General features: G+C 42.6%; 1 protein-coding gene across 3 annotated transcripts; it reads left to right on the top strand.

Annotated features, from left to right (window-relative positions):
• The first annotated feature begins 17,019 nt into the window (after positions 1-17,019).
• On the top strand, positions 17,020-32,705 carry MFSD1 (major facilitator superfamily domain containing 1). Of its 3 annotated transcripts, XM_075098588.1 has the most exons (17): positions 17,020-17,204; positions 17,302-17,354; positions 17,512-17,624; positions 17,977-18,019; positions 18,544-18,611; positions 19,445-19,553; positions 20,738-20,840; positions 21,572-21,670; positions 22,440-22,551; positions 23,563-23,619; positions 24,265-24,421; positions 25,515-25,612; positions 25,941-26,053; positions 26,546-26,593; positions 27,332-27,392; positions 30,774-30,888; positions 31,147-32,705. In XM_075098588.1, exons 1-17 carry the CDS (start codon positions 17,054-17,056, stop codon positions 31,204-31,206), a joined length of 1,560 nt encoding a protein of 519 aa, XP_074954689.1. In that variant the 5' UTR covers positions 17,020-17,053; the 3' UTR covers positions 31,207-32,705. The 3 variants fall into 3 exon arrangements, with proteins under 3 accessions (XP_074954689.1, XP_074954690.1, XP_074954691.1); XM_075098589.1 differs by lacking the exons at positions 30,774-30,888; positions 31,147-32,705 and adding an exon at positions 29,830-30,578; XM_075098590.1 differs by lacking the exons at positions 30,774-30,888; positions 31,147-32,705 and having other exon boundaries at positions 27,332-27,396.
• The last annotated feature ends 38,873 nt before the right edge of the window (positions 32,706-71,578 follow it).

The raw sequence follows: 71,578 nt of genomic DNA, 5'->3' as shown, positions 1-71,578 counted from the left end.
GCCTTCCCATGTCATTGGGATCTGGTCCTTGTTGCGTTGCCCTACTGCTGGTGTTAAGAGGCAGCTGGAATTTAGGATTTGCCTGAATGGAAGAGGTTAAGTTATAAATAAAACAAAACAAGTTGTAAGTGGAAGGTTATACAAGCAAAACATAATTTTCAATAAGAACCCTCTCAGAACTTTTGCTTCACCCAGTTTCTTACGCTCAAATAAATTTATTTTCAAAGAAGTCTTTGTTCTTTTTCTCCTTTCCGAAAGGAACCACCCAGAGCTCAGGAACAAATGAGCTTTGCTGTGGGTAGGTCTGACTCAGGTTGTAAACAGGTGACACACAGAGCGCGATTCTTCCTACCTGCACGAGTCAAGGAAGGGCACCTTGCTTGGCGGCGGGGTCAGGAACACGTGCCCCCTCTGCTCAGCCCCAACCCCGGATGGTGCTGCGGCAGCTCCCCGGCCACGGGTCCAAGGCAGTCCTGAGCTCTGGGAGGAGGGAGGGAGGGACCGGGCCTTTCCGCCCGCTGGTGTACAGGGCCCTTGGGGCTATGGCATTTGCTTCTCCAGGTGCTCGTGCAAATGCACTCTTGTCTCCAGCATAGAACAAGTGTGTTTAAAATCTTCAGACAGAAATATATGCAATATACACATCTTACAGACCATCTATGGACATACGCATAATAAATGCTATATGTACAAAGCATATAGTATATACAATGAAAGAACGCACGCATGCCACTAAATCATCCCCTCTGCCTGTAGTCGAAAGAAGGTGAATCCTGGAGATCTCATTAGAAAGAAAGTGTCTTAACATGAGGTAAAATTTTCCACACTAACAAAGGTAGAATGACCTTTCATTGAAACTCTGGCCTAGGGATGTTAACTTTAACATGCATTTACTCAGTATTGATTACCTCCGTGTATAGCAATCATGATATACCTACAGTGCCAAGAAATGTTAGCGTAATACTTCAGTTAGTCACCCATATAACTTGTTTTTATTACCTTGTCATTTATGTGGAAGAACATGAATCTACTTGATTTTTTTTCTAATGCTAGGAATAATATTTATGATGTTGTTTGTACTTCAAAACCACAAGGTGGTGAACTCTGAGATGTAAAAATGCAAAGAATTGTGATCTCTAAGGAATGAAAATGTGAAATCAAGTGTTGAGCAAGATGTTTCTAAAGGAAACAATATATTTTCTGAATTATATCACAAGTGATTTTCTTGCTGTGCAGAATAATTTTTCATTCACTCCTTGAAGGAAAGTAAAAAAGAAAACTGTGCATTTCATCCCCCTCTCCAGCCCCTTACTTTAACAAATGCCTAGGCAGAATATCTTGCCCTCATTTTATTTTTGATTATCAGTTTGGGGAATTCTTTCCTCCCTTCTCCAGGTAGATAAACTGCTAGTTTCGAATTCTTTGCCAATGAGGAAAGAATGATGCTTTTTTTTGTCCCCCTCCTGGTTCCGCCCCCCCCGCCTTTTCTTCTAAATGAGAGCATTTTGGTTTTTTTTTTGTCCCATGGCATCACTTTCTTGGGGTCATGAAACAGAACATACTCTCAGAGATAAAGCTGGATATGTGGAGACAACTCAGAATTATTGGAATTATACTGATTTTGCTTCTCTTGGTTTTGTTTTGCAAGGTCTTAATCAGTAAGATGTTAAAATATCCAGGGATTAACATAACCATGTCAACTACAGGTAAAGAATATTTTTTTTTTAAAGAAACTAACAGGTGAAGCTACATCACACTTGTCTTGGTTATTTGCTGCACTTTATGGACAATCATGCAAGATCACTGAATTTCTTGTAGCGGGTGAAGTATCTACTTATGCTGTGCCACCTGCTAGAAGTGTTGCAGCTGGAATAAGAATTCATGTAAATGCTGGAGCAACGGAGCAAAGGGGAAGTGACCATAAATCAGGAAATTTGAAATCGATGGCAGGGTGTCTCCTGGAATAACAATTGCTGGATAAGAGTGTGTGTAAAAAGTGGGGCAATAGTTACCAGGGTGTTGTAAGGAAACAGCTCGTACCCTGCAGCAGATTGTACCTAGATAAATGGGACCTCAAGTAGAAGGTTGCACAGGGAAAAAGACGTTTCAAACAAATGCATTTACAGATGAACAGTGGAAAGCAGTTCCCCAGATCTGGGGCTTAGGAGAGATGGTGAGAGCAAATTGCACAAACGTGAGAGAGGACTCATTTGCAAGGAAAGGAAAGCGAGTCATCAGGTGTATCAGCAAAGGGATTAACCACAGAGTTCAGGAAACAATGGTGCCACTGAATATGGCTGTTTGTCTGGAAAGTTGTGCTCAACTCTCGGCTGCAGTCTGGAGAGAGAAGGAAAGAAAAACAACCCACCTTAGCCATGTCTTGGAAACTCTCCAGAAAAGTTCAGTAACTTGAGGGCGGAGGAAATGCCTGATGAGGAACTGCTTGATGTGCATAAAATATTCTGCCTTCAGGGGAGAAAAAAAGGAGTTTGACAGGAGATCTGCTTTCAGAATACAAGTAACTGAGGGAGATAAATACAGAGCTTTGTGGGGACACCATGAGGCTTTATGCTGCATTTAGAAAGGAAAAGTTCTTATTGGATACTTAGCATGTATGACAGCCTGCTAGCCGAAGTACGGGGTGGTAGTAATACACATCAGTTTAAGAACAGAATGATATCTGTGCAGTGAACTACACACACTATATATTTGCAGGGTTAAGGGTAGACTGCAAGGGCTGCAATGGAGTCAGTGGGAAACGGTTTCTTTCTCCCATCCATTTCTGTGTTTCTATATGCTTTCATTCCAAAAGAATGACAAGTCTAGCCCCGGTGACAAAGAGCGCCTTTGCACCGCTTTCACTTGGTCTTCAGCCAGCGGGAGGGGAACAAAGCCCTTGTCAAGGGTGTGAACTTCCTTCAGTCCCCGGGCTGCGGGGCCAGCGAGCGGTGGCGGCGTGTCACCATTGAGCAAGTGGCTGCACCATTGAGCATTTTATTCAAAATCAGAGCTTCCTTCTGAAATTGCTGTGCTTAGTTATAAAATACTTCATGTCCATCCTGCTGAAAGAAACAGTAGAGTTTTAAAAAAGTTTAAATGTTATGAGAATGAATCTTTCCAATGACAAACTATCCAGGAAATACTTTGGTTCAGCGTCTCTCAGGCATCTGTAGTTGTTCAGTATTTCAACCAAATAGCCCGGAGGTTTTTAAAACTTAGCACGGTTAACATGCAATGCTACTGCGGTGAGAGACAGGAATATGTGTATCCTGAGGAAAATGCTCGCACACAGAAAGGGAAAAATGTAGATTGAGTAAATAGAAGTGCTATCTAGTAATTCAACTATAGTCCCAAAAGCCCAAAGTTCTGAATTGTCTCCTCTCCCAGCTCTGGCCCCTTTATTATTTGGCTCTAGACTCATACGTGAATGCTAAGCAGCCTCTGATAAACTTTTTTGTTTTCCTTAGAAGGCTTGTTAGACATAATAGGTGTTTCCAAAGTGAAAAACTCTTCGAAATTCTCCAGGTTACACTTAGGAAAGCAACAAGATGAGAGAGCTGAATTAAGCTCTAGAGTACACATGCAGTGCCCCCCTGCAGGGTGCTTGAAATTACACAGCTCTGCTCACTCCTGTCTCTGCTGGGATGCACAGAAAAGGCAGGAAGAGATCTCCCAGAGCAATGCAATAACGCAGCCAGACACAGCAGCTGGGAAACGGACCGGCTTCAATATTACACCTCTGCAGACGAGCCTGTGAAAAACAGAACTATGCAGAAATGGTGATTTCTGTGGCAAAAATGATAGATCCAGAGACCTTTTATAGGGAGAAGTTATTATGTGTGCTGTGGCCACCCCACTTAGAGTTACACTACTCTGCAATGCTTTGGCCTGTGTGTTCTCCCTGGAAGCTGGGCACCAGCACCTGCCTGCCCCTGGGGCCCAGGCAGCGAGACAGCCCTGTGCTCAGTGCCCCTCGCCTTGGGCTGTGTTGGTACATCAACACCTGCGGAAGCACCGGCACCGAGCACCCAGCTCTTTATGAAAGGTCAGTGTTGGCAACAAGAGCAAACAGGTCCCCAGGGCTTGAAAGTGGGCAGCTGGGGCAAAGCGGTCTGAAAAGGAGACAGCACATGAAGGTTTAGAGGTCTCCTGCATCGCATTATTTCAAACGATAGCTTGTTCACAGGAAGTTAAATAAAGTTAATTAGCAGGTGTTTTAGCACTCTGCTCTGATTCTTTTTTTCACATCCTGCTAGGTAAAAGTACCCAGGTAGTAATGCTAAAAAGCAAAGTCTACTGAACCTACTGGCTTGGCTGGGAGGCTACAGATCGTTAATGATGCTCTCTTGCTCTCACTGCAGGTATTTTTGTATACATCACCAGAGCAGATTTGTCTATTAGAGAATCAGCCTGGTACCCACTTGTCTTAAGGACCAGCGAGGGGCTTTAAGTAATTTTGGGAAACAAGAAGAGCAGTCTTTCTTGATAAGTGTACTTACAAAAAGAGCAATAAACCCACAGTGCTCAGTGCTGTGGTCTGTTGTCTGAGTCAGCTGAGCCTCTTCAGCTGAGAAGGGAGGAGGTGTTTGCTTTGGCAGAGTATCCTTTCGAACCTCAGGAGGTCCCTTAGGCCAAGATCTTTGGTCTCAGACAGATTTATGGTGCAAAAATGCTTCCTCAGCCTTTTTTCAGCTGTTTACAGAAATTAAACATGTCTTAAGGAGATTATAAATAAGTCAAATGATATTTGTGTGAGACAGGAAGAATACAGGACGCGGAGAGCTTTGTAATAACACATCCCTTAACCCCAGAAAGTGATTTAAAAAATGTTTGCATGCCTTTGTATGACAGATCTTTCATAATAGGTTGCTAATTCATGTTGGAGGCAAAGCAGAAGATTTTTCTTTCAGAGAACGGATAATAGTCTAATGACAGTCAAGTAAATTTAATCATGTTAAATGTGGTTCCTTCTTCTTTGCAATTTTGTCATATTTTGAAGCATCTTCACTGAAGACAGTAATAACTTAGAAGAACTGAAGTCTGAAAGCTAATCGTTGCTTCACGTGTTTTACTATCCAGAGTGTTCAGTGGACTTGATTGATCTGGGCAATGCAAAAAGGTGAGGCCACAAGCACAAGAATTTTATAGCACCTATAAAGTACTGTATACAGTTTTTGCTCAATTTTATGCTGTTAAACTAAGCATTTGGTATCATATGGCACTTTAAGTACTTTGATTTACGCTAAGACAGAAATTGCATCTGTAATAAAGATTCCAAAGTATGAGTTTAAGAGCAATCTACTGTATTTATTTGTGATATAAACACTCACCTGCAATGCATTTGAGAACCATCTTAGACTCTCTCACACTGCACATTACAGCCATTAAACTTCAGGCACGGCAAGGTCATATCCAAGGTGAAGGTGGAAGTGACTGGGAAGAAAGGGGTGGTATGGCAAATATTTTGAAATAGCAAATGGAAAAATATTCTTTTTCTCCTGTTAAATACTCCAGATACATGAGTATAATTTCCTACTCTACTATAAAGGGTCCTGTGTTATACCAAATGAGATAAAGTACAAATCCAGTCTTGTTTAATACGAAATATTTAAGCATGTAGCCATGAAACTAACATGAAAAACCCACTGACACCTTTGAAAATAAACATAAAAAATTGCCTGTGTTTCAGGTTTATGAAAACTCCCTTGAGGATGAATGAAAGCACAGAAACCCTTTCTTGTACAGGAACCTGCCATAGCTGTGTTCCATGGGAAGAATCCTCCCACCGTTACATTTGCTATTTGGTATTGAATTTATCATGCTCAGTGGAACCTGCTTAAGTGTAACATAAAGTAATAATTTTTAAATTACTTCAGTAGCTTTTTAAATAGCTTAATCCTTCCATCTTTGCATACTTTTGTATGACAGCAATATAGTGTGGGAGAGTGGCAATAATATAACTGATAGTATTAGGCTTCACTGGCAGACTGGGACGTTAACACTCACACATTTATTTCTTACGAAATCATAGAATAAGTGAATTCAGATGGATCTCTGGTCTCCCAGGAGCAGGCAGAAGAGAGGACAAGAAAAGCAAGACACATTATCAAATCATGAATTTGAAGCTTTCAGGGTAACACAGCTCATTTGGGTCATAGCTTAAATAAAAAAGACAAATTGAGGATTCTTTAGTATCAATAAAATCAGAGAGATATTATTAAACAGTATTCATCCTTCGAGGTGGTATGTGCTGAATTAGCCTTGTCTCACTGTTTTTACAGGAAAAGGAAGGAGATGCTGTTTTTATGTTTGTCACATATTGATACAAAAGTGGTGCACAGAATTTCTTACAGTAAGGAAGACTGAGACTGTAATGCTACAGAGAGTTAAATAAACTAAAATGGGACAAGAAGATGGGAAAACAGTGCTTAAAATCCTACTGCTAAGTCTGCAGAGAATCAAGATAATATTCTTTCCTGAGTATTTATTTTTCCAGGAATCCTTTTGTCATTGCACTTGGCAGAGATAATCTGCCACAGTTGTCAGAAGCTTTCGAAAATACTTTTGCAGAGTGCATTTTTTTTGGTCTGTAGCGTACAAAACACTGCAACAAAAGTACCCAGGATGAAATCCTGATCTACAAGTCAGCTTGAAAGATTGCCGGATTTTTTGTGCTAGTTAACTGATTAATTGAAGTCAGCTAAACAAGAGCTTTGGTGAGAACATCCCCAGAGCCTCTGAAAGCTGTTCACTTCCATTCTTCCCATTGCCATACACAGCTGAATCTGGCCATAACATTATCATCTTAAATCACGAATTGCAGTTAAATATGTTTACTTGCTATGTGGTTTTGCCTATTACTTTGATTATGGGGCTAGAAAGCCTTTATGAGACTCAGGACATAAGGACATAAGATCTGTTTTACTAGGTCTTCCTTTAAATACCCTCACGATAAAATTGATCAAAAGTTACATGAGATGTTCTGTGGGATCCTTTTGTCAAAGTGCTGACATTGTGTCACTGCCCATATGAGTTACATCTCAGATTAATTCGAAATTGATATGAAAGCATTGTAGCTTGTACTGCTCAAGACAATGACAAAGCATTAATATGAGCATGTGCCGGTTACCTCTCTTTCAGCTTGAACTGCCACTTCTCTATATTTACCTGTGCCTTCTGAACTGACATTTAAAAATAGCTACAGGGTTGTGCTGGTTTCGCCTGGGATAGGGTTAGTTTTCTTCACAGTATCTAGTATGGGGCTCTGTTTTGCATTTGTGCTAAAAACAGTGTTGATAACGCAGAGATGGTTTAGTTGTTGCCACGTAGTGCTTACACTGGTCGAGGACTTTTTCAGCTCCCCATGCTCTGCTGGGTGCACAAGAAGCTGGGAGGGGGCACAGCCCGGGCAGCTGACCCCAACTGACCCAAGGGATATTCCGTACCCTATGACATCGTGTTCAGCATATAAAGCTGGGAGAAGAAGAAGGAAGGGGGGATGTTCGGAGTGATGGCGTTTGTCTTCCCACGTTGTCGTTACATATGACGGAGCCCTGCTTTCCTGGGAACGACAGAACACCTGCCTGCCCATGGGGAGCGGTGAATGAATTCCTTGTTTTGCACACGTTGCTTTTGCTTCACCTATTGAACTTTATCTCAACCCAGGAGCTTTCTCACTTTCACTCTACTGCTCCTCTCCCCCATCCCGGCAGGGGGAGTGAGCAAGCGGCTGTTGTGGTGCTTGGTTGCCCGATGGGGTTAAACCACAACAAGGGAAAAGGGCAGTATCTTTTTTGTTGTAATATTCTGGCACTACATTTTTGTTAAGTTTAACTTTGCTGGGTACAGCAGCCTGGAATTGGTACCTACCATTTTATGGAGCAGGCTGTGCAGGTCATTTCTTGTTGGTGACGGTTATCTTCCTTGGCCCACAATATGATGTCTCAGGAATTCCTGTGGTTAAGATTATGCTTGAAATGGAGCAGGATGGTCTTGAGGAAGAAGCTGTGAGCCACAGACAAGTCAGTTCTGTTGACTCTGGCTCTGTGTCTCATGATCTGACTGGGCTGGGGCTCCCTTTGCCCTCCCTGATGATGGATCCAGCTGTCTCCTGAGGTTTCTCAGCATTTTCTTTCTGAGAATGATGGTGGGAGGGTAGTTGGGGGACTCTGGCCTTTTGCAACAGCCATATTTGTGTTCTGGAGGGAAACCAGAGTGTGTGCATGAATAAAAATCATTTTCTGTGGATCAGAGAGACCTAGGAAAGTGCTGGGTGGCATGACAACTGTCTCCCGGAATAATTGGGCTAGTTAGCTAGGAAAAAGACTACATTTTTTTCTGTACACAGGATTTCACTCTGCTTTCCAAAGTTATCCCTTTTATCTGTGTATATAAACTATCTCCCTTTACTTATGTCCCCTGTGAGACTCCAGGTGATCTGCATAGCCACGCATTACATTTGAGCTGCCTCAAGCGGCAAGGAAACCCTCAAGTTTATTGCACAGGTGCTTTCGCAAGAAAGATTTGCCATTCAACACCATGTTTATAAGAGCAACTATAGTAAGCTGGAAGAGCTGCTCTGATTTCAAGGAACCTAGACTAGTTTAGGGTGTGGGATATCTGGAAAGCAAAGGACACATAGTGAACAATCCAGGCTCAGACTGTGTGGACTTAATCTGCCTGGGAACAAGAAGGCCTCAAGGATGTTGCAAGTTAAAACCGATGTATGTAGCTATTATTAGCAGATGTGATTTTGTAGTTCCCAAGACTTACAAAGGGGCATGGTACAAACTTACTGTGGGAATGTGTGGGATGGCATTACGTCTTCCTGATAAGCTGCAAATTCCAAGATTGGCCACAGGTGCTACTCTGTCAACAGGGGCCGCATCCCGTACCACCGGCGGGAGTGTCTCGTTACAGCGTAGCAAAAGCAGGCGGGAGTTGCCGATGCTGCTAGTAGCTATCGTTGGGATAAAGCCCAAGGCCGTGCTGACCAACTAAGAATAGGCTTGTGTATAATAAACAGTAGAGGCTTGTGTGTGATAAGGTGATTGCAGAGCTATATTAACTGTGCTGTGTCTGTAATAAACCGGCATTTGCTTGATCATATTGGTCGTGTGCTGCGTCCATGACTTCCGCGTCAGCAAGTGGCGCCTGAACAGGGACCCCCGGATCGGAGCTGGATTTTCCGACGGAGCTGAAGACGGAGGGTGCGGAAGCCGGCCGTAGGTGAGTGCTGCCCCAGCACTCGGGAAGACGCTAGCGCAAAAGATTAGAACTCGCCCTGTTCAGGCAGGCGGCTGGGTTGGAGATGGGGCCCACCATGACAGAAGAAGAGTCAGCAGTGGTTAAGCTCCTCCAACATATCCTCTCAATGAGAGGGCTGAGTTATGACTTGTCTACCCTGAAGGCTTTGCTATCCTGGGCAAAGGGAAAAGACTTGATCCCCACAGCTGGAGCCGCCTTTGATGTATCAATATGGGGAAAAATAGGGGCAGAGCTGTGGGAAGAAATAAGTAAGGGATCCAGGGAGGCGAGCAAATTCCCCACTGTGTGGAGGTTGATTAATGAAACATTGAAAAGCATGAGGGCTGAACGGCAAGCTGTGGCGTCTGCATTTGCGGCTCTGACTCCAGCCGACGGGCCCGCCTCTGCAACCGGCATGCTGTTCTCGGGTCCAGCGATCCTTGCCGCAACCCCGGCTCGCGCTGCGGGGGGGGTCCGAATCCCAGCAGAAACTGTAGCCACAGCTCACGCTGCCACATATGTACCAGCGCCAGAGGGAAAAGCTGCAGAAGATTTTCTACCACCACCAGATGCAATGCAGTTAGACACTCCTCCGATTTGTGACGATGCCGATCCACCGTCCCGACCCTCTTCACCGGTGCCGACCACTTCAGTTTACCCTCCCTTGCCACCTTCTTCTCCACCGTCACATTGTGAAGAGGAGGAGGGGAGAGCAAGCATTTTGGGGGATGCACAACTGCGGGAATTGGTAAAAAGGCTGGAAACTTTAGAGGCTCGCCTAGGGGTGCTGCCGGAAAAGTTACCAGCTCCTCTGTCTGTGCCATGCCCCGGACCATTGGGGTCTAACCCATTCATCCCAAATGAAACACCGGGTGGGACCAGTGCTCCTGTACCAATGCCGGCGCCACCAGCGTCGGCGGTATTTGGGCAAGGGTTGTTGACGGGGGGGTGAGAGACCCATCCATGCGATGGAAAGGGGTGATTCGAGATGCCATGATAGAAGGGCAGTTTTTGCCACTGGCATTTCCAGGTATAGCAGATAATAATGGGAGAGGGGTGTGGGAAGTGTTGGATTGGAAAATGTTGAAGGAGGCCAAAAATGCGGTTACTCAATATGGGTTAAAATCACCATATACTCAGTCTGTATTACAATACATTTTTTCCTCACAGTTATTAACTCCTTATGACTCTAGGATGATTGTCCGGTTGCTATTGCCACCCTCGCAGCAGCTACAATTTTTCCAGCATTGGCAGACTGCCTGCGATAGGGCAGCTTCGATACCTCGACAGCAGGGTGATCCTCTGTTTGGTGTACAGGCTCAGATGCTAATAGGAGCAGGGCCTTTTACACGACCTGATTGGCAAGCGCAATTTGCTACTGAGGTGTTGCAACTGAGCCAAGAGTTAGCTTATAGAGCTCTTACTAACGTGCATGATGAGAATACCAGACCTGCCTTTACCACAGTAAAGCAGGGACCCACAGAGTCGTATGGGAAGTTTATCGATCCCTTGCGTGCTGCAATTATGGCTCACCCAGATATGGATGAGAGCATGAAAGCAAAATTCCTAGATATGCTTGCTTTTGATAATGCTAATGAAAAGACTAAAAGAGCACTCAGCACGCTGCCGCGGGGATCTAACACAGGGCAGTTGTTAGAGGCTGCTGAGCGAATGTCAGAACAAGAAAAGGCTACCATTATGGCCGCAGCTGTGGGTGCAGCAGTTAAGCCATTGATCTCAAGAAACCAGGGAGGAAAACGGGACAAAAAGTGCTTTAACTGCGGAAAGCTAGGTCATGGTAGGAAAGAATGTAGGAGTCTAGTTGGCACTGAGGGGCGAGGAAAAAAGTGGTGTACAAATTGCAAGAAAGGCACCCATGACACTCAGGAATGTCGGAGATCGGGAAACAAGGCACAGAGCGCGCCACACCCGCGCGTAACGACACAAGTGCAGGGTGCTTGGACCACTGCGCCGCTGCCACAATCAGCAGCGCCAGAGTGGACCTGGCAACAGCAGTAGATGTGACTTTAACAATGTCAGGGGTTCAACTGATTGATTCAGACCAACAGGGACCGCTAGGGCATGGGCTAAGTGCATTGCTTATAGGCCGTTCCTCAATGTCTCGAAAAGGTATATTTATAGTACCAGGGCTTATTGATGCAGATTACTGCGGAACCATAAAAATTATGGTATACACCCTAACTCCACCGCTCACCATACCAGCACAATCAAAAATAGCTCAATTAATATCATTTCACGCCTGTGTTCCTAAAGCACAATCAGTTGTGCATGGCCATGGAGGTTTTGGGTCCACCGGTGTGCCAAATGTGTTATTAGCGATCGATATCACCAGGGGAAAACCAGAAGAAAAGGTGACAATTACGCACCAAAATGGGCAATCCTGCGTGCTGTCGATGCTAATTGACACATGTGCAGATGTAACCATCATCCCCGCAACAAAGTGGACCTACAGCTGGCCACTGGTACCGGCAGCTACCAATGTAGTGGGGGTAGGAGGTGCACAATGCACAATGATCAGTAAATCTCCAATGTCATTTAGCTTTGAGGACGGTACGACAGTTACCACAAGGCCGTATGTAATGCACCTGCCTGTAGCTCTTGTAGGTCGAGACATATTGTCCCAAATGGGAGCCCAGCTTGTAACCCAGCATTTTTAGGAGCGGCCATGGTTAAGCAGCCCATTTTAAAACTCACCTGGACCACGATGCCGCCAGTGTGGGTAGACCAGTGGCCGCTAAAACAGGAGAGGCTGCAAATTTTACAGGACTTAGTTAACGAACAATTAGAAGCCGGTCATATCGTGCCTTCTACAAGCCCTTGGAACACTCCCGTTTTTACCATTCCGAAAAAATCCGGCAGATGGCGACTACTGCACGATTTACGAGCGGTAAACGCTGTTATGCAGGAGATGGGGTCACTACAGCCAGGATTACCTTCCCCTGTAATGATCCCTGAGAACTGGGATTTGCTTATCATTGACTTAAAAGATTGTTTCTTTACTATTCCCTTGCATCCGGACGATGAAGAGAAATTTGCATTTACGGTACCGACAATTAACAAACAAGAGCCGGCGAAAAGGTATCAATGGGTGGTGTTACCTCAGGGCATGAAGAACTCACCTACATTGTGTCAAAATTTTGTGGCATGGGCTCTACAGCCATTCCGAAAGCAACACCCATCCTTACTAATTTTTCACTATGTGGATGACATATTGATTGCCGTTGAAAAGATGCATTCGGAAGGAATATTACAAAAGTTAGTAGAAACCTTAGAGCCAAAAGGACTTAAAACAGCCCCAGAAAAGGTGCAGCGCCAAGGTCCACGGCAGTATTTGGGCTGGACCGTTACCGGAAGTGCCGTCCGACCACAGAAAATAGAACTTAAAACAGACATTAAGACACTCTCAGATGTTCAAAAATTGGTGGGAGACATTCAGTGGGTAAGAGCTGTTAGTGGAATCACTAATGATGATTTAGATCCTTTAATGCCCCTCTTAGGAACCATGACCAAAGCCAACGAGCGACAAAGTCTATCAGTAGAACAGAAACAGGCATTAGATCAGATTGTGGAAAAAATTCTAACAGCTACTGTACAGAGAAAAATTCCTACTTTGCCTTTGCCGTTTTTGATTGTTAATTCATCACCCAAATGAAAGCATTTAGTAGGACTCATAATGCAATTAGACGAACAGCACATCAACATTCTGGAATGGGTATTCTTATCAACCCAAAAATACAGTTTGTACACGGGTCGAGCTGTTAGCTAACCTAATTATTAAAGGCAGAAGAAGGATTTGGGAGTTATCAGGACAAGAGCCCGCAACGATATTTATGCCTATAGCACAGAGCTATTTGGACTGGCTCTTAGCAACCTCAGAGACAATCCAAATTGCTCTTGCCGAGTATCCAGGTACAGTTACTAATAATTATCCATCAGCAAAAATTTTATCACTATTGCAAAACCAGGAATTTGAGGAAATCCCTCGCAGGTCAGAAGTACAAGTGGAAGGACTCCCAGTATTCACCGATGCTGGAAGGAAATCAAAACGAGCTGCTATTGCTTGGCACAGCAACAACCAGTGGCATCATCAGCTTCTTACAGGGAACGCCACAGACTCTTTGCAGACACTCTAACTGAGAGCAGTCTTGTGGGTTTTTCAATGCTGGCCTGACGACCCTTTAAATGTAGTCTTGGACTCACTCTATGTGGTGGGAACAGTACAGCGCTTGGAACGCGCTATGATCAAAACTCTAAAAAATAACACCTTGTACATGTTATTGATGCAGCTTTTGTTTTTGTTGAATCAATGCAGAAAATCCTATTTTGTGACACACATTCGCAGCCATCAGTTTAATCAAGGCTTGTTTATCAGAAATAACGTAGCAGACAAGCTAGTCACTACCGCTTGGAAAAATCACAATGTCAACCTGTTTGAGCAGGCCCGTTTGTCTCATGAATTTTTACATCAATCTGCAAAGGTGTTAGCAAAACAGTTTAACTTAAAGCTGTCGGATGCCCGAGGCATTGTGCAGTCATGTCCAGCTTGCCAAAAACTGGGATTTGGTCTGGGTCTTGGGGTAAATCCTCGGGGCTTAGGAGCCTTGCAGTTATGGCAAATGGACGTCACTCATATTACAGAATTTGGACGTCAAAAATATGTGCATGTCAGTATTGATACTTATTCCCATGCATTGTGGGCCACTGCTCAAACAGGAGAATCAGCCAAACATGTTGTGAAGCATATGCATGCGGCCATTGCTGCTTTAGGAACTCCTCAGGAAATAAAAACAGATAATGGCCCTGCATATATTTCACAAACATTCAAACGCTTTTGCCAATTGTGGGGCATTCGCAGAGTAACTGGCATATCCCACTCCCCTACAGGACAGGCCATTGTGGAACGTGCGCATGCTACCTTGAAATTGCTGTTGCAAAACCAAAAAGGGGGAGAACTGGCTCCTTCTGAACGTCTTGCAAAAGCAATTTACGTTCTAAACTATTTGAGGTTAATAGGAGACCGTGACTCTCCTGCAACTGTAATTCACCATCTGTCATCGCAATCTGGACTACAAAAAGCTGACTCGGTAAAAGTGCAGTATTGAGATTTAAAAACTGGGGAATGGAAGGGTCCCGCAGAAGTAAAAATGGCCGGTCGAGGTTATGTTTGTGTTTTGACAGACGAAGGTCCACAGTGGGTGCCTAGCCGCTGGGTGAAACCATGGAGAGAAGATCCAGGACAGCAACAGTCGTTGCCCTGGTACATTTCCTCCTATCATCCTCTCCATTGTTGATCTCGGTCACTTGTGGATTTCGGTACAACCACGCCAAAATGTCTGGGTGACGCTTGCAAATAAAACGGGACAGAGTACAAATATTCGGAAGGATGTAATTCGGATTTAGATTTCTGGCGAGCAGGTAAGACAATCATAGCCACATTTTTAGCCCCAGGTGTAGCTGCAGCACAGAGGCTTGCCATGCTTAACAAACTAGGATACTGGCTAGCGAAACAGAGCAATGCCACAACATTAGCACTTAGTGGGCTTTTAACTGAGGTAGATTCCGTACGGCATGCGACTTTACAAAATTGTGCAGCCTTAGATTTCTTGTTATTAGCCCAAGGTCATGGGTGTGAGGAGTTAGAAGGTATGTGTTGTATGAACTCCAATTCAATTTACCAGCAACTAGATCGACTTAAGAAACTAACCAATGAGTTAAAAGCTAGCTCTCTAGGCCTTGATTCATGGTTAACTGGGTTAGGTATCTCAGGATGGGTAAGAGATTTAATTACCCACGGGCTTGTGTTATTATTAGGATTATTATTAACTGTGCTAATATTAGGATGTGTCTTTAAGTGTTTCATGAAAGCAGTAGAGCGCATGATGACTGGAGTCTGGATTGTTCAAAAACAAAAAGGGGGATTTGTGGGATATCTGGAAAGCAAAGGACACATAGTGAACAATCCAGGCTCAGACTGTGTGGACTTAATCTGCCTGGGAACAAGAAGGCCTCAAGGATGTTGCAAGTTAAAACCGATGTATGTAGCTATTATTAGCAGATGTGATTTTGTAGTTCCCAAGACTTACAAAGGGGCATGGTACAAACTTACTGTGGGAATGTGTGGGATGGCATTACGTCTTCCTGATAAGCTGCAAATTCCAAGATTGGCCACAGGTGCTACTCTGTCAACAGGGGCCGCATCCCGTACCACCGGCGGGAGTGTCTCGTTACAGCGTAGCAAAAGCAGGCGGGAGTTGCCGATGCTGCTAGTAGCTATCGTTGGGATAAAGCCCAAGGCCGTGCTGACCAACTAAGAATAGGCTTGTGTATAATAAACAGTAGAGGCTTGTGTGTGGTAAGGTGGTTGCAGAGCTATATTAACTGTGCTGTGTCTGTAATAAACCGGCATTTGCTTGATCATATTGGTCGTGTGCTGCGTCCGTGACTTCCGCGTCAGCACTAGGGCAGTTGAAAATTTGACCCCATAGTTTCATAACATAGTTCTCCTTTGACAGACCTGTTAAAAGACACATATTGAGCAAAAAGCAAGCATTTTATGCCCAATATTAGTTCACAGCAGATGCACTGACAGTACATGACGCTAACGTGTTTTGAAACTTGTTTTGATTTTCTTGAATGGTTAGTGGCCAAATTAATACCAGAGTAGCTGGAAAGTGGACCTCTTAGTTCACAGCATGTCAGGTAGAACCCAATGCTTTTCTTTCTATCATCCTGAAAAGGTAAATAAATCCTTTGGCTTAAATAACAAGTATTTCTGCCTTCATTAAGAACATATTTTAATGAGAAAGCACCATCTGCCACTTGATGATGCGTATACAGGATTCAGGTCATCTCTGGTGCAAGCAGATGAAATTTGACAGAAGGCTGGACCTTTTTACATTGAATAAGTAGCTGTTCAAGGGTTTGTCTAATATGGGAAGACCTTTTTTTGGCCAAACAGCTGAAGAAAAGTGACTTTAATATCCAAAAGGAAAATAATGGGGCAATTTTACAAGCTTTTGTATTTCCCTACATGCTTATTGTAAGGCTTCGTGCAGTCTACACTGTAAGCTTTTAATTTTTTTAGTTTGCTGTTGCTTACAAGAGGTTTATTCCTCTAGAATGTCTCAATCAAAATGCTAAAATAAAAAAAACGAAGCCTAGCCATGCGAGGAGAGAGACTGGTGAAGCAGTGGAGGTGGCAGGGAGCCGTCAGGGCTGAAGCGCGGTATGCAGTCGCTCCTTGGCACCTCCAGCTCCGGGCAGGGAGCGCGTGCCCTGGGCAAACCTGCCTGCAGGAAAACCAAATGTGCGTGTTACGTTTTAAATCAACCAGAGGCAAGAGAGGCACCCTTCCTCCATGGAGCTCGCTCTCCACTTGACCACGACAGGCCTGCCTTTAAACCCCCTTTAAACAGAAAAGGCTGTAGGTACTGAAACCTGGAATAACGTCCTGCCAGCTGTGTGCCTACCACACAGTTTTGTCGCTGCTGCAACGGTTTTTGTGAGGTACATGCTATTTTGCACGCTATACCGCGAGGCCAGGTTTGGGGTACGTTTCAGGGGGATTTTAAGGTTTTTTTTTTTTCCACTGGTAGGTTCTTGTTTTAACTCGGAGGCCTCATGAGTTGTAGTATGCGATGCCCGGGGAGTTACACGCCTCAGGTGAGTGAGCTCCTCACGCTGCCATGGCAACCAGCCGCGGCGCGCTGCGGGCCGGCACCCCGCCCCTCCGCGTGACGCGCGGGGCGCTCACGTGACGGCGGCCGCTCACGTGACGGCGGCCGCGATGGCGGAGGAGGAGCGGGCGCTGTTGGCCCCCGCCGGCGGCGATGGCGGCGGCTCTGCGGGGCCTCCCCGTGCCCTGCCCGCCGCCTGCGACCCGCGGCGCTTGCCGCACCGCCTCCTTGTCCTCGCCCTCATGTGCTTCCTGGGCTTCGGTGGGTGGGTGGCGGCGGCGGGCGGGGTCCGGGGGCGCGGGGAGGCGGTGGCGGGGGGCCGGGGTCCGAGCTCTGAGGCCTCCCCTTCTCCTTGCAGGCAGCTATTTCTGCTACGACAACCCGGCCGCGCTCCAGACGCAGGTTCAGCGGGTGAGTAGCCGCCCGGGGCGGGAGCGGGGTTACGGAGGCTGGGGCCAGGTCAGAAAGCGTCCTTGTTTGTACCCACTTCTACTTGGGTTCTTATTCTCTGTCCTTCTAATTACCTTAGGAGTAATTACTTTCTTTAATTTTCCCCTTTTTTATGTAGGACATGAAGGTGAACACGGCTCAGTTCATGGCGCTCTATGCCTGGTATTCCTGGCCCAACGTGGTTCTTTGCTTCTTTGGAGGTTTTCTGATAGACAGAGTTTTTGGAATACGGTAAGTGCCATGTTAGTGTCACTCGTGTTCAATGGGTGGTGGACTTAAAAGCACATGCAAAGTATAGGCTTTGAAGTTTTTCAAACTATAATAAGCTTTTTCAGTTTTTTTCCCCTATGATCTAGGAATTTCAACTGGTATAAATGGTCTTCCTTCCTTTTATGACTTAAATAAATGGCTTCAAAAATGCGAGTCTGGGCCACCTTTTTTAAGGTGTCAATTGGCAGCATTTATTCTGGAGAGCTTTTATTGCATATCAAACTCCCCTTTCCTCCTTGCTGTAGGTCTAGTGCAGTGTTGTATAGTAAAAAAGATTGTAGCTATGCATTAAGTGACTTTATTTTTCTTACAGGTTGGGCACTATAATATTTAGTATCTTCGTTTGTGTTGGACAGGTAAGTGCAAACATGAAGGTGAAGGATGATATGTGTCTGAAACTTCTCTGCTGGGGATGGGGAAAAAAGCCCAAATAGTTTCCTGTGTAGTAGTGTGTATTGCAGGTGGGAGCAGGGAGGTGAAGAGAACTGAAATGGGAGAAACCTGAATTTTATTGAGGTAGTTGGGAACTGGTGGGGCAACTGGGAACAGAGGACCTTGAAAGATGCGTAAAATAAGAATGTGAGGGAACCATATGCTTTATCTGTTTGATGTGAAGTTACCATGTAGATGTATTTAGGTAGGGTATGACGAAAGAGGTGAAGCATGACTTGAGCCTCTAGATCTTGTGTAGCCAGCAAGATGATGAATGAGGCAGAAGGAGCAAAGGCAAAAAACTAAGAGTAGGAAGGGAAGAGAGCATGAAGTTTTTCTGTAGGTCTGGGAAGGGAAAAGGATTTTTGTCTCTGTTTTGAGATGGTTCTAGTTTGTTCCATACTTCAAATATAAAATTATAACTTTTCCTTAAATGTTTATTTGGCAGGTAATTTTTGCTTTGGGAGCACTAGTTAATACTTTCTGGCTGATGGACATGGGCAGATTCATATTTGGGTAAGTCCACAAGAGTATAGTATGTGCTCTCTGAGGTAAGGACTGTCTTTCAGTGTCCTAGAAAACTGCTACCGTGTTTACAGTCAGAGACAAAATTATTGGATTTTGAGGCATTTATAAAGTTGAGGCATGCAAGATCTTCAGTTGTGTTCCCAGTCTAGCATAAACTTGGAAAACAGAAAATAGGACTTTGCAGGTCTTACTGAATTCAGAAATTATGAAACTACCCAAATAAAGACACTCAGTAAGGTGATAGAACTGTGTTAGTCTTCCTTTTCCCTTAATTCATACTTTCCTGAGTAAAAAGCATTCTTAGCAACAAGTACAGCAGGGCTCCTCTGGTGGCAAAAAATGAGAGCAGATGTCCGAAGAAATACCTCCAAGTTGTGAAAGTGCCACGACATAAAAATATTAGAAAATCTGACCAACTGTATTGGGGGGTGGGCAGATGACTCCATTAAATTCTGATTCCAGGTAAGATGCCTGCTTTTGGTTTCATTTGAGTCAGGATCTCTACCTCTTTGTTCTTTAATCCAGAAGAGAAATGAGATGATGTTGCCCATTGATTTAATTACTATAAATAACCAAATTATAATCACTCCTAGACTGCTTCAGATACCTTGTACTGTTAATTATTTTTCAGACACTTCGATTCTCTTTTTAATTGTCTTTAGGACCTCTATTGTTTTGTATATATGCATTAGATCTACCTGTACACGGATAAATTTCTCTGAAATACTGTCATCTTGGTATTGCCAGCAGCTGATGGGCTGCTTCTGTGTTGCTTTGTGTCTTGCAATTAACATGTTTTCTTTTGTGCCTTTCTTTTTTAGAATAGGTGGAGAGTCCTTAGCAGTGGCACAAAACACATATGCAGTCAGCTGGTTTAAAGGCAAGGAGTTAAATCTTGTGTTTGGATTACAACTGAGCATGGCCAGAATTGTAAGTGTGAAACTCGGTAGGTTTAATTCATCGACTTGAAGGTGTGCAGCTTGTCTTGGCAGAGAGACAGGTGGAAAACAGCGTTTCTATGCTCCCTGTGGAGTTTCAGTTAAAAAAATGTATGTGAAATTTAAATGTGAAATGTCAAAAACTTGTGGTGAATAGACAAACAATACATAAGGAAATGGGTTAATAAGATTTCTTAGAATCTGTCAAACTTGAAAGCAGCCTGGAGGTGTTGTTAGTGTAGATTGCTGGGTGGGACAGTCACAGTGCTCCATTTCATCAGGCTAATTGATTCTTGGTGTATCATAAAATGTTGGCTTACCTGAGTGTAACTTGTGGCTCAGGGACTAAGCGCAGACTCGGATAAATGAGTTGGGATGGCTGCTTTAAGAAACTCCCATCCTTATCTGTTACTGTAAGATGGTTTTGACCCTGTTGCTGGTTCTGGTAAGAACTGTGTGACTGCATCTCAGCTGTGCCATTTTGGTCTGATACAATCACTTAAACTGCCACTAGAGGTGGGTTTACACTAAGCCGCAAGGCTGTGAATGAAGAGTGGAGACATGCCTCTCCTGTTAGGGGTCTTTTTCAGCAGCCTGTGGTATCTTAAACCGCTGCAGGTATTTACCTCGGGAAAAGAAAGTTAGCTGGTCACAGCTGGGTCTGGGTTGATGTTCAGGCTGTTGCTAATTTGCAGTTGCCTCATCTCAGCTGAACTGTAGTTAACTCTCTGTTGTTAGCCTTGGGATTGCAGCCATGGATCCCTTCTCTAGGGGGCGAAGGGGGGGAAAAATGCTTCTTCCTGATGCCTGTCAGGTGGGAATCCTGTTTGCTTTAACATGTGGTATTAAATTCAGCTCAGTTTATGAGCTAATACAGTGTATGATATAGATTTTTATGGCACTTATAATTTATGCCTCTGTCGAAACACCATTAGAGTTGTATAAAATTTCAGTTTGTGATGGTATATTATTGTTGCAACGGTTAATTTATTACAAACGCTGACCAAACCAGCAGGGAATAATTTTATCATTGTTGCTGGTGTTTTATGTTCCCTGTGTAGCATTTTACCTGTTTGTTTTAAACACTGTTCCGTAAGCAGTCTGTCTAATGTTCCTTTTGAATTTATATAATTGTGAAATACGTTATTCTTCACCTGAGTCTCCTCTTCTGCCTAGGGGAGCACAGTGAACATGAACATCATGGGATGGATATACTCTAGAGTTCAAGATCTTCTGGGGTACACTGGTCCCAGTACTCTTGGGTTAACTCTCATGATAGGTCAGTAATATTTTGAGTTGGTGTCACTTGCTGTTTTAGGCTTCTGAATTAGAACAGCATGCATACATGTTAATGATTTCTTACTAACTTGAAAGTAGGACGAATATATTTGAGACTAGGAAGAGCAATTCCAATACTCTTTGTATCAATGGCTAATATTCTTATGCAGGTGTATGACTTCTGTAGCTGATAAAATACTGTGTGATTTTTGCAGTTGCCAAATTCAAGTTTGTGTCTTACAGAGATGAAACACTTAAGATATTTTGAGTAAAGGATGGACTTTTAAATTTTCTGAAGGGTGTCATGTCAAAGCTTGCGTGTAGTTGATGTATAAAAGTGAAATTTCAACTACCTTTGGAGTTGTGTTCCTTTCCTTCAGAGTCATGGGTATTAAGGCCCTGGTGTTTGTAACAAGGCCCAGACTTTGTTTCTGTTATTACGAGGTACAGATAAGGAGCTCGGCTGTGCTGAGTGGGAGTGGTGGTAGTGTTCTAAATAAAATAAATGTAGCTACATGTTTGTACTCTAATCCAAGGCAAATGTCTCACGTAGCAGGCTTCGGTATTTACACCTTGCTTTTTCAGTTGTACAGCTACTAAGTCTTTGTGTATAAGACAAGCTGGTGTTAAACTTAGTTTCTGTTAGATATGTAAATGTATGCTATGCTGGTTGTGCTTAAAAGCCAAATTACTACTTGAGTCAACTAAACATGTCGTGTTGCCTTCTCGCAGGTGGCGTAACGTGCCTCTTTTCACTGACCTGTGCATTAATCCTTGCTTATCTGGACAAGAGAGCAGAGAAGCTCCTTTCTAAAGAGCAAGGGAAAACGGGTGAGTTGTGTGGGTGGTGTGGCTGAACCTGCCTTGGGCTTCATTCTTTCATTCTGGAAGAGACTTCCAGTTACTCTGTGCAGGTTGGCATTTTATGTAATTCATAAATTATGTGGCTGCCGCTTAACACCTTATTCACAGTTACAGCTTTAATCATAATTTTTAGTTCATTTTTATATCAGTAGGAGGTTTCGCAGTTTACAGGCAGATGTGCTGTCATCTGCTGTATTTATAAATCAAGTGGAATGCCTTCCAGTTCACACCTATTTGATCCGTGCCATTGCCACTGGTTTTGTTGGAATTGGGGTTCATTTCCTTTAGCAGGTGGGCGAAACCATGCAGCTCTTCTTCATCAATGAGTTTTCTGTGTGGGAGATTTTAGCCCAATTAAAAATAAACTAAATTTAAGAGCCAAGTAAGAGCATGTAATGTGAGGCTTCAGACATTAATTTAGCTACCTGATTAAACATTTCCTTGAAAAAGTGGTTTGTATTTCATTCTCCTGCATAAGACCTTCAAAGACTTTAGAGAACTTGTACATCCAGTTTAATGCGGGAGAGAAAATTTGTTCTTGACTTTGGCATTATTGGGTCAGGACTCTTGTATTCTTAACCGACTCTCACTGTGTAAACTTTAAACAAGAGAGTAGATAGTGACAGGAGTATATGCTTTAGTAGTGATTTGTGTTCATGTTAATGTTTTTTCAGTGTGGTTGAATTTCAGATAGCTTATGCTGACTGAAATAATATTGTTTCTTGCCCCACTCCAGGTGAAGTGATTAAGTTAACCGATGTGAAGGACTTCTCTTTGTCCCTGTGGCTTATATTTGTAATCTGCGTCTGTTACTATGCAGCGGTTTTTCCTTTCATTGGACTTGGAAAGTAAGTGTGTCTTTCTTATGTAGCAATTTGGCTAGGGTTTTATCTAGGTACTTACAAAGGGAGAGGTGCAGACTGTTATTTAAGAATCCCAGATGGCTACAGAATCTCTGGTCTCCCAGCAAGTCTGTGCTGTGGCTGTCATTTACTCTGTGGCATTGTTCGCTATACTTGTGATATAAAGAAGGAAACTGTAAGAGTTATGTTTATCTGCTGAGCTTTGTGGGAAATACCACTGCTTAACATAGGCTGAATTGTCAGAACTCAAAACCATAATGAATGCTCTATTTCCTGATTAAGCCTTGATACAGGTTTAAAGCGTGGTAAGAGTTTTGGTGTGGAAAGCTGTGGACAGCTGTCATGTAGAATTCCTTCCATGTGCATAAGCTATTGACTGAGTGCGAGGTGGGGGCTTCAGTGTAGTTACAACTTTGGACTGAAGTTCTCTTACTGTGCTGACTTTGGTATATACTGAGTTGAAACTTGAAGCATTCATATGTAGGTTTCCCTGTTGAACACCATGACCCGATCTAATAGCTCAATCAAATGGGTTTTGAATATACTTGGAATTGGAAACAGATTTCTTGAGCTCAATGCATTTTTTTATGTTGAGTGAGATGGAAAAGTCTGCTGACTGTAAGGCCTCTCTACATCATCTCAGTGTAGGTACCTATTTTTTGCTTGTGAATGTATTATAAAAATCCTCACTTCGGTCTCTTACAGTATGCTCATTGCTTGTGTCTCATTATTGGGTTACATGTTGGGTATGTACTTTGGATGTTTTCCCCAAAGTGTAACTGAAATAGTCCTTAGACAAAAGAATTGTAGAGTCTGATAATAAGCTCCTAAATGCATTATGAATGAGGATCTATAGTGGGATGTTTATGTCAAAGCTATATAGCTATATTTAAGTTTCCTGTGAACTAGGTTGTTCTGTCTTTACTTTATCTAGCTTAATTTTTCTTTCATGTCATACCAATGTGCATTTTTCTACATCTGTTTTTTTTTCTTTAGGATTTTCTTTATTGAGAAATTCAAATTCTCATCTGAAGAAGCAAGTGCAATTAACAGGTATATTGTGGTTGGTTTAACAAGTAAATGTGCTATTACTGTGTTGTAGTGGGCATTTGTATCTTTGGGCTCTCACCATCTGGGAGGAAGTTTGGGACTACTGTCTGTTGCAGGTGGTGACTTGCATTTAGGTAAACAGGTAGATTTCACATGGCCCAAGGAATAATTGGGAGTGTGGGTATTTGTTTAAATGTCTTAGGTGTTCACACTGAGGAATTGGAAGGAAAAGGCTGTGTCTGAGGGGTATTATTTTGGCATTCGGTGATTCCCTTCTGAGGGATGGAAACAGTTTAATAGCAGCACTAAATGAAGTGAATTTTCCTAGTTGGAAGATGAATTTGTGATGTGGCAAAAAACCAAACAAATAAAAACCAACAACAACAGAACACTTGCTGGTGTATGATTCCAAGACCTCTGAGTATGTTACTATTTCCTTGGAAGCTGAATGATTTCATATCCTCAGACCTCTTTGGAATTTTGAGTTCTGGAGTCTGTTGTTCGGAGTTTTTTTTGTGTGGTTTTTCTTACGGCCTCACAGTTAACAAGGAAATATGGTGTTTTGTCTGGAGACCCTTGTATTGTGTAACACCTAAAGCTGTCCATGGCTAGCTAGAGTTCAGTTCTCTTATTTGTATTCTTTTGTAGTATTGTGTATATCATATCGGCACCCATGTCCCCAGTTTTTGGACTCCTGGTGGATAAACTTGGAAAAAATATCATCTGGGTTTTATGTGCTGTAATAACTACACTTGCTTCTCATATTATGTTGGCTTTTACCTTCTGGAACCCCTGGATAGCAATGGTAACTAATTCCTTGAGACTTACAGCTAAATATGATAAAATAAGAAATGGAGTTGATGATGAATTGTTTTGCATAAGTTAATGCTGTCTTCTGACTGTTTAGGTAGTCCTCAAAACCTATTTTGATATCCCTAACTTTTAGAAGGACATACTACATGAAACTGAGTTTAAAACTAAAGATGGTGAAAAAGCAAAGAATGCATAATACGGGCAGAACTAACATGAGCTATCTGCAGCCTAAAGATAATGCTTCAAGCTTTGGTGTGTTGTGGAGGGAGGCAGTAGTTATGCATGTGTGTGTTGGCGTGGAAAAAGCTGGATACTGTAGCAGTAATTTTATAGTTCTTTAGTGCAAAAAGGTGTTCAACTTCTTAGTAAGGACGGGATTAGACTGGAGGGCTGTATGGAGTAGCAATTCCTTGTCCCTTCAGAGAAGGCCTTAACTCATCACAGTACCTGCGGTTCGGTGGTGCTCTGTTGTGGAGGTCTGCTCTCATGCTTCATGAACACTCCTTACGCTAGCTGTTACTAGATTGCTGTGCTACGTGCTTGCTTTCTGCCTAAAACTTGTTCTCTTGATGTACTTCTGAAGATTATTACTATCATATAATTAAACCACTTTCAATGATTTTAAACTTTCTCTAATGTGCTGTATTGGATAGTGCTAAACCTCAAAAAAACCCACTTTGTTAATGGTTTCCCCTTCCTAGGGCAGATTCCCTGAGAAATTTCTTTTGAATTGAGGTTTACTCTGGTGAGCACCATATTTAAGCCTCTATTAGGGTTAAAAATAGGGTCCTTGTTTTTCAGGTATTTTTCTAGCAACTTGCATTGATCTTTTCCTCTGGGTATTCAAGTCAGGCTCTTTCTTTAATGCTAATTAGAGAGGGTTTAGTTTGTGGGTCACTTCTGGAGAAAGTTCTCTCCTTTTAAATGTACATATCTTTTTGCAATACCGACCTAAATAAATGTTACTTTTGCTCTTCTTTTTTTCTCTTGGGAGAAGGGGGAAACCAATATGTTAATTTATTAGAGCTTTACAGCAAATATGTGTCTTGCCAGTGTCTGTTACTTGCTCTTATTTATTTCACCAGTGTTTGCTAGGACTGGCCTACTCATTGCTTGCCTGTGCCCTGTGGCCCATGGTGGCCTTCGTTGTTCCAGAACACCAGCTGGGAACCGCTTATGGCTTGTAAGTACTTAGATCTGTCAGCTTTTGCTGCTCTACAGTGACCATGTCCTGATACTATTGAACCATTGAATATCAAGCAGTTCTAACATGTTAATGGTTAATTCCTCCACGTTCAGTCTCACAGGAAGTCTTATGTAGTTTCAGGATGCATATGTGTGGTAGAGCTCATGGTTGCGGTAGATGCACAGAAACTTCCGCAAAAATGCAGAATCTTGACTGTTATGTCATAGCAAACGGGCAGGAGTTAATGTCATTGTTCAGTGCCACTAATGATGTTATCTTTAAAAAAAAATTTCTACACAGTAGTAATTCTTCATTTATGCGTTAGTATGCAGTCGATCCAGAATCTTGGTCTGGCAATTATTTCTATAGCAGCTGGGATGATCCTGGATACGAAAGGATACTTGTTTCTTGAAGTCTTCTTCAGTGCTTGTGTTTGCTGTAAGTATTAAAAAAATTGAAAATGGTTTCTTTACAATCAGGAAGCTTTGTTAGGCTTTTTTGTTAATATTTCCTGTAAAACAGTAATAACTCCTTTCTTACAGTCAGAGGTTTCAGCTGGGGCAATGTTGAAAGTGACTCAAACCTAGTGAAGTGTGTTTGTGGTTTTCTTGAAGCGATTTAGTGTAAGGAGTTTCAGTGTTTTGAATAAAAAAATGAAGAGTGAGTGAAGGGGTAGGGGAATGATACTCATAAAGGCTATTTATGCGAGCTGTTATTACTATAACTAAAATAACCTTTTCTGAGTTACCATGCTACTTATGAGCATAGTGGAATCTTCAGAAGCAATGGAGATGTTGCTGGCAAAAATCTCCCCTCCGTTACAACTATCATGAAATCTTAGTTGTTTCCTGGTTGTATGTTAAAGTTGTTCTTCTGTCATTGTAAATTTGTCAGCTAAAACTGTTTTTTTTCTTTTTTTTTTTTGGTTAGTGTCACTAATAGCCGTAGTCATGTTGTATTTTGTGAATCACCTCACAGGTAAGTAAGTGTTTTCAGCTTCTTTTGATATTTCTTTTTATCATAATTCTTTGAAGTTATCAAGCTGAACTGTTTACAGGTGGTGTTGTACGGTCCTGTGCCAGGTGCTATATAGCTCATGGCTTTGGTACCATGAGCATCTCTTGATGAGGCCTGTCCTCGTAACAGCATCTTTGCAGGTGCTGTAGTGTGTAATTCCCTGAACCTTGCTGTGCTATTAAATATCATCAGCAGGACAGTGGTACCTATCCCTTCAGCTGACTTCAACAAATATGTAGGATATTCCGCAGCTTTTTTTAAACTGCATATCAAACTTGAGTGTATCTGCAAATATAAAAACTCAATTCTGTAGGCTTCCTTTCAAATAGCAGTGTTCTTTCTCAACTGTGAAGCGGTAACTACTGAAACATCTGGAAGAGACATTGTTTCTTTCAAAGTTACTTCCACTTTCTTCAGTTTTATGGGGCATTATGGTGGGATGTAGAGTAACTTCGTTGTTACTCAACAGAAAACTTGATCAGGCTTGAGAGTTTAGTCTGGGTCCTGATTTTGCTTGCTTGGATGATCATGATTACATTGTTCTTACTCTTTACCTCAGTTTCTGCTTTTGTAAAATTACCCTACAGATTTCTTCTTCGCAGAGCACTTGAAAAATTAACTTCTGTAGTGAGGTATGATATCAAAGATATAAAAAGACCAATTTTTGAAGTTTCAAAGTGTGTATTACTTCTGTTGCAGGTGGTGATCTCAACTGGTCTGCAAAGAAAAGGGAAAAACTTGAAAAAGTAGCTGCAACTGAGTAAGTATAAAGAACAATAAAGAACAGTGTCCTCATGAAATGTTTAACCTGAAGTAGTTAGGTAGATTGCTGTCTGAAGTTGATCTCTTTTGTAGGTCTGCTGTTTCTATTGAATGTTTTTTAGTTCCTTACCAGTTAGTAGTAGGATTTTATATTCCTGCCTCCTGTGAAGAGGAAGTAGCAATTAACCAGATGTCCTTCCCTGGCAGTCTTCCTTGCTATTTTTCTTTATTTCAGTGGCCTTCCAACTGAGTGGAACTGAAATGTGTTTTTAAAGTGTTATATTGCTTGTTTAAAAGTGTGCTTCATGTATATGGTGTGTGCCTGACCCAGTCAGCAGCAAACGTTACCTGGGTTTAATGTCAGGTAATGCATGGATTAATTTTTTTAAGTGTCATTAAAAGCTAGATCTCTTTTCAGAAGAAATTACACTCCAGTCACTTCCCCTTCAGTTTCAGCTTGCTCCTCTTGCCAACTTATGTAGAAGTTTTAATTCGGCTTGTCTCTGAAAACCATGGCTTGAGTCCAAATTGCGGTACTAATGTGAAGCTCAGTTTGTCATAAATGTTATTGATTAGAGTGAAAAGTTTCCATTGTTAGAAAGAAAATTGGATAGGTGTATTTCAATAAAGTGGAATCCACTTTCTTTAAAAGGAAGTGGAGCACTTGAGGTGGGCTTAGGGCAGAAATTGTCAAAATTTGCTTATTTTGACAGTTTATCCAATTAAGCAAATTTCCTTCTGTGGGAGGCTTAAGTCCTGTGTTCCTCTGCACAGAAAAAAAAGGACAGTGACACTCTTCAGAATAGGAACTTAAAAAATTATCTTCTTTGGTCTTGACAAAACATCGGTGACATGTTAAGGATCCATTGCTGTGCATAGCCTTAACAGCCGGAATCAGGTACTCTTGCTTTTTAACTGTGGTTTGAGCAACCATGAAGGTATCAGTCACCTGCTGTTGGGATATCCCCTGAGTTCTAGGGCACTGGATTTATCCCCTCTGCACAGTAGAAAGTTTGCTTCCTTTTTTGTTTGCTATCTGAGAATGTGAAATGAAGGGTAAAGCTCTTGGTGGATATGGAGTGCGATATAACGGAGTCAAACATTGGGCTAGTCTTACAAGGCAATTAGTTTGATAGTTGTATTGGGGGAAGAAGAGAGAAGCAGCATTGTATGGCAAAGTCCATTAAGAGACGCCACTGTAAAGGCAAAACAAAAGACGCTTCAGCTCCAGCTTCTCCATTACCTGCTCAACTGTCTAGAAAAACTTTTTTTTTAAGTAGACGTAAAGGCTGTCCATTAGACTGAGTTTGGACGGCTTAGTTTGTCCCGATGACCTTGCTGAAGATGCTTTCTCTAGTAGTGTCACAGCACCCAAAATTCTTTTATCTTTTCCTACTTCTAATTAATTAGTGCTGTGATGATTAAAAATATGTGCCTTGGAGAATGTAATGTCAATGGGGATGAAGTCTTGGTTAATGTATTGATTTTTTTCATAAATATATTTAAAGCAAATGTTTAATTTGCTTAAGGGTGGAACAAGTCCAAGAAATCTGAGGTTTTGCTCCTCTAATCTGAATTTGTTTTGCTGAGATTGTGATAACTGTTGGAAAGGTCACGGTAAATGTGTTTCATGACTCTAGTCATAGTTTAACATTTGTTGTGTGAAAAAGCAAGTCACAGTTTTCAGGATAACATCTGTAGAATTCAAGCTGCTTGTATGTGAACAGCACAAGAGTTTCTTTTGAAATGCTTTCTGTTCTGACCTAATTCAGCTCAATGAGTCTCTTCAGATCTTGAAGTTCATTTGCCTGTAATGTTCAAATTTTTTACTTTTGAAAAGGTAGCTAATTTCACCTGCAGATATTGTATATATCATAGCTTATAAGTTTGTTCCAGACAAATACTTTGCTAACAAGATGTCTTATAAATGGACTTTATGGACTTCTCTAAAACTGGACTGTGTAACTGTCCATATGATGATACTTAAGTTAGTCTCAAAAAAACCCCCAAACCAACCCAAAACACCTGTCAACAAGGTTTAGCCATGTGGATTTTAACATGGTTTTGTTTCTTGCCCTAATTTGTGGACTTTTTAAACATCAGTCTTGAGGAAAGCTCAAGGAAACTAAAACCTCGCCAGACCTGGTGAGCATGCTAGCTTAGTTGTGATGAGTATCATCATCAAGCCGAAAGGTCACAGCCAATTTTAATACAAATGCAAAAAACCCCACCACCCTCCCCAAACCTTGTACCCAGGAGCAAAGGAATTCTGCGTCCAAATAGAGCTGCTTTTCAATGTGCCTGGCCCATGTGGGGTGCGTGTAACAATTCCAGTATTTTCTGTGAAAGATGGCTTTGAATTAGTGTACGCTGTGGGATATAGAGAAATCTTAGACCAATATTTTCAGTAATTTTTATTGCAATGTTTTTTTCAGAAAAGAAATTTGAATAGCAAATATCATCCAGGAGTGGGGAGCATTTGATCAGCATCATGTCAACTTGAAGAATTATAGTGTTGTTTAGTTTGGTGGTCAGCACTGCACAATAGCTCTTTGGAAAAGAAACTAACATGCTGGTGGTTTTACAGTAAATGGTTAAATTTTGTGCTTTGTAACCAATTTTAACTAATGCCAAAACACTTACGCATTTTACACTGTGTTTGAGCTATGTCATTGGAGAGGCTACTCTGCAACCCAAGACAAACGTGTTCCTCTTAAGATAAAGACTAGTATAAAGTGTCTTCTGTGTGCAGCACTGGTGGGGGTGGAGATTTCTTTATGTAATGGCATTTTGTGTTCTGTAATATGGCTCATTGCCTTACAGAGTTTGGAAACGGGTCACTGTTGCTACTTTTGCTGCTGTCTTAAGAGTATTTAAAGCCTGGTCAGCCCTGTTTCTCTTTAAGACTTGTGTGGAAAATGAGCAACAATGCCCTGGTCATTGACACTCTTGTAGGTGACTGCTGTTAACTCTGGAGACTGCTGAGCAGTCTTTTGTTTGCATTTTTGACAACTGATTCTTTTTGTATTGTAATCTTTATTTTAAGGAGTAAAAGCTTGGTTAATAAAGAGATAGTAAAAATTGTTACAAAAGCTCACTGAGCATGTTGTAATCTGTGAAAATGAAAAGATTTATCTTTCTACTGAAGTATTGCAATTTGAATAAAAGGAAACTGCAGAAAACAGCCTCTCTCTTTCTTTACACTGAATTAGAGTAATCCATACACATCTCTTAGGCTCTTTTAATCTGATATCCAGTGTTCATGTATAAACATTACAAGCTTTTTCTAGTTACTAAAAATAGAACTGCATACACAAGATAAAGTTGCTTGGGTTTGCACTACCCAGTGCAGATATCTTAAACCAATTTTCTTTTCCAGAGCAGAAGAACAAGAGAGACTCAGACGTCAAAATGAAGATGACTTGGCTAAATTACGGCCAAAAGCTGATGACTTTAGTTTAAGGAATAAATACCTCTCCAAACTAGGCGCTCAGGTATTAGTAACGAAGTAGGGGTTTTAATAATGAAGAACAGAACAATGAGTTGTTTATTTTAACAACTTGGCTTGTTGATTCAAATAACCAGCATTTCAACCTCTGATTAAAATGCTAAATATATGCTTGTTCTCAGAAATGAAGTTGCACCAATGGTAATTAAAAATCTAATGAAGAAAATGAATCAATGGTTGGTGGAGCAAAAAAACTGAGGCGCAGTTTTATTACGATGCATGATTTTTAAAATTTTTTTTGCAGCTACCAGATAACTACTCTTCCTGCTTCTCGACAATGCTACACAGAAGTGTGTTGAAATAGCATGTTGTCCCACTTGCAAATGCAGAAATACACTGATGTTCCTGGAACACAAAACTTTGTTTCCAGTACTGACAACTGCCGCAGCAAAAGCAGAGTGATGCACCATACTCTTCTGCAAGCGTAGATCCTATTTTTAAAATACTTGGCTTAAGCTCCCCCTCTGCACCATGGGTAAATAACACATATACCGATGAAGAGACCAGCTGGCTGTTTGTGGAACCCATGAGCTATGTCCTACACCCTCCTATCTAAAATACATAGTGACTAGATGGAGTCAATAGCGAAGACTTGATTTCTTCTCACTACACAACGATGTCTGAAATGCAAAAGCTTTGTTTCAGTAATCAGATTGCTGTGAAATGATGTAGGTGTGGGTTACATAGCCTCTCAGGTTGGACAACGTTGTTACCGTGTTGGAAATGGTCTGTCCTCACATTTTTCTGTAAGGAAAATGAAAAAGACTACCTTTTCATTTGGGTTCAAGCAAGTATTTCAGAGGAAACCAAGCTATACAATTTCAGTGTTACAGTTCAAGAAGTGGAGCCCTGGAATTTAATACTAGATCTCATGCTTAGCAAGAAACCTCACATAAGTCCTGATTAATGTGAAAATTGATGTATTAAGAGGTTGTGACTAAAAACTATAGAGTGTTAAATGAAGAACTGAAGTTTGGCTTTCAGTGGGGGAAGCATTGTTTAATTTCATAATGAAACTTAACACTTTCCCATAATTTCAGTGGAAGGCTTGTTGCTGAATAGCTACTTCTCAGTAGCTGCTGCAGAGTGCTTTTTTTCTTTGTTTTTTTTTTTGTTAAGTTTTGTTACAGGCATATGTATTTTACTCACTTACGTAATTGGTCAAACTATTCCTAAACTAAGCTAATCTTACTTTAAAAGGCAAGAGCATGTGGCTTTCCAGAGCATTAAGTACACCAAATGAAGAGCTGCTATACAGGTAGAGGGTAAGGTGCACAGGGGTGGGCGAGCTTTCCTTGGCTGATTTCAGGGAGTCCTTGTGTGCCACAAAATGCTTAAGAGCCTTTGATGTATTGTGTAAATGCAGAGAAGGTAGTTTGTTGTAATAATAAAAATTATGTTATACCTGTAATATTTTTTTTGGCCTACGTAATACAAGCAGACCTTCTGGAACTTGTGGTCTTAAGGTTCAGGTGGTTTGGTGTTTTGGTTTTTTTTTTAAAGATACATTTCAGTGGAGTTTTCTTCCAAGTTTCTGAAAGACTAAGCCAGGACTATCTTGGTTAATAGTTCTGTAGTCTGAAAAGCAATCCAGGAAAATAAAGTAGCAGGTTGTGAACTATGCCAAGCTTACTGCCGAAGGGGAGTAGTACACTGACTCGTGATAACTCTTATTGGTGCTCTCTGTGCTTCCTTTGAGATCCAAACACTATCAGCTCTGAGGCCGTTTGATGCAAGTTGGTTTATTTTACCTTGTAGACTTGTGAATTCTGGATCTTTTTTTAATAAAAGCTTTAAATGGTTGCTGGCATCTGTATTTTTCTTACCTGACTGTTTAGTGATGTGTTGTTGCCCTTGGTGGTTGTTGAGACTTATATGCGGGGTTTTGTGTCTGTGGGTTTTGTTTTTGGGTTTTTTAAAAATTATTATTTAAAAAACAAACAAACATGATTTCATATGTCCAGGGGAGCACAGGAGAGTTTCTGGGGAAGTGTGTTTTTGAGGATCCAAAAAGTTTTCCCCAGTTCCCCCCACCCATGGGCTGATGCATTTTTTTTTTTTTTTTTTCTTGGGGAGGGAATTAGATTCTTGTTCTTCTGTCACTCTTCCTCATCTCCTTGAGCTACCTGCTGCTCCTCGAATTGTGACGCATTATGGTAGTAGATAACTCTTGTGCTGTTACCCGGAGGTCAGCATTTCGGGTGTGACGTGACAGTAACAGTGAACTTAATGTCTTGTTGAAACTTTATTTTCAGTTCCTAAATTCTCTGTACCCTTAAGCATCTTGCTAAAGTACTGTGGTGGACTTCTGTAAATAGCATAACTTCCCAAGCAGCTCAACTCCAAATGCCCCCACCTTTACTTTCTGAGGCATTTCAGCCCATTAATTTCCTTTACCTTGCTTTTTCAGTTGTGGATTTGGAACGTGGGAGCTATCTGGCTTTTGTTGCCTTATCTCCCATTCATCTAATAAATCTCTGGTAGGATGGAACCTTCCTCTTTCTGTTGCCAGCCCTTTTGCTTCCATGCCTGCATTAGGTCGTCTCCCTGTGGTGTTTGTGCTTCAATGTATAGCTTATGGGTTCAGGTTGATGATCAGGAAGAAAACAGGAAAAAGGATTTTTGAATTCTGAAATTCAGTTTCTTTTTGATAGCAAAAATCTGGTTGTGATCATTGAGGGAGGGATAAGGGTGGCAGCTACAGCAGCGAGCAGACTGCCTGCCTCGGCCAGGGGAGGGGCTGTTCGAGCATGTGCTGCTGCAGTGTTATTTGGCAATATCTGCGCGAGTCCTGTTTGCAATTAATTGGGAACGGCTAGAGCTGAAAGCTGCTTATCATAATAAGACTGCCTTTTTTTCCCCTGCAAAGCTTCCCTCAATGGCTTCTACCCCCGTGAGCCTGAGAAGGCGTTGGTATGATATGGCTTTCCTGACGCTTTTTTTTAAAATACAAAGTTTACAGGTTGGACTCTACCTCTGGTCTGTAGTGGTCTGACTGAATTCTGCTAGTGGGTGTTCACGCTTGTCTGGAGGTGTTTATAGAAGAGTTAGTAAATACGGTAGTAAACATTAGTTTAACATGATTTTATTAAAATCACCTGGGCAAATTTCAGAGGGATGTGTAACTTGTGAAGACTATAAATGGTCTTTCCATCTCTCTGCTATTACTTCTGCTGCTCACACAGGGTGTCCGCAGGCATGGGGGACTCCCAGACCTGCTGTGGCTTTTGGGTGGTTCTGTTCCTTTCCTTTGGGTGTGGGTTTTTTTTTCCTTTCTCCTTTGACGTGTTTTTTTTTCAGAGGCCATTGCTGGATGTTTCAAAAGGCGGTCTCACTTGAAAAATTGGTTAATATTCCGTTGTATATCTTACCACTGTAGGCTCTCTCTTATTGCTTCTCCTGTTGTGCAAATGTTCAAGCAAAGAGGCAAAGCAGAGCTGTTCAAATGAGCTGCATCTCTCAGTAACGTGAAAATCTCTATTCCTAATATGTTCATGCTGTGTTCTGTTGGATGGGGCAGATGTGCATGGGTGCAAATGGGAAGCCAGAAAGCCCTAGACTTAAGTACACAGAGTGTGCTGTTTCATGCAGACCTCTTCAAAAGGAAATGTTTAAAGCATCGATATATTCTGTAAATATTTAAACTTCCTGTGCATGTGAATCATGAAGTATCTCTTCAGTAACGGAGTAGCTGCCCATATGATACTGTGGCGCTTCAGATCTTGCGGTGTTCTCTGAGTATGCAAATGTTTTTGCACGTTCAAGATCTTTTCCATAAATACTGGTCATAAGAACCATAAATGCAGTTGTGCCATAAAGATAGTACTTATGAACAAGCTGCTTATCCTCCAGGACCTTGAAGTTTTATAACAGCAACAATAGCGAACTCCTCTTCATCCTCAACCTCCCAAGAAGCCTGTTTTTGAGGTGGCCCCAGAGCAAGACAGCAGGAGTGGTTTTGTTTGTGAGGAACCCGTGAGGAACTGTGATGAAACCAGCTTGTGTGGCCTGCTAAACAGCTGTCAGAAGTGGTGGATTTCAGTTGTTACCAACCTCAGCTGAATTTGAATCAACAGATTGGAAATTCAAGCTGCTCTGTCTCATTGCCAAGGCTCTTGTCTGCTGAACGTTAGAGAAAGAAACAGAAGCAGCCGTGGCTGACTGGCTGAATCTGGATTCCCTGGTAGAGTTTGCTCCTGTGGTTACACCAACCCTGCTCAGGTGGGGAGAAAGTAAATGTAATTCTGCCCAGAGTTCTGATGGAGGTGATCTGGAACATCTGAAGTAAAGAGTTTGGATTTTCTTTTATTTGAATAAGGAGATGATGTTTGTAAAATAAGTCAAAGTAGTTCTGTCTGTTTAGTCTGGGCTCTGGCTTGTCAGCGTATGTAAAATTGGAGAGCTGAAGCAGTTAGCATGTCCTAGCTGTCTGGTCTGCCCTTCTGAGAGAAGCTGCCACTGCTGTTGCAGAGATGGCTTGAAAAACAGGTATTTTGTGAAGTTCCTTAAAGCTGAGTATTGTGAAAAGGTTATGAACAAACAGGACCCGTTTTCTTGTCTCTTAAGCTGGCTTTCTGCTACTGTCTCTGCTGCTTCTCAGGTGTATACCATGACTGCTTTTCTGCCTTTCTTTTGATTCTGATGCTGTGTGGACGTGGTCAGGCAGTGTCCTAGCTAGATAATTTGTTGCCAGCCTCTAAGCTGACCATAGCTTAGAGCTCCTGTTGTCTTACCTTGCTTCCTCTCTGAATAACTGTGGCTCCCAGCTGGCTTGAACGAAGGGGTGTGACCCAAACACTGTGGGCAGTGATGGATCTAGAGTTGCCTATAGCTCAAATCTGCGTTTGGAAGCAATTAGCCCTTTCTAAGAACAACTCCTCAGATTACGTTCGGTACTTGCCAAGGTCCTTACCAGGTTCTTGCATGTTAAGTTTTGTACAATAGTTGAAGCTTGGTCCTATTCCATTGTGCCGACAGCATTTAAACAACATGTGTTGGGGTTTGATGTTATGGGAGGGAAGAAATCAGAAGCTCCCCATTCCTCTGAGCACTGGGTTAGCTACTTTACTGAACTGCCTTTACAGTGAAAGCGGGTGGTTTCTGAGCAAGACCGTTACTGCACTTGGCAGTGAATGTGCTGTAGGTGCGGCATTAAGACGTGACTGTACGAACGGCGCGTTCACGTTTCTAGTTGTCTTATGTTAGACAAACCCCTGCTTCTTGGCTAGCGAACTCCCCGAAACCTTCGGCTCCTGCTGCTGTTGTGATCTACGGGGCAGCTAAGCTGCATTTGAAGATGCTGTGGAGAATCACTTTGTTACCTTTTCTAAAATGCAATGTAAAAGTCTCTCTTCGTAATGCTTTTAGTGTGAATAGTCCTTGCTAGCAACAGAAAGGGTTGCTACCCTCTAGCAAAGGCGCTGATGTGATGGGCCCCACCAAGGAAATATAGAATAATAATTGTCTTTGAAGTAGCTTTCTGAAGTACACTTATAGCACTTAAAAAATTTGTTACCTAACTAATGGCTGTTGACAACTGCTTACCTCTGCTCTGGTGTCTTCCTCAGTTATTCACTGCCATTTTTCTGTACAACCCTCTTTACAACTAGAAGCAGTAGATGTGCCTTTTGGAAAGGGTGCTTTTCAGCTTTATTTAGTCACAGCTGGCCCAGGAAATGACAGCTTGCCTCTCAGTCCTTCATAAAATACCTCCTGTGTTCTTCACCCAAATTTGTCCTCGCTACAGTTTGTCCTCGCTCTGGGGGAACTGTAATTATTTTTTGTTTCGTTGGTTGTTTTTTTTTTTCAGGTGAGTTTTATGGCTCTTCTCATACCCAGTGAAGCCGAAAAAATCTGCAGTGCTACAAGGGCAGCAGTGATATGCTCCCTCAGCAAGGGGAAAGTCTTGCTGGGGCATTTGTCCCCTCTGCATTCATGGCAGGCCTTGCGAGACGACCTGCCTTGGGCAGTCTCAGCTTCAAAGCCTGGCTCTGTTAGTTTGGCCAGAAAGAAAGTAGAAGAGGGGATTGATGCAGCTGTTGAGGCTCACCAGTGTTGAGGCTTCAGATCTTGTAAAGTCAACTCCAGTGCTGTAGGAGTTGGCAGTCAGCTAGCCGGTACACATGAATGAAGAGGTAAATGCTGTAGGTGATGCAAAATGGCAGTAAACAGACAGCAAAAAGCCCACACACAAGCAGAATGGTTCAAATCGACTTGTCTCGCAGTTGGTGTCTCCAGCATGCCGGGTGAGGCTTCTGATCATCAGACAATATCAGACTAAAATGATGAGGAGAGGAAAGAGGAAACCAGATGCAGATAGAACCATGCTGTAGGGGTAGTAGCCGCTGAGGTTGTCGGGGCTTGTCATGTCATAGCAGACGGTGTGGTTATTGATAGTGCCAGTGCGAGCATAGATCAAGGTGGGCAGGAGCTGCAGGAACCCCAGCGCCCAGGATGTAGCTGTGCTGGCAGCAGCCAGGCGCTGGGTCCAGTAGCGTAGGGAGCGGATGGGGCAGCAAATTCCTAGAAAGCAGTGGGTGCTGATGCAAGTCATCAGGAAGATGCTGCCATACAGGTTGGCATAGAACAAGAAATGTACCTACAGGGCAGCTCTGCAAAAGGCCATGTGTCCTGGAGGAGGTAGTTGTTGATGAACAAGGGTAGGTCCGGTCCTTGGCGTGGCCGCAGCTGAGCCACAGCATGGCTCCATTGAGGAACAGCCCCAGCACGAAGATGGAGCTGTAAGGGGTAACAAGATGTATTTATAGCTTTCCACGAGAGGGCACAGAGCCTTCCCGGAGGAGCCATTCTCAGTTTCCTTCAGCCCTCCCCATTGCTGGGTGCAGGTTTAGTCACCGCGCACTGCTTTTCTGTTGCTTTAAAGCTCTCCCTGCCAGAAATAAACATGAACGCGCAACAGTCATTTGTCACTTTTGGCCCTTTCCCCTTGCCGCCTCAGAGAAATCTGTAAAATCCTAATTAAAGCACGCACAATCCTCTGAAGAGCTGAAAGTGCAATGGAAATGGTGCCTCACTGTTACCACTTGAATTCAAGCAAAGCAGCAACTGCTGTAAACACTTGATTGTATGCCCTTGGGCACCAGCACTGTATTGCAAGGGCAGCTAAATTAAGTTTATTGCAAATGCAGGCTCTGCCATGCTCTGAAATTCCTCTGAGCTTTGGTTACTTTAGGGGGACAGGGGCAGGAAGGGCTCAAGTGAGCACAGGTTTTGCAAGAGGCAGTGCCTCGGAGTGCTACAAGTTTGACATTGCATGCAGGTTGGATGAGAAGTGGCAAGTTTACAGATTGCCCATAGCAGCAAGGAGAAAACAAACTTGATGGATAACCACAGGCACCCTCGCTTGCCAGGGCGGAGGCAGAGCCCAGGCCGGGGAGGGTTTTGCTCAAAATGTGTGTTTGTTGCATTTGAGAAAATATGGATGTCACTTCCCTTTTCCCAAAGGAGTGGGGAAGAGATGTTTTACTGCTTTCTGGTGTCCTCTTAGTCCCATTCAGAAAATACTAGTATAATTTGTATAGACTAATTTTTTTTGAAGCTTGTACTCTCTATACCTCCTGAATCTCCCAGAAAGGCAAGGGAACGAGGAGGCATTCATTAGCAGGCATCCCGTTCAAAAGAGGGCAAGGATCAAACCAAGAAATGACTGAATGTCTTATTGTTCTTAATTTAGGGGAAAGCTTGGTAACTTCTGGCTCAGGTGACCAGACACAGAACTGTTGAATAGTTTTCTCCTGGCAGGAACGATGACATGCATGTTCTGGTGACCCTCTCTGGTTTTATCTGAGAGGTTTGTTTTACACTCTCGTGTTGGGGCCCTATTTGGGTTGGTCTTCTGTTGTAAATCAACATGGCCCCCTCGGAGCACCTCTGTCTGAGCCGTGGGCTCCTGGGTCATCACATCGCTCCTGACACCCTCCCTTGCCACAGGTCCTGCAGTGAAAACAGCTGTGGAGGGTCCTGGCTGGCTCCTCTCTGCCCAGGCTCTGCCTGGTCATTGTCCTTACTGCAAAACCCCTCCAGGCATGCACTGGCCCCTGAGTGTGAAAAAGGGTTTTAGCCCTCACTAGGTAGTGATGTAAATAACTTAAATATCTCAAAATCAATAACTTACTGCTTAGCTTTTGAATTATTGTACCAATTTCTTCATAATCTACTTTATGTAATTTGAGCAGCAAACTTTCACTTGGGTATCTTTTAATTTTTTAACTCTTTGAAAAACTGTTTTGTGTAATAAGGATACCACGTCCATGGTATTAACTGGGAGCCAGTGCCCAGGGCTGCTGGGGGCTGCTCACCCTTCAAAGGTGTAGGGGAGATGGATCTGGACCGGTGGACGAGATCAGGAGGGAAGAGGTGAGAAGTGAGGTTTATCCCAACAAATGTTCTTGCTTTCTGGGTTATCTGTCACTAGAGGTCAGCACTGCAGCATTAATATACAAGAAATATTTTCTGTATTAGGATAAAAAGTCTTATTTCAAGGCTGCAACTGCTGTCATTTATTTCTGTCCCTCATTTAGATGACTTTGGAGGTTGGTTTCCAAAGACAAATATTAATACCGACAGCCTTCATCAGGAACAGGTCGCTTTTTTTTCTTCTCATGCAAATAAAACAGGGTAGGGTAATAAAGTGACCAAACTTCCCTTTTTTCAGACTGAATCACAGAATGGTAGAGGTTGGAAGGGACCTCTGGAGATCACCTAGTCCTGCTTGAGCAATGGTAAATATGTGTCTAACTTTCTGAAATACTGTCCATCTGTGTCCCCTGCCAGCTGCCTGAGGCTGCTGTGGTTTGCTGCTCAGACCCTGCTACGGTTCCTTTTGGTTTGATTTTTAGAGGAGGTGCCTGTTCCCCACAGCTCTGTTGAATAATCTGGTGGAGATGCTGGTTAACTCTGATCCAGCCCAGGCAGAACTAACCAAAGCTGCTGCCATCCCACCTAATATGAATGTAGCAACGGCTGCGGCCGTTGTGTTGTCTCTTTGGTGGATGTGCAGCAATACATGACCCCTGCTTCATGCAACGGGATGGGTGGCACCGCACCCCCCTCCCTGAACTAGAGCTGTCAACTGGCAGCATTTGCATCCTGAGCAAAAACCCCTTTGACCCCAGTCGGGTGTGTTTTATGAAGCCTGAATTTGCAGAGTGTGCTGTAGGTTTAAATTCTAGCTGGAGTGATCCTTGCTCTGATATCCATTATATATACAAAGCAAAGTTGTTTTAAATAACTCTTTTTAAAAAATCTAACCATCTGATCAACAGATGGAAAAGGAAAGAGTGGTCAAAAATGCCCTCAAATTTTGCAAAGACGTAAATTGTGTCCCCTGTAGAGAAATGTTATATGTGCTCAGTAGTTTCTTACATAGATGTTCATGTTCAGGTACGGGGAGCGCTGCTTGCCCCCTTCCTGATCATGGCTTGGTGTTCCCATCACAAAACCCTGTTGTCTTCTGTAGTTTCACTCCTATCAGGAGTGCATTATCATGGTACAGTCTTGGTGGGTTGTAGTGGGATAGAGAAGTTTCTGCTGCATGGAGTCTTGGTCCAACCAGGTACTTACAACCCCCAAAACCCTCAGTTCTCTTAAACTAACTTTTTGTTTCCAAGCTGGGTAAATTCTTGGCCTTCTCCATTTCCTTGGGAGTGTTTTGGTCCACACCGCTTAGGCTGCTGGCCTGGGAATAGTTTGTGTTGGAGACTGGCGCGTTATTTGGTGCGTTACTGAGTGGTTTTGGGGTGTGTGTTGTGGGGCAGCTTCATTTGATCAGGCTGGAAAGGTTTCAGATGGGTCCTGTAGCTGGACCTGACCTTTGGAGGAAAACCTACATATCTGTCTTAGGGTGTCTGTGGGTGTAGGGCTGAAATCACTTTGTTCTGCAAGCAATAGGTGGGGCTTCCAGCAAACAGAAGGAAGGAAATAGTTCCTGTTCTGTTTCCTCTGAGCAAATTCTACTTTTTCTGGTGTTTTTATATAGCATCTGTGGATCTGTAAATATCAGGCTGTTCCTCAAATTATTAAAATCTATGTTACTATAGTATCTTAATTAATTGACTTGTTTACATGTTTACAAAGCTCTGTCTGCAGATATAAAACAGCTGTTAATGTCAGTAATTCAGAAATACTGGAGCTGGCATCCTGCATTTCTCTTGTCAGCTGAAATTATGATTGAACATAACTGGCCACTTCAAATTAAGGTAAGTGAAGTAACTGCCTTAGAGCAGCTGGGGTGAAATGGCTCACTTATGGCTGTTGCAAATTGATGAAAAAAATCTCAGATGTCACTTAAATACTTATAGGAAACTGGTTAACCTACTTAATACTAAAGACTTAAAGACTTTTTAATTCCATTTTATTCACAGAGCCAGTGAATGTCTTACATAAAAATGTAGCTGTCACCTGTATTTGGATTATTTTATGTTTTCAGATACGTATATTTTTGGGTTTATTTTATAACATAGCAGTGGGAACAAATCAGCTTAGATCTGTTGGTCAAGATAAGGTCTGTTGGGGAACTGCCTCTTAAAACACTTTCACAGTGTTCGCCATTGGTCTCTTCCATGCTGGATGGTTTTTCACGGCTGTTTGCTGATCTCTTACAGTCAGTATTTCTGAGTAAATCAAAGCTGCTAACCTGAGTTTAAAAACCATTTTGTTTGGCTTTGCCACTGCTTTAATGTAAGCTGGCTGACTCGGGGTGACCCTTGTTTACTGTCCTGCGATCCAGACCTACCTCAAATATGAGGTTAAGAGTAAAACCTCATTTGTGATGCTTAGGCTATCAGAAACTATATTGCTTTTAAAAAGAGCTCCCAAAATCAGATTTTCCTAGTCTTTGTATACAAAAATTCACTTAAAATAGTTTTTAGTGAGACTAGAGGTGATATCCCAGTGTATGAAATCTGTCAGAGATGATTGATACACATATGAGAAGCTGAGTGAAAATTGAAGGAAGGATATGGCATTGCCAGGGTTCATTTAAATATAAGAGCTATGCATTTAGATGGATTTATTTTTATGCCAATAGGTTCTGACATAAATATAGTGGTATATAGCGTATTGACTATAATGTCAACATTATTTTAAAGCTGACTCGAGGAAAAACATCTCATTGTTAGTGCTGAAATATAATGCTTTGTTCTGCTGAAGGGGAAAGCCTACGATCAAATAACCTCTTTCTTAGGACCCTTTGTAATGGCTCTTAAAATGAGGGAGTAACAACAGAGGTGACCTGTCTCAGGGCTCTCTGTGATCTGAAATTGTTTTGAGACTTTCAGGGCAATAGGAGAAGCACATCCTGTGCTGCCAAGGCTGTGGCTGCTCTCAGGCAGCCCAGCCCCATGGCTCATGCCTTTGCCCTCTGTTTTGAAGTATCCTAAACTTGCATTTATGCTACACATAACGTTGACCATTAGTTTTTAATGCTAATCGCAGTTTTGTACCATGCACTATGCATGTTGTACTATGCCAAACTAATGGGTTACAAGTCTGTCGGCAACGTGCCATTGCCCTCAGCCTGTGCTAAGATGTCAAATGACCTTACCTGAGTTTTGCTTTGAGGTCTTTTTTTTGACTTGTTTTGGAGCTAACCTTGCTAGAGGTGGAGAGACTACTAGACGTTTGAGGGAGAAAGGATAGCTATTTCACTGAATGAACAGTCTAGTGCAAATGGGATTCACCCTTTTTCTTTATTGCCTCTGCTCTTTACTTTCTGTTCTGAATTTTTCAAATCTCTGGATATTCAGTGAAGTAATGTGACCGTCAGGACCAGGTTCTTCCTCAGTCCATGCTGCTGTTGGTCCCCAGGAGGAATATTTCAGCCCACTTCTGAGTTAGATCCACTTCTTCCACATTCTTCTGCATTTGCTTTGTTTGCTTTTTTTAAAACAAACAATGCAAATTAAAAAAAAGGCAAAACCGCACCAAACCTTGAAAAGTTTCTTTTCCATTAAAAGCACTTTGCACCGTTCAGTTGACTGATGCATTTGCGTTTGCTCAGCGTAGGTATGAGAGCTCGGCTGTGCAAACAGTGGTGAAGCTTGCACAAGGGTGGCTGCTGCATGCTGGACTTGCGGTGCGGTCCTGCTGTAGCCCATGAACCATAATGCAGAGAGAGGTTGGGTTAACTGAAGGCTTTTCTTCTGTTGAGTATATTGTTTCTTAGCTCGCATTTAGTCTGCTTAAATTATGTCAGACTCTATCAGTTTAGCTTGTCTACCTTTGCAATTTTTACCAGCTTTCATCCCTTTTTATCCTTAACATCCTTCTAGTAACTCATTTTGAGCATGTGTGATGTGTGAAAGTGGTTGTGGCTTATTCCTTGGTGTTGTAGTGAAGAGGCAAGGCACTGCCTGCAGTTTGTCTTGGAGCCTGCTGTTGGTGTATCACTCTGGAAAAGCCCCTTAGACCAGTAATGCTGAGTTTCTTGATTTAGGTGGCCTCTGGGTGCAGATGAGCTGAGCACCTGCAGCTCCAGGAGCGGATGGTAAAAGCTCCACCTGATTATCACCTCTGCAAATTACTGATAGGTAACTTCATCCCAGCACCCACATCTCAAGTCTACCATGGTTTTAGGTTGGCTTCAGCCCACCGGCAGGGAAGGACAATTGTCAGGGGCTCAGCAAGTGACTCCCTGTCTGTGTAGGAAGCCCTTGCAGTGGGGCTGGGGCACTGCTGGCTGCCTGGGAGAGGGGGGGTGCTCAGGAACGATCCTTCTACCTGGGGCTGGTTCTGCCTTAACCGCTGAATGATGCATTAATAATTGCATGTATGCATATGGCCACCTCCATAATGCTGTGCCTATGCATTTTGGTACATCAGAGACTGTGACATTTCTATTCATATATGAATTGCTTTAAAAGTGTCAGATGGAGAGTGCAATACGTAAATGTAAGGTTTTTTTCCCTTTGCGTGAAATTTTTTTTCTTTCTCATTTTTTCCTGCAATTTTTTACTTTCACTTTGTACAGGCTGCTGATATAAAGGGTTTATTCATGAGGTTAACCTAATTACTGTCTTCAGAAACAAAGCCTGTTTCTACAGTGAATATCCTTTTGATATCCATCATCTGAATATTGCCTAATAAAGTTAGCAAATGGCCTCCAAATGAACCAAAATGATTCAGTATCTCATCTAGCAAAGAATGTATTATTGTTTTACCGATACTGACAGAAATGTTTAAAATTCTCAATGCGTTGCTTTGCCTGTGGATTAATATGCATTTTCTCCATCTTGAGATGAAAAACACCGACTGGATTTAATGCAATGCTTACAAAATTGCTGATGTGAGTCTCTGTTAAAGCTATTTTATATACACACTGGAGAGTTTACCAGAGACAACTGGAAACTTCACTTTGAGTAGCTCCAATACTTGTAGTCAGTAACTAAAATGTATTCATGGAGTTGCAAGGCTAAAAGGCATGAATTGAAGTGCTTTTATTTATTTTCCTTGCTTGGAATAAAGGTGATACATTTTTCACGTAAGCAAAGCTCCTTGGAGTTGAGTATGCTCTGGGGAGATAATTAAGAAAGACTAATATATGCTGATTGATTGAGTTTTGACCTGAGTGTATGCTCCCTGTCCGCATATTGCCATGGCCAAACTTCAGAGTGTGCGGCTGGTGGCTGGATCCCTGGGCTGGCTTGGCTGCTGCTGGAGTCATCTCGTAAGATCTCAGTGTTGGGTTGACATGGGAAATAGGTTACACTTGGTCAGGCTTCTCTGGCTTTTGTGTGAATGTTGGTTTAAGAACCTGACATAAAATTCTGTTTCAGCCCTTTGTGGTACTTGCCTCAAGACAACTATTCCTTGCTCTGCTCCTTCATTTGTCTTTCTTTCTGGGGAGAAACAGAAGTGGTCAGTGAAGACAAAAATGACCTTTTTTCCCTAAAGGCCATCATTCTATTAAGTGAATTCTTGGACATCAAAATTTAGATTTAGCTTGCCTTCTCTGAAGCAGAAACCCAAGCTAATCCTGTTAAAAAGTGTAACCGCCAGATTTCAATGTTCCCCCTGCTGCCTACCTGCTTGGTTCTTGTAGGTATTCATTGAGAAGACTGAGGCAGTCTTTATATTCTTAATCTTCCTGCTCTACTTGGACTGTAACTTTTATAAATAATTTAATTATATTCTTATTGGAAAATATTACTTTACAGAAGAATGTTTCAGAAAGCATACTGACGAGCTGCCTTGTTCCACTGAGTGCAAAATTCCAGCATTAAGCGGTGATGATATTTGATGCATCCAAAGGAAAATCATTATTTCGGTTACTTCTTAAATAGCTCTCTGGTTCGGAAAGAGTATTTGAGTTAATGGTAGTTTGGCATCATTATGTATTAATGGGCTCCGTCTGATTTATTTTTTCTGGCAGTTATCCACTTGCACGATGTATTACACCTGACCGTTCCATTTCCCCTGCTATTGAGTGGTAGATGGTGGATTAGTACCTCAAGAGAGGCTGCATGGGAACATAATGGCTTCTTGCATCATTTTTAATGGTGAGTTATGGACTGTCACACAGAATATCTGGACACACTTAATAACTTTCTGACGACAACTGTAACAGATGTAAAGGTATGTGTTGTCACTGAGCTGCTAGAGAGGCAGGCTCCTGCTCATCAGATGCTGTTATGCTGCACTGGGTTGTCTCTGTAGATATTTTTGTAATTACAAACTTTTTCCTAGCTCCAGTAGTGCTTAAATAAAAAATTGATCCCATGGAATTATATTGCTGAATATTAAAGTCAGTATTTATTTGCAAGAGTCACTTTGGGGTGTCTAATTTGTCCGTGAGAGCGAGGTTTTCTGCTCAGGCTGCAAACTGGTGCAATAAAAATCAGTGATTGATGTTTATTATCAGATTAAATGGTTTAGCTGTGGGGATCAAAGTTATAAATTACAGCCCTCCCCAAGCTGTGATTGGCCACCAGAGATCTTTCAAAGTGCCAGCGTTTTTTAATGAGATCGTATATTTTCAAGCCTCTAACAGTATCAACTTTTGTAGTTTATTGAAATTGTGTTTAAAATAACAGCTTACCAGGTGTCAAAAATATTGGATATGTTTTGTATTTGCTTGGTCAAACATCCTGGAGGAAAAAAACATGAGTTAAAAGCAGGGATTTTGATTCCCAAGCAAAGTCTGAGGACTTAAAGGAGTAAGAGGAATGCCATCCTCTGGCTCTACGCTGGCGTAATTTTTGCTGCTTCTGTTTTTTGGTCATTTTGTTATAAACATAGGGCCTCAACATGCAGCAAATGCAGATGCTCTTGGGCTCTCCCTCAGGCTGCCGCCCCAGCATGTGTGAAGGGGAACCATAACCTGGTTATTCACGTAAAATAAATGTTTCCATTCTTGAGTCTCATGGAGAGACTACAGTGTTAACGTAGTGTTGGTTGGATCAAAGTTTAACGGTCAGCTTTTTCCCTGTTGGGAGACTGGCCTTGGTGACACCAACATTTTCCCCCACTGTTCATCAAAGTAGAGGAAACTGGAGATTGCTTTAAATGGCAGAAAAATGTAAACACTCTAATATAATTTGCTTGTAGCTGTTAGGGCATGCCCTAAATATCAAAATAATAATATTCAAATAATAGATATTTGACTAAAGGAATACTGAAATAATCTTGTTAGATTGCTCTTAAACTCTCTGTCTGAAAACTAGCGAAGAATAGCTAAAATTCAGTCTGCCATTAGAATTATATTTTGTTACTTGCTATGGGAGATTTATAATTGGGGTAAAATCTTAACTGTGAAAGCATTAATCTCAAGTAAAGCATTGTAGCATCAAAAGCATGACTTTGTCTTCCTGTCCCCAGGACATTCTCTGTTAGAAAAATCATTTGTTTTACTCAAAGGAGGTCTTTTTTCTTTTTATATTAAAAAGTTGGGTCTATTTTTCTTGTGGCTGCATTTACTCTCAGGAGATTCTGATTAAGCAGCTCAGTTCAAAAGAGTTTGCACTGTACAGTCGTTTTTTGGGGGGAGAAATCATTAGGCGTGCTGTGGGTATTGCAGCCGCTCAGCTGGGGGGAGTCCCAAAGCAGGCTCTCTTCTTCCATTCCTCCTGCATCAGCACATCAGATGCTCTTCCCTGGGCATCAGGATAAATGAGGGGCTTTTTCCAAAGGTGAGAAAATATTATTTAAAGTGATGTACAAGTATCAGTTGATTGATTTGCAGCCAGTTGTGCAGTTGTTATTTCCCTCATTATACTGATGTGGGAAGGACTTGCCCAAAGCCCACCTCCAGTGCTGGGGGGAACCCTGTTTCTGCACCCTGCTTGGTTTATGCTTTAGCATTGCTGGAAGGACATAACTGAACGAAGTAATGCTCGCTGTAATTATGACAGGTTCATGCACGGAGCGATTTGGTCGGTTGTCGAGTCAAATTGGTCTGTTTTGGGTTTTTAAATTATTTTTTAAAGGCTAAACTGAGCAAAAGCAATCCATGCCTACTGCAGCAGAGGCAAAGCCCGATGTGTAGCAAAGATCTGTGCTCAGCGACTGGGCACTGACATGGGGCTGTCAAGGAAGCTGGCACTCCCTCAGTGCGAGGAGCAGCCCTTGCTGCTGTAATTGCACCTTTACCTTGCAAGCCCTGGTGGAAAATAATTAAATTTCATAAAAGCCTGTCTCGTTTTGAGCCCCTGAGGGTATCAATTAAATGTAATAATGGTAACTGCAGCTTTTAAGCAAATATGTAGGGTTTTTTTAAAGAAATGAGGTGAAGTCTTGCACAGCATGGAGCAAAAGACTTTATTTCCATGTTCTCTCTGTAAGTACCACTCCTGCAAAGTCTCAAGAGGAGCTGTTTGTGCCCAAGGAACAGAAGCAGAAAGATGTTTAGGGGTTTCTTTGGTGGCCAAAGCCAGGTCCTGGTGGTACCAAGCATGCCCATCGTTTTACGTTGCTTAGCTGGGATGTGCTGTATATGGCAACCTTAAACTGCCTGAGCCAGCTATTGCAATTCATCATTTAGCATCTTTAGGAATAAGTCACCATAGTTGTTTTTTTTTTCTAGCATCTTGCCATAAATGAATGCACCCCATCCTATCCTCAGATACGATGCAAGGATTCTGATACCTTGGGATATCTGCTTAAAATATAAATTAGTGTGGACTACACCCCTAATTTGGAGGTTGGCCCCTTTGGAGAAGGGCTGGGCTGCAGCTCCAGTAGCAGCAGCGTGAGCTGCTTTATGGGAGCGTTCGAGAAGCAGCATACACCTTCTGCAAGGTTGCGTTAGGGGGAAATAAAACACTGAAATTATCCTAATAAATTATAATAATTGTGCCTGGCAGCATGCGGTAATTTAAAATAGATTAATCTAACAAGCTTTAAATATGAATAAATAATAAACATCTTCATGCATTGGGAATCTTATTCTACTTAATTCAGAATGAATATTAATTACTGCTCATAAACCCAATGCAAAAATCGATCCATGTGGAGAAGGCACAAGGTATTAAGTATACTAAATTGGACAGAGCCCAGATGAATATTCTCATCATCAATTAAAGTTGGATTACACTGCCGCTCGACTCTGTCATTGGCTGCCTGGTGATGAGAAGCAGGCCTTAAAATGGGGTCTGTGCTGTTGCGGTTTATATTTAATTTTGTGTCCCTTGTTTCCTGGCAGGGTTGGGTGGCTGGGTACTGCTGGGTGGAATGGGTCAGGAATTACCTACTGGCCCTGCGAGAGAGAAGGAAGCCACAGGTGATGCTTGCTATCAGAGTAGTGCTGGTGCTGGCAGCCAGCATTCCCCTGTGCCACGATACATCTTCCATCCCACCTGTGTGCAAGTCTATCCTGCCTGCGTACAAATCCATGGAGCTGAGAATCGGGAGTCTCGCTTCCCGACTTCTGCAGGGATAAATACTGGACAGAAACTTTCTTGCCTGGCAAAATGATGCCCTGGGCCATAGTTACATACTGGGTAGGGCGAGATGCCGTCCTGAGCAGTGGTGTGATGCTCTGGTGCCTGTTGTGCTGCGCTTTGTGTGTGCAAGGTGGAGATTTCAACCAGAGCAAAACTCAAGACCTGCTCAGTTTTGAGTTGGAATGCACGGAAAATGGATGGGAGGGAACATCTGCACCATCTGCTAGGGGAGCTCTATCCTTCATCCTCGCACCTCACCACGTTGCTGTTGTGTTTGGATGATATCCTTCATTCCCTCCCATTATTGCCGTTCTCCAAAGGCCAAGTCTTTCTTTGGAAAAATGCTTTGCTTAGCAGTAGGCTGCACTGGGAGATCCTGAATGGAAATTTCCTCTGTTGCCTTTTCTGTGCATGGCTTGGGCAAATATATTTTGCCTGTACAAGTGGGCATCAGGAGCTTGTTTTTGGTGAGCATACATTGCATTCCAGAGTGTAAAATATGCTGGGGAAGATAATTGGGGCATTTGGAGATACAACATCGCAGTGGGCCAAGGCGGGGAGCTGGGGGGAGATGCTGGCTCTGGTGTGGGGCTTGGTACAGGAGGAGTGATGCTCCTGCGGGAAACTGCTGGGTAAAATGGGGTTTGTGTATGGGAGGAGGGAGTCCAAGGCAGGTGCATCATGACCAGCATGCTCCCAGGGATGCGGGGATAGGCGTTCTGCATCTTGGTTTAAGTTGTAAAGCCTGGCAGAGTTCAAAGAAGGTCACTGGCTATAAAAAGTGACAGGGACGTTTTAAGATGTATCGTAAAATAAACTGTAGCCTAGAACAAGCTGGTGATGGTATCTGCTGCAGGCTTTGGCCTCCATTTTAAAGCTGCTTTGATCTTTTAACGTGGAAGCTATTTGCCACCGTTGTACCATGCCTGAGATCTGCAGATACTGTACTTAAAAGTGTTTGGAGGTTGCTGGTATTCTCAGGGTTTAAAGATAAGGGGGAAGGAGGTTGGAGGGAGGAGGAAAGGATAAATACTTCCTTGTGTCTTCCTGAGCCAGACCAGGGGCTTGTTTCAGGTGTATACAGAGCAGCTGTTCACATACTGAAGTGTGCAAGTATAAAGGGTGTAAAGGAGACCATGTGAAAAGGGAACAGATGAAGAACACCGGGGGGTGTTGCTCATTTGCCCAGGGTCTGTTTGCCTGCAAATTTTTTTTCTGGGCCCTGGGAATCCAGAATGCTGCTGGTTTGGTCTGATACCTGAAATTACATGGCTGTCCAGTGCTGCCGGGAGACGGGGGAGACAGAATGACGCTGTGTATGTGAACAAGGGCGGGTGTGTGTTCTTGTACAGGATAAAAATATGTTTCTGGGAATTGTACAGAAATCTATATACTTTTCCTCTGCCCATGTTGTCACTCTTCGATAAGTAGAAAGGTCTTCTCAATCTACTGCACATAAGAAGAGTTATGAGCTAATTAAAAAAGCCCATCAGCCCCCAAATCTAAATTGCTCCCATTTCCCCAGAAACCAGTAATTAGCAGATGTCTGTCTTGCTTTCACCTACAGCTTAAATACCAAAGAAATATCTTCCCTACCTGCAGCAAAATTTGAGAAGCATTAGCAATCAGCTTTCCATGCTGTCTTCAGTGTTTAGACATGGATGGACACATACAGCAACATTTGCTCCAGTTTATGAACTGGATCTCTGCATGCATCCTTTTTGAATACTTAATAAGGGTTTTCAGTAGACCCTTTATATGGTGAAAATAATTTTTAGATGGAAATGTGAGACCTGAACTTCAACATGAAGTGAGAACCACCCTGGTATTGGCAGACCAGGAATTAGACTTAAAATAAGAATAACAGATATTTAGAAGAACTTGAAAATATAGCGTTTGCTTTAATCTCTGTGTGAATTTGATGGGTTTGTGTACTTCTACTTATGGATGTTTTCCGAATTTGCTTACAGGTCTTACTGAGATTACACATTCTTTGGCTTAAGGATAATACTTTTTGCGAGGGTTGTGAAGAGCCTTGGAAAATACCCTTTTGTACACAAATGGGCTTGATAAGTAAAAGCACTGTGTAAAAAGACAACAAAAGAGCAGATGATCTATGGGCCAGTTTCTCTTCTGCTTAGAGCCTGCAATGGTCATTTTCCATTTGTCACCCTAAGGACAAATTCTAGCAGTGACAGGTACACATTTTTGCCAAACCTGACTTTTTTCCATTTCATTTAATAAGTTTTCCCAACTAGCAGGTATTGCATTTGTGGGGAAGGAGGAAAAAATCAGTATTAACATCTATGGAGCCCAGGCACAGAGAGAAATCTGTTGAGCCTTGGACCAAGACCAGCAGATGCTGTCTCTGTAGATCTACTCACCAGGGGAAGGTTTCCCTGCCCTGGGAAGCAGATGGATGGGCGATCTAGGAGAGGAGCAGGTGATGGCTTACAGAGCATCCTGAAAGGCTCTCATCTAGGGTAGTTAATTGGTATCTAATATTGCTGTGGTATGTCCTTGGTGACATACCACGTGCTTTAAAACATGCTTTAAAACCCAGAACACCTGTGGGAGCAGAATTGCCAGTTGTGTGCTGGTTTCCAGATGGTTTGCTTTCATTGCTCGAGTTGCAATATCCGGTGCATGTTTTGAAGCACCTGTGGCACAGGAGGCAATGATGGTGGTATCCCTTCCACCTTTGCAGCAGCTCCACAGCAACTGTGTGCTCCCAAGGGCCACCGTTGATGATAGTCAACAACATAAAAACAAGGAAGAAGCAGGGAGAGTACACAAAAAAGGGGGTTGTAAGACTGGAAGCTTATAGTTTTACAAGTGTCTTTAGAGGATGCTTTATTGTAGCTTAAAGCATTAATTAAAAATATGGCATCAGGGGTTTTTAAGACAGGGACTGCTTAAAGGGACTGACTTGCAGCAGTTCATGTGGCTGTCACAGCATCTGCACTGCTTGAGGCAAACAAGCCAAAACATGTAGAGAAAGCACAGTGAATTTAAAACATAACTATAATGTAGCTTGTTTTCATCTAGGGTTTACTGGAAATCCCTTAAATCTGACAGTTCCTATTAAAAAAAAAAAAATTGTTGTACTCCCTGCTAACCTGGAGACCGTTGGCCGTTTTTTACAGTGCAGGGACATGGCTTGATGTCATGGGGACAGAATCACTCATCAGTATTTTCTTCATCCTGGCGTGTGGGGGTGTGAGTGATTGCTGCCCACTGGCTTGGCCCCTGCTTGAGTCAAACCACTTGCTGCAGTGCAACAGGCTGAGCTCTTGGGCTATTTCCCAGAAGAAAGCAGTTGAGCAGAGTCTGCAGTGGGTGAGCCTGGCATTTACAGGGCATCGTCCTGAGAGTTGCATGTAACCTGTGGCATGGTACCAGAAAGAATGTAAGTAGCAGCGATCTGGTCTAGCTGGGGACTTCTCAGAGTGTTTTTATATAGATCCATTACCAAGGACTTCAGAGAGATTACTCTTTGGTCTCTGCTGCAAAGGGAACAAAGTATTATGAGTCTCACCTCTCTGGAGAAGCCATTCCTTTGCCTTGCTGCTAGGCAAGATTTAAATCCTGCTGCTGTATTGCATTGATCCCAAATAATTGCTTTAATAGCAGTCCCAGTGTAAACAGTGAGTAGGTTTCTGTCACTCAAGTAATGAGATGACATATATTTTTGCTGTGAAAGCATTTATCCTACGGCTCAGTGTTGTCTCCCCAGGATGAAGTAGTTCCCCACATCTCCCAGGAAAAATGAATTAGGGGGAAAGGTAGGGGGAGGGCTGAGGTTTGGGGAAATAAATTCTTTAAGGCATCAGGGCAGTTACTTCTGTTAGACAAGAAGATAATGGGTTATTGCTTGTATTGTAGGCTGTAATTCCAACAAAATGTCTCATGGTTTCTCTTCGTCTAGACTCCTTTAGTGATACTTGGTGTGATTTCCCCTTTTCCTGAGTAGCTGTTCTCCAGCTTAGCGTGATGTTCTTTCTCCATTTGATCATATGTAAATTGTATGGGTTTTGATCAGAAAAAGTCAGCAGCATCTTTCTCTTCCCTCCCCATCCCAGTCTATTTTGTGACCAAATACAGACTGCCTTTTGCTCTTCCCATGACAATCTCCTATTTATTTACATTGGTTTACATTTCTCAGTTTCCAGAAGTGGGTGAGAAGCTAACAGAACTTGTAGGGTGGGAAAAGAGTAGTTTATGAACCAAAGATCCAAGTTCAAGAGTATGAAGCACATCATCCCAGCTCAGCAAGGTGAGCCTTTGCTCTACCAGAGCTTTGGGAGCTTAGGTTCTTTTTTCTTTCTTTACATTTTTAAACACACACAAAGCACTTTGAATGGCCCGGCGCACAGCCTGGGCTTCAGCCCTGTCTTTGTGCTACTGCATTGCTTCTGGTGAGAAACGAATTTATGACACCTGCAAGCTTTTCCAAGAGTTTTGTAGAGATATTTATCCTTTGGCAGAAAGCAAGTGAAGAAGATTCTAGCAAAAAAATAAGACTCATAAACAGCCCAAAAGGGAAACCATTACAAAACCACAACAGTCACAGTATCTCTGCATGTGGTGAATGTTTTTTACTTGGAAGAGTGATTTGCAATATAGCAATAACTGGCAAAATGTGTACACTTGGGTCAGAAACTCTCAGTAATGTGGAGCTCTAAACAGTTAGCAAAATTTGCCACATCTTTATAAAGTATGGAAAGTATACTTAAAGTATATATATGTATTTTCTACAGTGCAGTGGTTTCATATGGTTCAGTGTGCTGCATAAGGCAATTCGCATGTGATTTAGTGCAATATTTATGCTAGGCATTTCATGTTGGTCTAAGTAAATGAAGTAGCGCTGGCAACCCTTTTCATTATTAATACTGCTAGAAGTAATGATTTTGTATACCAAGTTGCAGGTTTTCAGCAAGCGGATCCCTAGTTAATGTAATGTGTTTGACCTTCACGCTTAGTGGGGTGAGCTCTGATAGTCTATCTGTTGTGTAATTGCTTTTTGATTATTATTCACCAATCCTGGTATTGTTTAATGGGCAGATTAGTATCTTGCTTGTGAGCTTTGGTTCATAACCACGGTTCTACTAAACATTGTGCTATTTTGTCCTTAGTGAAATCACCATAGTAACATTGCAGGGAAAATAGTGTGCCTTATATTTTTATCCTATGCTGAAATATCAGGACTAGTTAATATTTTTCTTACTTTCATTCACCTTTCGTCTTTAACACTTGCGGAGGCCAGAGGAGGTTGTACCTTTGGCTTCAAGATGATTGCAATTTCTCCTGTGGATGTGGATACAGCTGGTCTGTACAAGACCCTGAGATGCTGGTGGAGCACAGGAGCATGTTGTGTAGCTGCTCCTTACACCACATTGCTCGTGGTCCCTTGTGGTGACTGCTAAAAGCAAGACGAAAGATATTCCTTGTTTCAAGCAAGTGGTTTGAAACCACTGGCAAATAGAAATAAAACAGCACAAAACCAAACCCTGTTTCATGCACAGGTGATTGAGAAACTGAAGGGTAAAGTTATTTCAGGGTATTGTGTAGAGTATTGGGGTTGTGTTGTGCTGCCCTGGGGGTTTGCTTCCTGCAGAAGGTCTCTGCTCTTTGAGTCCTGTGTCATTCTCATTAATTAATCTTTGTGTTCAAGAAGGCTTTGTCTGTTTAGATGGGTGTTTTTGAAGACAAACTTAATTTTCCCCTTTCTTTCAACAAGCCTAAGGAATTTAGTTCCCCAGCAGATCTGGGCATTTTGGGGGGAATATGACCGTGATTTTGTTGGCAATGATTGCTGAGCTCTGTTACCTTCAGGTTCAAAAGCATCACCAGCACAAACTATGCTTTTGTACCCAATGTGGCACACAGTAACTGAGAACATCCTTGTCCCAGGGAGGAGCGGGGTCCAGGATGGGTCGGTGGGCCCGTCCCAGTGCTGCAATGGCTGTTGTCCCTGTTACCCAGCTGTAGGGCTTTGGTGTGGGTTTCCCTGCTCATTGAAGCACACTCTGCTGTCTTATGTGAAATGAGAGAAAGCTCTTGTTCAATAATACATTGATAAGTTAAACTCTGTGATTCTGAAAATAATAATTGGGTTGCCAGGATGTGCTTAAACAAGGGATAAATTATACACGGTTTTTGGCATGCAATTTCACCCCTACTGGTCCAGAAACTCATTACAAAGGTAGGAGTGATCGCTAGCCAAGATTTCCAGCTTCCATTCTCTTTCCAATAAGACTTTATACTATTGCCTTGTAATCTTCGGCTGATATCAGCATGTATCATGCCCTAACTGCCACGGGTGATAAAACGTTTGACAGTTTTCCACATCCTCGGTTAAATAAAACCCAGTAACAGTAAATCATCTAGAGCAACCTCCCTTGGCTGGGTACAGCGCACGTTGCTTTTCAGCCTGAACCACTCTGAGATGTGAGAGGTGATAATGTGTGTTTCCCAGCCCAGTGCAGCATTGCCCCCTTCCTCAGAAATGCTGGGGATGGTATTGGAGGCCCTTATGGTTGCTGTTACGGCTCCCAAGCGAGGGGGACCCTCCTGCAGTGATTTTTCTAGGGCAGTCCTGCTGTGCAGGCAACCAGCCCACTGTGGCCAAGCCATGGTGGGAGGCTCCTCTGCAAACCTTAATTCCATCCACACCCATGCCTGGCAAATAGAAATAATCTCCTTTACTTATTCTGCTTTTATATGTAGAAGAATACTTTAAATGTGTTCTTTGGACTATGGCTGAATAGTGGGTCAAAAATGTGATGGTATTTTTGTTTCTGATCAAAAAAGAAAAAATTACTCCCTGGGGTGTATGCTGAGAGGTATCATACATACAGCTTCCACAAACAGAGCAGAGCTTTGGCAGGGGTTAGAAATCCCTCTTTGGCATGATGATTTGTGACCGTGTTGCTGTGTTATTGGATTGTCAACTTAAAAGAAAAAATACCCCTCTGCTTTCATTTATTATGCCTGGAAAAAGGGCCCCCGTTGCTCTCCTTGCTCTTGTCTTGATTCTCCATGATGTGTAACCTCGAAGCATGCAGGGAGGGCTGGCTGCATGCTGAGATCTCTGCTCCCCTCCTAAATACTTCTGTAAGTTATGATTTCACTTACAGCAAAATGGAAGGCAAAACCTGGCCTCTTCCAGCTGCTTGCTTGCCTTTTTTTAAGTATTTATGGGAGAAAATGGAACCCAGCTCTTGTAGGAAGAAGGCTGGGATATCAGCTGGGATATTCCTAGTAGAAATTAGAGAAGGGAAAATAATGGGCCACTCTGGGATACCTTTGGCTTGAATTTTTCCTGTCCTGTTCAGAAAAATACTGTTGGAAGACATGGGCCCAAAATCATTAACAAAACCATCTGCAGACTGTACGTTGTCACAGATGGGTGTTTTGCTTCAGTTCTTGATTAATTGAAGACAAAGGTGTGTGTTGCCCTGCTCCTTATGAAGAGAAACTGTTCTGTGGAGAGCAGTAATGCTTGTTTCGGTGCTTGAAGGAAAACCCCTTATCCTCCTGCAGCAGCAAACGTGGGATGCAGCGGGAGCGGGCTGGATGCCGTGAGTTGGGAAGGCAGGGGAGATGCAGCTCCCGTCAAAGAGTTTGTGGTTTGGGTTGGAATAATTTGATAAATAATAGAAAAACACCTAATTCATAAATGCTTAACATTAGGGTATTTATGCATCTTTGCTGTTACAAAAATATTACATATTACTCCTCATTGCCATTCTTTCATACACTGTTCTTCTTATTGACTTTTTGTGTTTTGTTTTTTGGGAAAGGCATTTTTAATAGTCAGATTCAGCAGATGGGTGTCAATTTACAAAAGCTCCGCTATATAGCTATATATACACTATAGTAAAGTGTGTGTGTATATATATATAGTAAAGTATACGTACTCTTCATTAGTTCCTCTTTTAAGCCTGGGTGCCTTGGATTGCTCGCACAACTCAGCATTAGTGAAATCTATCCAGGCAAGATAGAGATTTCCTTAGCATAATGTATTCAAAAGGGGGTTTAAACAGCCTGCAGAAAAAAAAATGTACCGTGTGCGATTTCATTCCCAGGTCACGTTAAGTGCAATTACATTTATGTGGCTCTGAATCAGTTTCCTTAAATATCTGGGCTATATATTTAACTTCCCAATGAAACGGCTTATGCTGTAAATATTGAGGCCATCCAAGGGTGATTAAAAATTAAAAATGACATTTAAAGAAAACCCCAGTTGCTGTGCAAGCTGAGCTTTCTGGCTTTCGGCAAAGTGGAAGCTGATAGCCAAGTTCATGTTTGGCCACTGATGCTTGTTTCTGTGGAAAAAGTGGGAAATCCCCCAGGAAATCCCACGTGGGAATTATGGCTGGGTTTCAGAGTCCCCTATGTCCCCAGGACAAGGGCAATGGCTCCTGAGCTTTAATGCCTTCTCGCTTCTCCCTTGCTCAGCTAGCATCCAGCCAAAAACTTCCATCATCACAGAGAAGGGAAAAAAAAATCCCAGGTCTTGAGGGCAGTCCTGGTGATGGGAGTGGCTTGGGTGAGCTCAAAGAGAGGGAGGATCACCCTAGTTTACTGTCAACTTGCAAGGGGTTTCTCCTGCCTATGAACCTTGACGTGGGCATGCCATCAGGCCGTAGCTTTACTACATAAGTTTCCAAAGAGCAAACGAGAAGGTAACCACCCCAAACCCCCAGCAGAAATGCTTTCCCCTGACCCATGTGCTAGCTCCTTGGGCAGGAAGGTGTCTGGCTGCCCAGGTGTCCTCTCCTGAAAGGTTATAGCATCACTGAGGGCACTGATGGGGGCACGGCTCCAGCATGAGAGTTGTAATGAGTCAGGCAGTGGGATCACTATGTTATAAATTACTTGGTAAATTCAATCTTATTTCGCATAGCATCTCTCCAACAATTGGCATGAAACTCCTGAAGAGAATATATGTAGAACAATTACAACGGTCCATTCAGATGCTGCAGAAGATGAAGCAGACTTGAGGAGAAACCTTAAAACAGCCTACTTGCTTCAGGTATCACAAGGTAATTCATTCCCCTACAAGGAGCACGGTAATAAAGACTAAAGCTCTCCTGCCTAGGGTTTGACTTCTAGAGGTCAGAATTTTCACAGGGAGAGAAGTTGCAGAGTAATAATTCAGGGAGAAGGCGCTTTACCCGAATACAAAGTCTTTCCATATGTGATAAAAATCCAGTGCATGTGCATCCCTTGGTTCTGTTGTAATCAGAACTGAATAGCCTGACAGACACTGTTGATTTTTCAAAATTATGTTTGTATTGTACTATTAAATTCCACAACTGACCTAAATGTGAAGAGGAGGAGGGGGAGGATGGGAAGGGAGGGTGGGTCTGTGGGTACCATCCTGCATAGACTGTGCAAACGAGGGGGTCTCATGCAGGGGCAGCTGCAGGTGGTAGGAAGGGAGGGCGTTATGACTCAGCCTCGTCTCTGACATGGCTGTAAGAGTACACCCCAAATCCAGCCTGGGCTTCCTGGAGACCCACACATGACAGAGGGGTGGGCAGAGGCACCAGGAAAGCACTTTTCTGCACCGTCCAGTGACACCAATTTTCTTATTTACCCTCTGTGACAAGGCTTACTGTTTGTCAGTGTTGAGATAAAGTAGTATTAAAAGCCCAAAATTTATGGGATCTGCGCACCTGTGGGAAGGCTGTAATTTCAGACCATTGATTTAAAGGGGTATATATCGGGAGGGGAAAATAAATAGAGTAGATGTCAACTTTAAGATTGCAGGTGACATGCGTTTTATTTGGTTGGGATATTTTTGGAAGAGCGTACAGCCATCATTTGCTTTAAGTGGAAATGATGCAAATGGGTTACACACTGATCTCTGTCTGAGTGGGAATGAGCTCCTGACCACATCTCATTCATTATCCTGCAAAACCCAAAGGGTGCCTGGGGGGCTCGTCGGTCTGAAGATAAGTTGCTGCCTCTGCCATCTCTCATGACCCCGAGGTACTTGTAGTTCACTTTGTTCAGCAAGATCACTTTGTTCACTGTTGTAAGTAAAAAGAAGGAGGCATAAAAAGGCCTGGATGCCTTTGCACACTGGTCCTGTAACTGTTGTGTTCACCAAAGCATAGTGTGTGGGGAGGGCAGAGAAATCAGTGCCTTAAAAAAAAAAACAAAAACACCAAAAACCCCTGGACATTCACATGACACCTGTCACGCTATCACAGAAGCCATGTACTGAATCTGAAAATACCCAACACAGATAAAATTCTGAAATAAATTTTACAAACCATGGGAGAGAATAAAAATGTTGATTTCCTTCCATGTGGGTGGTGAAATTCAATACAACTGTATTCATATTAGTGGCTTCAGTGACATACGGTGAATGCATGCTAATTTTAACCTTCCATCTGGAAACATCACTAGTTAAATGGCGAAGGGTCCTCATCACACTTTCTTTCAATAGGAAGGTACTTGAGGCTTTTGGAAACCTCAGATTTGAAAAGGCATTTGCAGCGTGGCTGAAAACTATTTCCCAAACCTATATTAATGTGCACATTAAACGTATGGGTTTACCTGTGGTACTGGAGGTCTGCAGAGGAATGCGCCTCTGCATGTCTGCTGAATCACTTCTTATACTATTTGTGACAACCTGGTATGTCCCCAGAGGTCAAGAAATGTGAATGTGTGTCCTCTTCAATGGATTCCCATCAAGGATGGTCATGTAGAAGGACTTTCCTCAACTCAACCATTTTTTTTTTCTTTTCCCCCAAAACCCCCGACATGTTTTGACGCAGCAGGTGAGTTGCTGCTTAAGTTTATCCATCAATGATCTTGGGAGAGGCTTTTGTAATAAAAGTCAATATCTGAGATTAGTGAGAGGTTTTGTTTAGCTTCCTATTGGGTGCCTGATTGCTTTCCAGCTGAGAGCAGATATTCAGTTTTGACCTGGATATTGCACTAGAATATAGGGCTGTCTACAGCTCCTAGTGTTTTCTTTTATTCCACACACACCCCCACCCCCCCCCCCCCCCCCAGTATATTTTAAAATTCATTTAGCCATTCATGAATATTGTGAACAAAAATTTTAGTATGTTTTTATGCCAAATGATCTTTAGATCTGCAAGAGAACTGTGGGCTTGTTATGTTATTTCCAAGGTTGCACTGAGCCCTATTCAATCTGCATCTCCAGTAACACTTCCCAAAGGTGGAGATAATATTTGAAAAGCCTGTTCCGAAGTTAACCCTTTCTTTTGGCTGCTCTAGCAGATAAGCCAGGTCTGCGTACAACCCCAAGCTGGCTACCATGGTAATATAAGATAAATTAGAGATGATTAAACACTTTCCTGCTTCCCAGGGTGAAGGACGAGTTGGGACACCACAGCTAACTAATTGGTAATGGGTTGTATAGGAAATTTGTAGTATAAGTATTTGAACCTACATATGAGGCAAGTGTCCTATAATTGCATCTTCAGCAGGCTGTGGATAAATCTGTTGCTCAGCCACGAATGGGATAATGGACTTGCTTGTTCCCTACCCTCCTCGGAGCCCAGGATTCATTGTGTTACTATGATCACAAAAGCAGAGAAAAATAGTTGTTATTCTTGCCTCCCCCCATTGCAGCTATGATGGTTTGAAGGTGGAAGTAGTCTACTGCATGTCCCCTAAATTGGTAATAACATGTGGTAACACTGATGGTCTGACTATAAGTGTGGGAAGCCCTAGTGCATAACCTGCTTTTAATGAGAAAGCATCAGTGGAAGAGTCATTAATCTGTTGGTATCGAGGGGCTCTGCCGCGTCTGTTGGCAGCAGCAACGTGGTGCTTGTGGTTCCCCCCGCACAAGGACTGGAAGTTGATGTAGGCTTGTCATATCTGTGCTTTTAGGAAGACTGTAAGGGAAAAGGGAACAGATGTTGTGACTAATTGTCTTTTTTTGTTAATTTAAACTTCTAATCTCAAATGTCAAAGTATTAAAATCTCAATCCAGGAAGTTATAGTAAAAGGATTGAGTTTGTAAGCAAAATTTTTGCCTTGGCTGCTGCTGCATGTATTTCTCTGCAACTGATTTTTTTTTTTTTCTTACAGGACTTGGCTTCTACTTCTTAACTCTGTTAAAAGAATATCCAAATATGACATGCCCTTGAATTAACTGGCATCACCATGTCCCCCCCAGGGCATGTAAGTAAATTGCAATGTACTGCAAGCTTGCACCATTGGGTCAGGCTCAGGTGAAGGGCTTACTGTTGAGTTTTCCTGAGCAGCAAATGAGCTGAATGGGTACCTATGCCCATCTCCTCCCCTGAGGATCCCCTCTGCGCCACACACAGGCAGGTCATAGAACTGAATATCTGAGAGTGTTTACTGAGCTGCTGGGTCCTTTCTGCAGTTGGCCGGGGAGATCATTTTGCAGTTTGTCCCTGAGACACAGGAGGGATGGTACCAACCCACTTCTGCACCCACTGCCCCATTTTTCCCGTCCCAAGGGGACAGCCAAATGCCACTTTTTGGGGGATAACTTTCTTCTATTTGCACATGTTGATTCAAAAACTTGGTAACAAGTTTATGCTAAGGAGTTTGAACTTTCTGGTATTGTAGTGTAAGAAAAACCTGTTGGTTATTAATAAGTTGGGAGGGGACATGAAACATTCAAGGTGAATTCTGCAAGAAGCCACTGAAACCTTGGAGCTGGGGATCACAGTGCAGCCTGTGAGTCCTTCCCTTCCAACTAGAAAGCACTGGCAAGCTGTTTTTTATTTACTTGCCCTTTCTTTCTCAGATCCGTGTGGGTTTATTCTCTGCTCAGCTCCGCATTCCCCTCTGAAGCAACCCATAAGGTGGTCGCACGGGAGCCAGCCTTGTGCTCAGCTGTGCTAGCTGCAAAGGGCAATGATGTGTTTTGTTGCAAACCACTGGCATGGCCTAATTAGCTACAAGCTAATAAAGTGGCATTCTGACATGCTGGGAAGTGAGCACTGGTTTTGTGCCCTGAGAAATGTTTATGATAGAAAAACTGTTCTTTTGCTTTGGTCTGTATGCTTGGCAGAAGTAAATCTGATGGTCAGTTTTAACGGGGGCTTACTTAATGGCAGACTTTCTTCTGCTTTTGGGACCATTAAAGAAGAGGCTAAATAACATCCACCTCTCCCCAGATCTGTAGGTATTGCCTTTGCCCCAGTGCCACCCACCCTATCAGCCCAGCACTGCAGCCCCCCGCTCCTGCCTCTCTCCTGCCTGCAGGCAAGAACTATCAATTAACTCGCTGCTGTTAGCTAAGCACACACAAGATGGAAAAGGCCAACTTTACTTCTTTATTTTAATAAATGCATTTCAGTAAGTGCTTTTGGTAATGCTGATATATATGTATATATTTTTCTTATAAGGGTCTGTGATACTGCAGAATCTCCTGGGGTTGTTAATACAGTTTAAAAGCAAAACTGAGCTGGGTAATAGTTTTAAAAATAATCTAAACACTGCTATTTTACATGTGAAGTTGCCTCTGGCTTTGTTCCAGTATAAATCTACCTGGCTATTAAATCTGCCGTGACTGATGCAGTCCATATTTTGTCAAGAATGCATTAAGGGAACTGTGATTGAAAGATGACATTAAAATTATGTGGTGTTACTGCTGAGATATCTCTGATTATAGCTGCCTTTTACATCTTCTGTAAATTCCTCTGTTTGCTGTGTTATTTCCCTGCAAGGGTTTGTAAGTATTAAATTAATTTGGCAGTGTGACGTTCTAAGAAGCAGAAGATATTCGTGTGCCAAGAAAAACTGTAAACACAACCTTATCTAAACTTCATCTACTCCTCAGAAGCCTTATTCCTGTGGTAGGTGAGTAGCTCGAGGAAAGGACCTAATTCAGGATGCAGTTGTGGGACTGTTGACTGATAGCAAGAGGAGGCATTACAGCAGAAATGGATTTCCTTTAGGTAAAATTAATTTATCTTTCTGTGTTTTCCCTGAAAATATAGGGTTTATCCATAGGGCATTGCAGAATATACATTTGTGTGTGTGTATATGCACACGTGCCTCATTAGCTACTCTGAAGGGGTGTGTCTTTCCTCTGATGGTTAGGACATAGAGCAGCACCAGTAATATTTTAGCTTGCTTAAGATGCAAATGATGGATGTCACTCAGACATTTATAAATGTCTTTCTGAGTAACTCCAGGACTGTTGAAGCCTTTTTCAGAAGGACGACGTCAAGGAAGAGGTGAAGGTCACAACTGTGTAATTGAAAAATAAGGTGAACACAGCATCTGGTTTGCTTTCTGCTGAAGCATGAGACTTCACCTCTACCTTGCTAAATAGCTCTTAGGAGAGATTATCATTAAAATCTGGCAGTGACTCAACTGGAGTACATCTGTGCGGTGTGAAATCAAATCTCTGAGTGTGAACACTTGGATCAGCTGCCTGCTCTGTTCATGGGTTAAAAAAAAAAAAAAGAAAAAAAAAAAAAAAAGAAATCTATAGAAACAATATTAAATAAACCCCATTTTCAGTGCAAAGCTCAAATGGTGAAGGTCACTGCAGCAATTCCTCCTTTGGTGAGCGACCAGGAAGGAGCATTGGCTGGTTCCCCAGCGCTGTCTTCTTCCATGGCTCCTATTCACCCTCGCACCCCTAGCAACCAGCCTAGGACTTGCAGAATTGTTGTTATCCAGTTTTTCCAACTGCTGGTGCATGTAGAAATACACCCCTGCTATAGAAAGCCCTTCCCGGGGCTGTGCCTCTTCCCAGGGCTGGATGCCCACAGCCGCAAGAGGGGAGCTCAGGCTGGAGCGGGATGACCGAACCGCAATGGTTAGCAAAACAATACTGCAAACAGAATACTTTTAATAAGGTATAGGACATGAAAACAGAATGGATTATTAACTAGTCTATATTTAAATAACATGTATTTTATTGCCTTTGCATGTTTTATTTAGCAGAAGGTCTTCTTACAATTAGGAAATTAAGTGATGCATTGACTGTGACTATAAATTCTTACGTTGCTGCGTCCAGCAACTGTACTTAAAACAATTCAATGAATTATTGTTCTGAATGATTATTGTCTGATGAAGAATATAAGTGACTTTTTTTTTTTTCCCGATCATAATGCCAGAACCTGAGTATTTGTGATCAACAATGTTTGCTTTTAAAATGTCAAAGCTGCCAGCTTCCGAATTGTGTGCCTATAGGAATGGAAAAGTCCTCGGTGTGAGAAGTTTTGTAGAGCGATGCTTGGTATGGTCATACCTCATAGGGGTAGACACCAAAATCAAACCTTGGGGTTCTTCTGGCCCATGAGAGCTAATTGGCAAGTGCAAATGGAAGAGACTGACTGCTGGTGAAGAGCTATCTGTTGTAATCCTTGCAGTGATCTCTTCTTGGGGTCTATCTCGTGTCATTGCTTTTCTCCCATTCTTCATGTTCAGTGATAAAATAGAGGGAAAAAAGAACAAGCGATAAATGGTTGAACAGAAAACAGTGGGATACAATTTTTCTGTACAAACATTCACTAAATATTTAAATTTTAAAAATCCTCCTTTTAGATGCTGCAGGTTTCTTTCCATAAGTAATATTTTTTCCAGTCATCTCAATTCAAGTGTATTAAATACAGTCCAAGTAGTTACTGTTCTTCTGCATACTAACAATCTGAAGATGCTAACATGCTTGCAACTATTTTTTCTAGCAGAAATAAGCCTGAATTTTGTGGATACTGAAAGTTATGATGCATGCAATGAGGCAGAATGCTGGTTTTTTAGGTACTTATTCATTTAGTAGTTGAAAACAAGAAATGATAGATGAACAGTACTGGTTTTGAAAAAATATTATTTCATATCCCTCACTAATTATTGACCTACTGCAAAATTTCTTGTTATAAAGATTAGGTCATTAATTATATTTTTTTTTAAATAATCCCATTACATGTCCTTTCTTTAAAGAATAAACTTGTGGAAATGTAGAAGCTTGGAGGTAATGGTTTTAATTTTCACCATGGCTTTAATGCTTCACGAAAGAGTGGCTTTTTGACACCAGAAGGCAGACCACGCCCTTTGCTTTAGAGGAGCGCAGCCAACTGTGGCCTTGTTTAAAGTTAGGAGTCGCTGCTGTTAAACAGCTTTTTTTAATGTGATCCCTGCTTTGCACAGATGTGTTATTGATATCTTCTTTATCCTGTTGGTGAGGAAAGATGCAGCCGCCTGGGTTAGCAAGAGGCACGATCGCGGTTTCTGCAGGTGGTGCCACGGGTGCTGAGCTACTGGGAAGTCGCTCAAAAAGCCAGTGGTTCATCCAAAGCATTGGCTTCAGCAAGACCGTGCCCATGCACATGAGAAACACTCATGGGTGTGCAAGGAATGATATGGTATGTGGTTGAAGTGTGCCAGCCATGCTCTTTGCACCAAGCAATACCACTGCGTGCACTCAGCCCCATCTCTGAACCCGATGCTCATTGAGATGAGAAGTAGACCATAGTTTTCCTGCCATCAATAGTAAAAAGGCCATGTTTGAATAGGTGCCTCAGTGCGATGAAGCCATACATGTCACACAGGCCATAGTGCTAGTCGACATGATGCTTGTATGAAGAACTATGCCTGTATTTTGCAGTCAGTTTCAGGAGGTCTGTCCCTGTGCAAACACAGCCTCTGGCTTTTTCTCCTTCACTAGTAAGGGCATAAGTTTCCTTCTGAGGCTCCCTAGGACTCTGAAAGCTTTAACATGCATTAAAAATGCACACTACTTAGATTCCTGCTTCATCACCTTGTCAGCTGCTATTGAGCTGCCATGGGGAAGGGGAGGGATGGTTTTGCTGCGTGTCAAGCAGTTGGCTAAAAATGCCTCGGCTCTACAGGGGTGCTCTGAATGAAGGCTTTGCAGTGCAGCGCTAATCGCTTCAGGAGGAAAGATTGAATACTCTTCATCTGGGAGGGAAAATTATAAATACAGATATCAGAGCAAACACATTTTTGATGACAGAGGCTTTAAGACCCCTGAGAGGCGAGAGATCCAAGTCATGATAGGTGCACCTCATCTCTAAAATTAATTGAAGGGCAAATGAGAGGGAAGGCTAATGTCTGTGGAGTCCTTGGTGTGACATATTGTTGCTGAATTCCTGGGAAACGTGTAGCTCTGTCTTAATAGTGAGCTTCCAAAAAAGACAAAAGGATTAGAATCGGGGAGAAAGAAGAGATAAGAATGAATAGGTGGCTGAGAAGCCCAGTGGAGGGGGTAATTGCTCACTATAATTGAGGAGGAAGATCAAAAGAACTTGACACGAATGCTTGACTTAAAGCAGTGTGAGGAATTATGAAGAGACTTCAGGAAAAAGTAATTAATAAGGGAAAAATTTCTATCTGTTTTGTAGCTGGAAGAAGTAATTTAGACATTTAGCTGGTCCAAAGACCTTCTACTCTTTATCCTATAGAAAGGTAATTCATCATCCCTTCAGTCATACATGAGAATTTGGTGTAGGACGCTCTGGCTGCTTGTCCTTTGGCAGAGGAGCAAGCCATGCCTCATGGTGCATCAGCTTATGGAAGGCCATATCAAACTACATGTAAACTACTAAATTATTATTTATGCCCTAATACTTAATTGGTGAAAATTGTAGAATTGGGTAGTTTTGAATGTTGAAAAACAGTATTACAAAGAAGATGGGTGAGAGGAAAGTTCAGGAAGAGATGTACAGGGGAATAAAACCTCTCTCTGACATTTTCAAGCTGTGGAACTCCCCCATGAGAGTAGCATACACTAAATTAAAGGCTAGAGTTTGATGTGCTTGCTTATGTTGAGTAAGCACTTTGATCCTGTTGATTTTAGTGTACTGATGCATGCTCATGGTATTTTACTCCTTGAGATACTTAAAATCCCTGGTTTCAGTGAATCACTTGAGGATTAATCCAGCTTAACATGAGGAGAAGTATCAGAAAACAGCAAGGCTGTTTATGTAAATTCAGGTGGTTCTTAAAGTCCTGGGTTTTCTGTCCTTTACCACTGACTGCAGCATTACTTGTAACTCTAAAGAGGTTTAAGCATTCATTTTCGCTTGGGCAAAACCTATCATTGACTTCCTTATAAGAAAAGTGGACGTTAGTTCAGAAGCTTGCAAAGTAAGTGTTTCATACTAGCTGTCCAAACATTGTAAAATCCCTGCAACTGCTACAGAGTGTGTGACAGGCAGGAAGATTTAAGGATTTTCCTTATGACTGGAGGGACGCAGACCTGACCTGAATTAAATGCTTTGCGTAAAGGATCTTTAGAAAGCATACAAGGCAATTGAAAAACAAAGACGAGTGATGATTTGTGCAACTTCCCTTGTGCAGGTATGATTAGTTGCATCCAGGGATACACCAAGGTGGGAAACGATGCCATTCTTCCCTTCCAAGTCAGGAGCCAAAGTAACAAGAGGCTCCTGTTAGCCCCCTTGAGCATGTCACAGAGCAAGTGTGCTGCTCCACACAGGGAAGGTTTTGGCTGAAAGGAAAAATACGCCATCACCAAGGCTAATAAAAATGTCAATTCGGTGTCATATAGGTTAGCCCAGGCACCTTCCTTCAGTAGGCCTGTGGCTTTTGAAGTCTTAATTTACATTACAACTCCTAAATAGCTAAGATCGGCTCATAGAAAAGAATGCAAAGGTGTTCCTGTTAGTTGCATTGTTTAACAACCTCATTTACAAGGTACTTTGAGATGGTCTAGTGGAATAGCCCATGTGCATGTACCTGGGCTATTCCACTACCATGCAGCCTGAGCTGCCCCCAAAACTCACCAAGACTCTTACACAACTCTCCCCTGCCAAAAATATACAGTCCCTCCCCATAACAGTGTTTTATTCAGATGTTGCCAAGAAATCAGCCAAAAAATCAAAGTGTTTTTGAGACACACTGATAACTGTAGACATTATACTCACCAATCCAAAGACTATTCATAATTTTCCAAGAAGAAAATTGTAGGTTCTTTGCTGCTTCTCTGCTTGGGTATTTCCTAATTTTTTTCATTTTCTGGATTGTCAGTTTAGCATTTGAGAGTTTTACAACCTCTAGAAGACTCCTGTGGAAAAGGGATACAGCATTTGATCACTGTAATGCTCACCTTCCCCCTTCCCCAAAAAAAGTGTTCAGATCCTGCCACTGAAGCATTACTTGGGAGGACAAATGCTTCCCTTAGTGCCATCAGCTTTTCCCCCAAAATGAAGCCAATATGAAGATCTTCCAGTGCTTATTGTCTTTTTTTTTGGGGGGGGGAAGGTCTTGTTTGAAGGTAGCTAGCTTTAGACATTTTTGCTCTGCAATGTAAAAGCTTGCTGCTTTTGAGCATTTGTCTTCACCATGTCCTCCTGACTGATGGCATGTCTCCACCTCCGTAGGTTCAGACCACCGTGGACTGCACTTGTATTTCTGTGCGCTGAGGAGTGGAGATGGCACCAGAGTACCCAGCTTTCTGCCATTGTATCCTCCCAGCTCTGAATGGAGGGTTTCCTAAACAGCTTTCTAACACCAATGAGTGAGAAAGTCAGTGAGATATGCCCTACAAAAAGGACTGTGGAGGGTTGACCTTGGCTGGATGCCAGTTGCCACCAAGCCACTCTATCACTCCTCAGCAGGACAGGGGGGAGAAAATGAGATGGGAAAAAAATTTGTGGATCAAGATAAAGGCAGTTTAATAAAAGCAAAATCAAAGGCCACACACAGAAGCAAAAGGAAAATAAGAGATTTATTCTCTACTTCCCATCATCAGGTGAAGCCCAGCCACTTCCTGGGAAGCAGGGCTTTGGTATGCATAGCGGTTACTCTGGAAGACAAACATCGTAAGTAATAAATGCCTTCCCACTTCCTCCTCCTTTCTTTTAGCTTTTATTGTTGAGCAGACATCACATGGTATGGAATATCCCTTTGGTCAGTTTGGGTCAACTGTCCTGGCTATGTTCCCTCCCAAGATCTTGCCCACCTCCAGCCTGCTGATGAGGAGGGGGAAATGTTGAAGAGACAGCCTTGATGCTGCGCGAGCACTGCACAGCAGTGGCCAAAACGCTGGTGTGTTAGCAACACCTTTCTAGCTACCAATACAAGGTACAGCACTATGAGGGCTGCTATGGGGAAAATCAACTCCATCTCAGCCAGAACCAATACAACTTCCACCCCTTATTCCATACCTTTGTGGCATGCTCAGGTCCCACATAATTTAATACATGCATATCTATCTATCTATCTATCTATCTATCTATCTATCTATCTATCTATCTATCTATCTATCTATCTTCTAACCATTCCGTTGTATCTAATTCTTATTATTGAAATCCCTTCTTACAAACACTTGCAACTTAAACTACATAGTTAAACCATCTTTATACCCAACATACAGATTTATACATTCTCATTAGCCACTGTCCCCTGTCCTTTAACAGATAGATACTACTCTCCTGTTCCATGGGCTTCCTCCACTCCTCCAGATGTTCACAAACAGGCTGTGACTTGGGTTGTCTGTCAAAATGGGTGCTCAGGAGAGGAGAAGCAGTATGTTCCATTGTTGGGCACCAACACTGGCTTGGTTTCAGTCGTCATTGCGCTAATCTGGTTCCTTGCGAAACTTGTTCTTTGTCGGTTCGGGTCATTCCTGCTACGTTAATTCCTACAACATACAACTCACATCACAGATTACTTTTCCCCTAAGGTTAAATCTCCTTGAGGAACACACCAGGCTTTTCCATCCTTGCATTACCCACCAAATACACCCAGGTCCTGGAGCAAAACAATCCCATGAATGGGTTTTCCTTTTTCCATGGGGGGAGCAATCCATACCGCCTTCACCAGCCACTTCCCTATGTTCATTACAGGGACCTTATCTCCTCTTACAGTATGTGGGGTTTTTGTTTGGGCAGGACCAGGATGGATAGCAGATCCTCTGGTGTTAACCAGCCAAGTGGCTTCTGCAAAATTTGTATGCCAGTGCTTCCATGCCCCATTGCTCAATGCTCTCAACGTGGTCTTTAGCAGTCCATTATATCTCTCAACCTTTCCAGAGGCTTGTGGGTGGTAGGGGATGTGATACACCCACTCAATGTTGTGTTTCTTTGCCCAGGACTTTATGAGGTTATTTTGGAAATGAGTCCCATTGTCTGATTCAGTTTTTTCTGGGATACCATGTCACCACAAAATTTACCCTTCAAGGTCTAAGATGGTGTTTCAGCAGTGGCATGGTTTACAGGGTATGTTTCTACCCAGCCAAAAGTTGCTTCCACCATGGTAAGTATGTAGTGCTTGACTCGGCCAATGTAGTCAATTTGCCAGACTTCACCATATCAAAAACCCAGCCATCGCACTCCAGGGAGGTTTTATTTGTGCAGCTTGCTTGATTGCAGCACATGTTTCACATTCATGAGTGACCTGTGTGATAGCCTGCGTGGTCAGGTCCACCCCTCAATCACGAGCCCATCTGTATGTTGCATCTCTCCCTAGATGTCCTGATGTTTCATGGGCCCATCGAGCTACAAATACCTCACCCTTATGCTCCCAGTCCAGGGCCACCTGAGATAATTCAGTTTGGTAGCCTTGCCCACCTGTTCCTTGTTTCAGTGTTCTTCAGTGGTGCAGTCACGTGAGCATCTACGTGATGTATCTTTAGAGCCATGTTTTCTACCTGGGCAGCACTGTCCTGCCACAATGCAGCAGCCCAGATGGGTTTACACATGTGCTACCAACTGGTCTGCTTCCACTGCTGTAGCCACCCTTAGGGCACAAACTACCACCTGGGAGTCAGTACAGAGACAGAGTACCAGCCACTTTTCTCTTTCAGCAATCTCTAGGGCTTGTTGGATGGCTTTCACTTCTGCATACTGACTTGACTCATCTTTTCCTTTAGTGGCCTCAATGCCTTGTCATGTGGGACTCCACACAGCAGCTTTCTACTTCTGATGGCTTCCTACCACATGACAGGATCCATCGGTAAACAAAACATAACACCTGTTGTCTTCTGATAACTCATTGCATGGTGGTGCCTCTTGGGCATGAGCCACCTCCTCAGGCAACGCTTCAAAATCTCTGCCTTCTGGCCAGTCCATGATCTCGTGCAGGAGTCCTGGGCGGCTGGGTTTCCCCAGTTGAACTTGTTGTGTGATCAATGCTATACACTTATTCCATGCAGCGCTGGTTGCATGATGTGTAGAGGGGATGTTTCCTTTGAACATCCAGTGTAGCACAGGCAGTCATGTTTCCAAGAGGAGATATGCTTCTGTATCAACAACTTCCGAAGCAGCTCGAACCCCCTTATATGCTGCTAGTATCTCTTTTTCAGTCAGGGTGTAGTGGGCTTCTGATCCTTGATACCCCCGCTCCAAAAACCTAACGGTTGACCTTGGGTTTCTCCTGACGTTTTCTGCCGGAGGCTCCAGGTGAGACCATGCTCCCCAGGTGCAGTGTAGGGTACATTTTGCACAGCTGGTCCTGCCTGGACAGGCCCAAGAGCCACCACATAAGCTTTTTCCTGTTTGATACGCTTAAAGACTTGTTGTTGCTCAAGGTTGTATATACGTACACCTACACACAGAAATCAAGACATAGTCCTTGTACGTATGTATATGTGTGTGTATATAGATGTCTATATGTACACAAATATAAAGCAGAAGTCATCCTAGAAAATTACTCGTGTTCCCTCTTGGCAGAGATTCTGTTCCCTCTTTTTCTCCATTCAATCTTTTTTCCACAGCAGCCACCAGACCGTGCTTTCGAAGATGAGCGCTGCACTTTGGGCTGGATGGGAGGATAATGAGGGACTTATGTAGGACTCCTGGAGGTGAA

The sequence above is a fragment of the Phalacrocorax aristotelis genome, chromosome 7, assembly GCF_949628215.1.
Source record: "Phalacrocorax aristotelis chromosome 7, bGulAri2.1, whole genome shotgun sequence".
NCBI lineage: Eukaryota > Metazoa > Chordata > Aves > Suliformes > Phalacrocoracidae > Phalacrocorax > Phalacrocorax aristotelis.
The sequence above is the reverse complement of the archived record's forward strand: the minus strand, read 5'-3'. Positions and strand labels throughout refer to the sequence as shown.

Bases quoted from the DNA above. Each gene is read 5' to 3' on its own strand.
- MFSD1 (XM_075098588.1), top strand. From the start codon at position 17,054: ATGGCGGAGGAGGAGCGGGCGCTGTTGGCCCCCGCCGGCGGCGATGGC. The intron at 17,625-17,976 runs GTAAGTGCCATG...TTTTTCTTACAG, and splicing joins GACAGAGTTTTTGGAATACG to GTTGGGCACTATAATATTTA. The intron at 19,554-20,737 runs GTAAGTGTGAAA...TCTTCTGCCTAG, and splicing joins AACTGAGCATGGCCAGAATT to GGGAGCACAGTGAACATGAA.